This window comes from Oncorhynchus tshawytscha, linkage group LG08 (genome assembly GCF_018296145.1).
Source record: "Oncorhynchus tshawytscha isolate Ot180627B linkage group LG08, Otsh_v2.0, whole genome shotgun sequence".
Lineage (NCBI taxonomy): Eukaryota > Metazoa > Chordata > Actinopteri > Salmoniformes > Salmonidae > Oncorhynchus > Oncorhynchus tshawytscha.
Window position 1 is genome coordinate 74,938,271 of NC_056436.1, and position 71,126 is coordinate 75,009,396.

The following is a 71,126-nucleotide window of genomic DNA, read 5'->3' on the forward strand; positions in this document are numbered from 1 at the left end:
AGGGGATAAAGAATATGTACATAAAGATATATGAATGAGTGATGGTACAGAGCAGCTTAGGCAAGATACAGTAGATGGTATCGAGTACAGTATATACATATGAGATGAGTATGTAAACAAAGTGGCATAGTTAAAGTGGCTAGTGATACATGTACTACATAAGGATGCAGTAGATGATATAGAGTACAGTATATACGTATACATATGAGATGAATAATGTAGGGTATGTAAACATTATATTAGGTAGCATTATTTAAAGTGGCTAGTGATATATTTTACATCATTTCCCATCAATTCCCATTATTAAAGTGTCTGGAGTTGAGTCAGTGTGTTGGCAGCAGCCACTCAATGTTAGTGGTGGCTGTTTAACAGTCTGATGGCCTTGAGATAGAAGCTGTTTTTCAGTCTCTCGGTCCCAGCTTTGATGCACCTGTACTGACCTCGCCTTCTGGATGATAGCGGGGTGAACAGGCAGTGGCTTGGGTGGTTGTTGTCCTTGATGATCTTTATGGCCTTCCTGTAGCATCGGGTGGTGTAGGTGTCCTGGAGGGCAGGTAGTTTGGCCCCGGTGATGCGTTGTGCAGACCTCACTACCCTCTGGAGAGCCTTACGGTTGTGGGCGGAGCAGTTGCCGTACCAGGCGGTGATACAGCCCGCCAGGATGCTCTCGATTGTGCATCTGTAGAAGTTTGTGAGTGCTTTTGGTGACAAGCCGAATTTCTTCAGCCTCCTGAGGTTGAAGAGGCGCTGCTGCGCCTTCATCACGATGCTGTCTGTGTGAGTGGACCAATTCAGTTTGTCTGTGATGTGTATGCCGAGGAACTTAAAACTTACTACCCTCTCCACTACTGTTCCATCGATGTGGATAGGGATACTGTTTTCAGGAGTCTCGATTTTGTGAATTCTTGGTTGGTGAGTGGACCTCAAAATCATAGAGGGCAACTGATTCTCTCTCTCTCAGGGGTAATACTGTGTCTGCAGACATATTGGCGTCTCGTGGTGTCCATTAGCTTTCATCCCTCTTTTGTTTTGCTTTTCCTCACATAATAGTGTTGCTATGCCAACAAGCTCTTTATCCTCCAGGGTTGCGGTGTGCCTGTCTATGTGATCTAGGGAGAAGTGTGTGTGTGCCTGTCTATGTGATCTAGGGAGAAGTGTGTGTGTGCCTGTCTATGTGATCTAGGGAGAAGTGTGCGTGTGCCTGTCTATGTGATCTAGAGAGAAGTGTGTGCGTGCCTGTCTATGTGATCTAGGGAGAAGTGTGTGTGTGCCTGTCTATGTGATCTAGGGAGAAGTGTGTGTGTGCCTGTCTATGTGATCTAGAGAGAAGTGTGTGTGTGCCTGTCTATGTGATCTAGGGAGAAGTGTGTGTGTGCCTGTCTATGTGATCTAGAGAGAAGTGGGGGGGGGGAGAGAAGGAAGTGAAGTGAAGAGCACTAGCAGCCAGCTGTCTCTCATCAGGAGTTCACTCAGCCAATCAGTGAGCTGATCAGATGACATCACATCCCCTGCAGTGACACAGCATCCTCTGTTTCACCATGGGGCGGTCCGACTCGCATCAAAACATCCTTTCTTTTCCTTCCCCAGGGATAGGTATGGCACAGAGCTGTGAGCTCCACCAAACACAAAGGGAAAGAAAGTCATAAGTAATTAATCATAACTCACAACTGTAAAAAATAATAGGAGGGAGGGTGATGAGGGATGGAGGGTGATGTGTACTCCAGGGTTTATCACAGAGACGGAGACAGAGGGATGGAGGGTGATGTGTACTCCAGGGTTTATCACAGAGACAGAGACAGAGACAGAGGGATGGAGGGTGATGTGCACTCCAGGGTTTATCACAGAGACAGAGACAGAGGGATGGTGGGTGATGCATACTCCAGGGTTTATCACAGAGACAGAGACAGAGACAGAGGGATGGAGGGTGATGTGTACTCCAGGGTTTATCGCAGAGACAGAGACAGAGGGATGGTGGGTGATGCATACTCCAGGGTTTATCACAGAGACAGAGACAGAGGGATGGTGGGTGATGCATACTCCAGGGTTTATCACAGAGACAGAGACAGAGACAGAGGGATGGTGGGTTATGCATACTCCAGGGTTTATCACAGAGACAGAGACAGAGACAGAGGGATGGAGGGTGATGTGTACTCCAGGGTTTATCACAGAGACAGAGACAGAGGGATGGTGGGTGATGCATACTCCAGGGTTTATCACAGAGACAGAGACAGAGACAGAGGGATGGAGGGTGATGTGTACTCCAGGGTTTATCACAGAGACAGAGACAGAGGGATGGAGGGTGATGTGTACTCCAGGGTTTATCACAGAGACAGAGACAGAGGGATGGAGGGTGATGTGTACTCCAGGGTTTATCACAGAGACAGACAGAGGATGGAGGGTGATGTGTACTCCAGGGTTTATCACAGAGACAGAGACAGAGACAGAGGGATGGTGGGTGATGCATACTCCAGGGTTTATCACAGAGACAGAGACAGAGGGATGGTGGGTGATGCATACTCCAGGGTTTATCACAGAGACAGAGACAGAGACAGAGGGATGGAGGGTGATGTGTACTCCAGGGTTTATCACAGAGACAGAGGGATGGAGGGTGATGTGTACTCCGGGGTTTATCACAGAGACAGAGACAGAGACAGAGGGATGGTGGGTTATGCATACTCCAGGGTTTATCACAGAGACAGAGGGATGGAGGGTGATGTGTACTCCAGGGTTTATCACAGAGACAGAGACAGAGGGATGGTGGGTGATGCATACTCCAGGGTTTATCACAGAGACAGAGACAGAGGGATGGAGGGTGATGTGTACTCCAGGGTTTATCACAGAGACAGAGACAGAGGGATGGAGGGTGATGTGTACTCCAGGGTTTATCACAGAGACAGAGACAGAGGGATGGAGGGTGATGTGTACTCCAGGGTTTATCACAGAGACAGAGACAGAGGGATGGAGGGTGATGTGTACTCCAGGGTTTATCACAGAGACAGAGACAGAGACAGAGGGATGGAGGGTGATGTGTACTCCAGGGTTTATCGCAGAGACAGAGACAGAGGGATGGAGGGTGATGTGTACTCCAGGGTTTATCACAGAGACAGAGACAGAGACAGAGGGATGGAGGGTGATGTGTACTCCAGGGTTTATCACAGAGACAGATACAGAGGGATGGAGGGTGATGTGTACTCCAGGGTTTATCACAGAGACAGAGACAGAGGGATGGAGGGTGATGTGTACTCCAGGGTTTATCACAGAGACAGAGACAGAGACAGAGGGATGGTGGGTGATGTGTACTCCAGGGTTTATCACAGAGACAGAGGGATGGAGGGTGATGTGTACTCCAGGGTTTATCACAGAGACAGAGACAGAGGGATGGAGGGTGATGTGTACTCCAGGGTTTATCACAGAGACAGAGGGATGGAGGGTGATGTGTACTCCAGGGTTTATCACAGAGACAGAGGGATGGAGGGTGATGTGTACTCCAGGGTTTATCACAGAGACAGAGACAGAGGGATGGAGGGTGATGTGTACTCCAGGGTTTATCACAGAGACAGAGACAGAGGGATGGAGGGTGATGTGTACTCAGGGTTTATCGCAGAGACAGAGACAGAGACAGAGGGATGGAGGGTGATGTGTACTCCAGGGTTTATCACAGAGACAGAGACAGAGGGATGGAGGGTGATGTGTACTCCAGGGTTTATCACAGAGACAGAGACAGAGGGATGGAGGGTGATGTGTACTCCAGGGTTTATCACAGAGACAGAGACAGAGGGATGGAGGGTGATGTGTACTCCAGGGTTTATCACAGAGACAGAGACAGAGGGATGGAGGGTGATGTGTACTCCAGGGTTTATCACAGAGACAGAGACAGAGGGATGGAGGGTGATGTGTACTCCAGGGTTTATCGCAGAGACAGAGACAGAGGGATGGAGGGTGATGTGTACTCCAGGGTTTATCACAGAGACAGAGACAGAGGGATGGAGGGTGATGTGTACTCCAGGGTTTATCACAGAGACAGAGACAGAGGGATGGAGGGTGATGTGTACTCCAGGGTTTATCACAGAGACAGAGACAGAGGGATGGAGGGTGATGTGTACTCCAGGGTTTATCACAGAGACAGAGACAGAGGGATGGAGGGTGATGTGTACTCCAGGGTTTATCACAGAGACAGAGACAGAGGGATGGAGGGTGATGTGTACTCCAGGGTTTATCACAGAGACAGAGACAGAGGGATGGAGGGTGATGTGTACTCCAGGGTTTATCACAGAGACAGAGACAGAGGGATGGAGGGTGATGTGTACTCCAGGGTTTATCACAGAGACAGAGACAGAGGGATGGAGGGTGATGTGTACTCCAGGGTTTATCGCAGAGACAGAGACAGAGGGATGGTGGGTTATGCAGCAGAGAAACAAGCCAGCTTTATCACCACTTTACCCTTACATATGCGCACACACACACACACACACACAGACACACAAACACACACAGACACACAAACACACACACAGACATCCACGCAGACACACATACACAGACACACCAACACACACATGCAGACACACCAACACACACACACAGCATCCTCTCAAATTGTCCCTCAAAGAGCAAGGGCACGAGCACCGCGGGAAACACACAGATTTGGCTATTTGAGCTCTCCCGTTCCATCTCTCTCTCGCTCCCTCTCCGTGTCTCTCTCCGTGTCCCTCTCCCTCTCCGTCTCTCTTTCCCTGCTCCATCTCTCTCCATGCTCCATCTCTCTCCCTGCTCCATCTCTCTCTCCCTGCTCCATCTCTCTCCCTGCTCCATCTCTCTCTCCCTGCTCCATCTCTCTCCCTGCTCCATCTCTCTCCCTGCTCTATCTCTCTCTCCCTGCTCCAACTCTCTCCCTGCTCCATCTCTCTCCCTGCTCCATCTCTCTCCCACTCCATCTCCCCCTCCGTCTCTCTCTCCCGCTCCATCTCTCTCTCCAGCGCCGTCTCTCTCTCTCGCTCCGTCTCTCCCTCCGTCTCTCTCCCGCTCTGTCTCTCTCTCTCCGTCTCTCTCTCTCGCTCCGTCTCTCCCTCCGTCTCTCTCTCTCCGTCTCTCTCTCCCGCTCCGTCTCTCTCTCTCCATCTCTCTCTCTCGCTCCGTCTCTCTCTCTCCGTCTCTCTCTCCCGCTCCGTCTCTCTCTCTCCATCTCTCTCTCTCGCTCCGTCTCTCTCTCTCCGTCTCTCTCTCTCCGTCTCTCTCCCGCTCTGTCTCTCTCTCTCCGTCTCTCTCTCTCCGTCTCTCTCTCCCGCTCCGTCTCTCTCTCTCCGTCTCTCTCTCTCCGTCTCTCTCTCCCGCTCCGTCTCTCTCTCCCGCGCCGTCTCTCTCTCTCCCGCGCCGTCTCTCTCTCCCGCTCCGTCTCTCTCTCCCGCTCCGTCTCTCACTCTCTCTCTCTCCCTCTCTCTCTCTCTCCGTCTCTCTCTCCCGCGCCGTCTCTCTCTCCCGCTCCGTCTCTCTCTCCATCTCTCCCTCCGTCTCTCCCTCCCGCTCCGTCTCTCTCTCCCGCTCCGTCTCTCTCTCCCGCTCCGTCTCTCTCTCCCGCTCCGTCTCTCTCTCCATCTCTCCCTCCGTCTCTCTCTCCTGCTCCGTCTCTCTCTCCATCTCTCCCTCTGTCTCTCTCTCCCGCTCCGTCTCTCTCTCCATCTCTCCCTCCGTCTCTCCCTCCCGCTCCGTCTCTCTCTCCATCTCTCCCTCCGTTTCTCCCTCCCGCTCCGTCTCTCTCTCCCTGCTCCATCTCTCTCTCCGTCTCTCTCTCTCTCCGTCACTCTCTCCCGCTCCGTCTCTCTCTCTCCATCTCTCTCTCTCTCCGTCTCTCTCCCCGCTCCGTCTCTCTCTCTCCGTCTCTCTCTCTCTCCGTCTCTCTCTCTCCCGTCTCTCTCTCCCGCTCCGTTTCTCTCTCTCCATCTCTCTCTCTCTCCGTCTCTCTCTCCTGCTCTGTCTCTCTCTCTCCGTCTCTCTCTCTCCGTCACTCTCTCCCGCTCCGTCTCTCTCTCTCCGTCTCTCTCTCTTTCCGTCTCTCTCTCCCGCTCCATCTCTCCCTCCATCTCTCGCTCCCGCTCCGTCTCTCTCTCCATCTCTCCCTCCGTCTCTCGCTCCCGCTCCATCTTTCCCTCCGTCTCTCTCTCCCGCTCCATCTCTCTCTCCCGCGCCGTCTCTCTCTCCCGCGCCGTCTCTCTCTCTAGCTCCATCTCTCTCTCCGTCTCTCTCTCCATCTCTCCCTCCGTCTCTCGCTCCCGCTCCGTCTCTCTCTCCATCTCTCCCTCCGTCTCTCTCTCCCGCTCCATCATTCCCTCCGTCTCTCTCTCCCGCTCCATCTCTCTCTCCCGCGCCGTCTCTCTCTCCCGCGCCATCTCTCTCTCCCGCTCCATCTCTCTCTCCGTCTCTCTCTCTCTCTCTCCGTCACTCTCTCCCGCTCCGTCTCTCTCTCTCTCCGTCTCTCTCTCTCTCCGTCTCTCTCTCCCGCGCCGTCTCTCTCTCCCGCGCCGTCTCTCTCTCCCACTCCGTCTCTCTCTCCCGCTCCGTCTCTCAGTCTCTCTCTCTCCATCTCTCTCTCTCTCCGTCTCTCTCTCCCGCTCCGTCTCTCTCTCCCGCGCCGTCTCTCTCTCCCGCTCCATCTCTCTCTCCATCTCTCCCTCCGTCTCTCTCTCCCGCTCCGTCTCTCTCTCCATCTCTCCCTCCGTCTCTCTCTCCCGCTCCGTCTCTCTCTCCATCTCTCCCTCCGTCTCTCCCTCCCGCTCCGTCTCTCTCTCCATCTCTCCCTCCGTCTCTCCCTCCTGCTCCGTCTCTCTCTCCCGCTCCATCTCTCTCTCCGTCTCTCTCTCTCCGTCACTCTCTCCCGCTCCGTCTCTCTCTCTCCGTCTCTCTCTCTCTCCGTCTCTCTCTCCCGCTCCGTCTCTCTCTCTCCGTCTCTCTCTCTCTCCGTCTCTCTCTCCCGCTCCGTTTCTCTCTCTCCATCTCTCTCTCTCTCCGTCTCTCTCTCCTGCTCTGTCTCTCTCTCTCCGTCTCTCTCTCTCCGTCACTCTCTCCCGCTCCGTCTCTCTCTCTCCGTCTCTCTCTCTTTCCGTCTCTCTCTCCCGCTCCATCTCTCCCTCCGTCTCTCGCTCCCGCTCCGTCTCTCTCTCCATCTCTCCCTCCGTCTCTCTCTCCCGCTCCATCTCTCCCTCCGTCTCTCTCTCCCGCGCCGTCTCTCTCTCCGTCTCTCTCTCCGTCTCTCTCTCCATCTCTCCCTCCGTCTCTCGCTCCCGCTCCGTCTCTCTCTCCATCTCTCCCTCCGTCTCTCTCTCCCGCTCCATCTCTCCCTCCGTCTCTCTCTCCCGCTCCATCTCTCTCTCCCGCGCCGTCTCTCTCTCCCGCGCCGTCTCTCTCTCCCGCTCCATCTCTCTCTCCATCTCTCTCTCTCTCCGTCACTCTCTCCCGCTCCATCTCTCTCTCCGTCTCTCTCTCTCTCCGTCACTCTCTCCCGCTCCATCTCTCTCTCTCCGTCTCTCTCTCTCTCCGTCTCTCTCTCTCTCCGTCTCTCTCTCCCGCTCCATCTCTCTCTCCCGCGCCGTCTCTCTCTCCCGCGCCGTCTCTCTCTCCGCGCCGTCTCTCTCTCCCGCTCCGTCTCTCAGTCTCTCTCTCTCCATCTCTCTCTCTCTCCGTCTCTCTCTCCCGCTCCGTCTCTCTCTCCCGCGCCGTCTCTCTCTCCCGCTCCGTCTCTCTCTCCATCTCTCCCTCCGTCTCTCTCTCCCGCTCCGTCTCTCTCTCCATCTCTCCCTCCGTCTCTCTCTCCCGCTCCGTCTCTCTCTCCATCTCTCCCTCCGTCTCTCCCTCCCGCTCCGTCTCTCTCTCCATCTCTCCCTCCGTCTCTCTCTCCCGCTCCGTCTCTCTCTCCCCGCTCCATCTCTCCCTCCGTCTCTCTCTCCCGCTCCATCTCTCTCTCCTGCGCCGTCTCTCTCTCCCGCGCCGTCTCTCTCTCCCGCTCCATCTCTCTCTCCGTTTCTCTCTCCATCTCTGCCTCCGTCTCTCGCTCCCGCTCCGGCTCTCTCTCCATCTCTCCCTCCGTCTCTCTCTCCCGCTCCATCTCTCCCTCCGTCTCTCTCTCCCGCGCCGTCTCTCTCTCCCGCGCCGTCTCTCTCTCCCGCTCCATCTCTCTCTCCGTCTCTCTCTCTCTCCGTCACTCTCTCCCGCTCCATCTCTCTCTCTCCGTCTCTCTCTCTCCGTCTCTCTCTCCCGCTCCGTCTCTCTCTCTCCGTCTCTCTCTCTCTCCGTCTCTCTCTCCCGCTCCATCTCTCTCTCCCGCGCCGTCTCTCTCTCCGCGCCGTCTCTCTCTCCGTCTCTCTCTCTCTCTCTCCGTCACTCTCTCCCGCTCCATCTCTCTCTCTCCGTCTCTCTCTCTCCCGCTCCGTCTCTCTCCCTCCGTCTCTCTCTCCCGCTCCATCTCTCCCTCCGTCTCTCTCTCCCGCTCCATCTCTCTCCCGCGCCGTCTCTCTCTCCGCGCTGTCTCTCTCTCCCGCTCCATCTCTCTCTCCGTCTCTCTCTCTCTCTCCGTCACTCTCTCCGCTCCATCTCTCTCTCTCCGTCTCTCTCCCTCCGTCTCTCTCTCCCGCTCCATCTCTCCCTCCGTCTCTCTCTCCCGCTCCATCTCTCTCTCCCGCGCCGTCTCTCTCTCCCGCGCCGTCTCTCTCTCCCGCTCCATGTCTCTCTCCGTCTCTCTCTCTCTCCGTCACTCTCTCCCGCTCCATCTCTCTCTCTCCGTCTCTCTCTCTCCGTCTCTCTCTCCCGCTCCGTCTCTCTCTCTCTCCGTCTCTCTCTCCCGCTCCATCTCTCTCTCCCGCGCCGTCTCTCTCTCCCGCGCCGTCTCTCTCTCCCGCTCCGTCTCTCTCTCCCGCTCCGTCTCTCAGTCTCTCTCTCTCCATCTCTCTCTCTCTCCGTCTCTCTCTCCCGCTCCGTCTCTCTCTCCCGCGCCGTCTCTCTCTCCCGCTCCGTCTCTCTCTCCATCTCTCCCTCCGTCTCTCCCTCCCGCTCCGTCTCTCTCTCCCGCTCCGTCTCTCTCTCCCGCTCCGTCTCTCTCTCCATCTCTCCCTCTGTCTCTCTCTCCCGCTCCGTCTCTCTCTCCATCTCTCCCTCCGTCTCTCTCTCCCGCTCCGTCTCTCTCTCCATCTCTCCCTCCGTCTCTCCCTCCCGCTCCGTCTCTCTCTCCATCTCTCCCTCCGTCTCTCCCTCCCGCTCCGTCTCTCTCTCCCGCTCCATCTCTCTCTCCGTCTCTCTCTCTCTCCGTCACTCTCTCCCGCTCCGTCTCTCTCTCTCCGTCTCTCTCTCTCTCCGTCTCTCTCTCCCGCTCCGTCTCTCTCTCTCCGTCTCTCTCTCTCTCCGTCTCTCTCTCCCGCTCCGTTTCTCTCTCTCCATCTCTCTCTCTCTCCGTCTCTCTCTCCTGCTCTGTCTCTCTCTCTCCGTCTCTCTCTCTCCGTCACTCTCTCCCGCTCCGTCTCTCCGTCTCTCTCTCTCTTTCCGTCTCTCTCTCCCGCTCCATCTCTCCCTCCGTCTCTCGCTCCCGCTCCGTCTCTCTCTCCATCTCTCCCTCCATCTCTCTCTCCCGCTCCATCTCTCCCTCCGTCTCTCGCTCCCGGTCTGTCTCTCTCTCCATCTCTCCCTCCGTCTCTCGCTCCCGCTCCATCTCTCCCTCCGTCTCTCTCTCCCGCTCCATCTCTCTCTCTGCGCCGTCTCTCTCTCCCGCGCCGTCTCTCTCTCCCGCTCCATCTCTCTCTCCGTCTCTCTCTCCATCTCTCCCTCCGTCTCTCGCTCCCGCTCCGTCTCTCTCTCCATCTCTCCCTCCGTCTCTCTCTCCCGCTCCATCTCTCCCTCCGTCTGTCTCTCCCGCTCCATCTCTCTCTCCCGCGCCGTCTCTCTCTCCCGCGCCGTCTCTCTCTCCCGCTCCATCTCTCTCTCCGTCTCTCTCTCTCTCCGTCACTCTCTCCCGCTCCATCTCTCTCTCCGTCTCTCACTCTCTCCGTCACTCTCTCCCGCTCCATCTCTCTCTCTCTCCGTCTCTCTCTCCCGCTCTGTCTCTCTCTCTCCGTCTCTCTCGCTCTCCGTCTCTCTCTCCCGCTCCACCTCTCTCTCCGTCTCTCTCTCTCTCCGTCTCTCTCTCCCGCTCTGTCTCTCTCTCTCCGTCTCGCTCTCCCGCTCTGTCTCTCTCTCTCCGTCTCTCTCTCCCGCTCCGTCTCTCTCTCCCGCGCCGTCTCTCTCTCCCGCGCCGTCTCTCTCTATCTCTCTCTCTCTCTCTCCGTCTCTCTCTCCCGCTCCATCTCTCTCTCTCCGTCTCTCTCTCCCGCTCCGTCTCTCTCTCCCGCTCCGTCTCGCTCTCCCGCGCCGTCTCTCTCTCCCGCGCCGTCTCTATCTCTCTCTCTCTCTCCGTCTCTCTCTCCCGCTCCATCTCTCTCTCTCCGTCTCTCTCTCCCGCTCCGTCTCTCTCTCCCGCTCCGTCTCTCTCTCCCGCGCCGTCTCTCTCTCCCCGCGCCGTCTCTCTCCATCTCTCTCTCCCGCTCCATCTCTCTCTCCCGCGCCGTCTCTCTCTCTCCGTCTCTCTCTCCCGCTCCGTCTCTCTCTCCATCTCTCCCTCCGTCTCTCCCTCCCGCTCCGTCTCTCTCTCCCGCTCCATCTCTCTCTCCGTCTCTCTCTCTCTCCGTCACTCTCTCCCGCTCCATCTCTCTCTCTCCGTCTCTCTCTCTCTCTCTCTCTCTCCCGCTCCGTCTCTCTCTCTCCGTCTCTCTCTCTCTCCGTCTCTCTCTCCCGCTCCGTTTCTCTCTCTCCATCTCGCTCTCTCTCCGTCTCTCTCTCCCGCTCCGTCTCTCTCTCTCCATCTCTCTCTCCCGCTCCGTCTCTCTCTCTCCGTCTCTCTCTCTCAATTCAATTCAATTCAAGGGCTTTATTGGCATGGGAAACATGTGTTAACATTGCCAAAGCAAGTGAGGTAGACAACATACAAAGTGAATATATAAAGTGAAAAACAACAAAAATTAACAGTAAACATTACACATACAGAAGTTTCAAAACAGTAAAGACATTACAAATGTCATATTATATATATATACAGTGTTTTAGCAATGTACAAATGGTTAAAGGACAGAAGATAAAATAAATGAGCATAAATATGGGTTGTATTTACAATGGTGTTTGTTCTTCACTGGTTGCCCTTTTCTCGTGGCAACAGGTGACAAATCTTGCTGCTGTGATGGCACACTGTGGAATTTCACCCAGTAGATATGGGAGTTTTTCAAAATTGGATTTGTTTTCGAATTCTTTGTGGATCTGTGTAATCTGAGGGAAATATGTCTCTCTAATATGGTCATACATTGGGCAGGAGGTTAGGAAGTGCAGCTCAGTTTCCACCTCCTTTTGTGGGCAGTGAGCACATAGCCTGTCTTCTCTTGAGAGCCATGTCTGCCTACGGCGGCCTTTCTCAATAGCAAGGCTATGCTCACTGTACATAGTCAAAGCTTTCCTTAATTTTGGGTCAGTCACAGTGGTCAGGTATTCTCTCTCTCTCTCCGTCTCTCTCTCTCTCCGTCTCTCTCTCTCTCTCCGTCTCTCTCTCCCGCTCCGTCTCTCTCTCTCCGTCTCTCTCTCTCCGTCTCTCTCTCCCGCTCCATCTCTCCCTCCGTCTCTCTCTCTCCGTCTCTCTTTCCCGCTCCATCTCTCTCTCCGTCTCTCTCTCCCGCTCCATCTCTCTCTCCGTCTCTCTCTCTCCGTCTCTCTCTCCCGCTCCATCTCTCTCTCCGTCTCTCTCTCCCGCTCCGTCTCTCTCTCTCTCTCTCTCTCTCCGTCTCTCTCTCCCGCTCCATCTCTCCCTCTGTCTCTCTCTCTCTCCGTCTCTCCCTCCCGCTCCGTCTCTCTCTCCGTCTCTCTCTCTCTCCGTCTCTCTCTCTCTCCGTCTCTCTCTCCCCTCCGTCTCTCTCTCCCGTCTCTCTCTCTCTCCGTCTCTCCCTCCCGCTCTCTCTCTCTCCGTCTCTCTCTCCGTCTCTCTCTCCCGCTCCATCTCTCCCTCCGTCTCTCTCTCTCCGTCTCTCTCCCCGCTCCATCTCTCCCTCCGTCTCTCTCTCCATCTCTCCCCGTCTCTCTCTCCCGCTCCGCTCCGTCTCTCTCTCCGTCTCTCTCTCCCGCTCCGTCTCTCTCTCCGTCTCTCTCTCTCTCCCCGCTCCGTCTCTCTCTCTCCGTCTCTCTCTCCCTCCATCTCTCTCTCCGTCTCTCTCCCCGCTCAGTCTCTCCCTCCGTCTCTCTCGCCCGCTCCATCTCTCTCTCCGTCTCTCTCTCCCGCTCTCTCTCTCTCCCTGCTCCATCTCTCTCTCCATCTCTCTCTCCGTCTCTCTCTCCCTCTCCATCTCTCTCTCCGTCTCTCTCTCCCTCCGTCTCTCTCTCCCTGCTCCATCTCTCTCTCCATCTCTCTCTCCGTCTCTCTCTCCCGCTCCATCTCTTTCTCTGTCTCTCTCTCTCTCCCGCTCCGTCTCTCTCTCTCCGTCTCTCTCTCCCACTCCATCTCTCTCTCCGTCTATCTCCCCGCTCAGTCTCTCCCTCCGTCTCTCTCGCCCGCTCCATCTCTCTCTCCGTCTCTCTCTCCCGCTCCGTCTCTCTCTCCCTGCTCCATCTCTCTCTCCATCTCTCTCTCCGTCTCTCTCTCCCTCTCCATCTCTCTCTCCGTCTCTCTCTCCCGCTCCGTCTCTCTCTCCCTGCTCCATCTCTCTCTCCATCTCTCTCTCCGTCTCTCTCTCCCGCTCCATCTCTCTCTCCGCTCCATCTCTCTCTCCCGCTACATCTCTCTCTCTCGCTCCATCTCTCTCTCCGTCTCTCTCTCCCGCTCCGTCTCTCTCTCCCTGCTCCATCTCTCTCTCTCTCTCTCTCCCTGCTCCATCTCTCTCTCCGTCTCTCTCTCCCTGCTCAATCTCTCTCTCTCTCCGTCTCTCTCTCCCGCTCCATCTCTCTCTCCATCTCTCTCTCCCGCTCCGTCTCTCTCTCCCGCTCTGTCTCTCCCTCTCTCTCTCTCTCTCTCCATCTCACTCTCCCGCTCCGTCTCTCTCTCCGACTCTCTCTCCCGCTCCATCTCTCTCTCCGTCTCTCTCTCCCGCTCCGTCTCTCTCTCCCGCTCTGTCTCTCCCTCCGTCTCTCTCTCTCTCCGTCTCTCTCTCCCGCTCCATCTCTCTCTCCGTCTCTCTCTCCCGCTCTGTCTCTCTCTCCGTCTCTCTCTCCCGCTCCATCTCTCTCTCCGTCTCTCTCTCCCTGCTCCATCTCTCTCTCTGTCTCTCTCCCCGCTCCATCTCTCTCTCCCGCTCCATCTCTCTCTCCGTCTCTCTCTCCCGCTACATCTCTCTCTCTCGCTCCATCTCTCTCTCCCGCTCCATCTCTCTCTCTCTCTCGCTCCATCTCTCTCTCCCTCTCCATCTCTCTCTCCGTCTCTCTCTCCCGCTCCATCTCTCTCTCCTGCTCCATCTCTCTCTCCGTCTCTCTCTCTCTCCATCTCTCTCTCTCGCTCCATCTCTCTCTCCGTCTCTCTCTCCCGCTCCGTCTCTCTCTCCCTGCTCCATCTCTCTCTCCGTCTCTCTCTCCCTGCCCCATCTCTCTCTCTGTCTCTCTCTCCCTGCTCCATCTCTCTCTCCGTCTCTCTCCGCTCCATCTCTCTCTCCATCTCTCTCTCCCCGCTCCATCTCTCTCTCCATCTCTCTCTCCCGCTCCGTCTCTCTCTCCCTGCTCCATCTCTCTCTCCGTCTCTCTCTCCCGCTCCGTCTCTCTCTCCATCTCTCCCTCCGTCTCTCTCTCCCGCTCCATCTCTCTCTCCATCTCTCCCTCCGTCTCTCTCTCCCGCTCCGTCTCTCTCTCTCCATCTCCCTCTCTCTCCATCTCTCTCTCCCGCTCCATCTCTCTCTCCCGCGCCATCTCTCTCTCCCGCGCCATCTCTCTCTCCGTCTCTCTCTCTCTCCGTCTCTCTCTCCCGCTCCATCTCTCCCTCCGTCTCTCTCTCTCCGTCTCTCTCTCCCGCTCCATCTCTCCCTCCGTCTCTCTCTCCATCTCTCCCTCCGTCTCTCTCTCCCGCTCCGCTCCGTCTCTCTCTCCGTCTCTCTCTCCCGCTCCATCTCTCTCTCCGTCTCTCTCTCTCTCCCGCTCCGTCTCTCTCTCTCCGTCTCTCTCTCCCCTCCATCTCTCTCTCCGTCTCTCTCCCCCCGCTCAGTCTCTCCCTCCGTCTCTCTCGCCCGCTCCATCTCTCTCTCCGTCTCTCTCTCCCGCTCCGTCTCTCTCTCCCTGCTCCATCTCTCTCTCCATCTCTCTCTCCGTCTCTCTCTCCCTCTCCATCTCTCTCTCCGTCTCTCTCTCCCGCTCTGTCTCTCTCTCCCTGCTCCATCTCTCTCTCCATCTCTCTCTCCCATCTCTCTCTCCGCTCCATCTCTCTCTCCCTCTCTCCATCTCTCTCTCCCGCTACATCTCTCTCTCTCGCTCCATCTCTCTCTCCCGCTCCATCTCTCTCTCCGTCTCTCTCTCCCGCTCCGTCTCTCTCTCCCTGCTCCATCTCTCTCTCTCTCTCTCTCCTGCTCCATCTCTCTCTCCGTCTCTCTCTCCCTGCTCAATCTCTCTCTCTCTCCGTCTCTCTCTCCCGCTCCATCTCTCTCTCCATCTCTCTCTCCCGCTCCGTCTCTCTCTGCCGCTCTGTCTCTCCCTCTCTCTCTCTCTCTCTCCATCTCACTCTCCCGCTCCGTCTCTCTCTCCGACTCTCTCTCCCGCGCCATCTCTCTCTCCGTCTCTCTCTCCCGCTCCGTCTCTCTCTCCCGCTCTGTCTCTCCCTCCGTCTCTCTCTCTCTCTGTCTCTCTCTCCCGCTCCATCTCTCTCTCCGTCTCTCTCTCCCGCTCTGTCTCTCTCTCCGTCTCTCTCTCCCGCTCCATCTCTCTCTCCGTCTCTCTCTCCCTGCTCCATCTCTCTCTCTGTCTCTCTCCCGCTCCATCTCTCTCTCCCGCTCCATCTCTCTCTCCGTCTCTCTCTCCCGCTACATCTCTCTCTCTCGCTCCATCTCTCTCTCCCGCTCCATCTCTCTCTCTCTCTCGCTCCATCTCTCTCTCCCTCTCCATCTCTCTCTCCGTCTCTCTCTCCCGCTCCATCTCTCTCTCCTGCTCCATCTCTCTCTCCGTCTCTCTCTCTCTCCATCTCTCTCTCTCGCTCCATCTCTCTCTCCGTCTCTCTCTCCCGCTCCGTCTCTCTCTCCCTGCTCCATCTCTCTCTCCGTCTCTCTCTCCCTGCCCCATCTCTCTCTCTGTCTCTCTCTCCCTGCTCCATCTCTCTCTCCGTCTCTCTCCTGCTCCATCTCTCTCTCCATCTCTCTCTCCCGCTCCATCTCTCTCTCCATCTCTCTCTCCCGCTCCGTCTCTCTCTCCCTGCTCCATCTCTCTCTCCGTCTCTCTCTCCCCGCTCCGTCTCTCTCTCCATCTCTCCCTCCGTCTCTCTCTCCCGCTCCGTCTCTCTCTCTCCATCTCCCTCTCTCTCCATCTCTCTCTCCCGCTCCATCTCTCTCTCCCGCGCCATCTCTCTCTCCCGCGCCATCTCTCTCTCCGTCTCTCTCTCTCCGTCTCTCTCTCTCCCGCTCCGTCTCTCTCTCTCCCGCTCCGTCTCTCTCTCTCCCGCTCCGTCTCTCTCTCCCGCTCCATCTCTCCCTCCGTCTCTCTCTCCTGCTCCGTCTCTCTCTCTGTCTCTCTCTCTCTGTCTCTCTCTCCATCTCTCTCTCTCTCCGTCTCTCTCTCCCGCTCCGTCTCTCTCCCCCGATCCATCTCTCTCTGTCTCTCTCTCCCGCTCTGTCTCTCCCTCCGTCTCTCTCTCCCGCTCCATCTCTCCCTCCGTCTCTCTCTCCCGATCCATCTCTCTCTCCGTCTCTCTCTCCCGCTCCATCTCTCCCTCCGTCTCTCTCTCCCGATCCATCTCTCTCTCCGTCTCTCTCTCCCGCTCCATCTCTCTCTCTCCGTCTCTCTCTATCCCCTCCCTTCATTCCTAACTCCGTACCCCTATCTTCCTGTATTAGCTTAGTACAAATTGTCTCTCAAAACACTTCACACTTCAAAGACAAAGTTTGTTCATTTTCTAATTGATAATCCTCTCTCCACTTCAAGTTTTCCTCTCACCTATCAGCGCTCTGTTCCTATGGTAACTGAGTGGCACATGCGTGTGTGAATGCGTTCGTGCTTGACTGACTCTTTAGTGAAGGACAGACAGTGTAAGAAGTTATTGTCACCCCCTTTTTCCCATTTCGGATTGGCACCGAGGAAATTACATTCATTTTTTTTTTGCTTCCGATGATTGGTGGCATTTTGACACTTCAGTGAGTCCTGCTATAATCACATGGTAATAGTTCTCTCTCATCTCCATCAGACACGGACTCCTACACACATGCATGCAAGCACGCAAGAAAACAGACACACACACACACACACACAGTATTCTTTTCATGGGTGTAGTTCTACATTTGAGGAAGTTGTATCAAAACATTCCGCAGGGGGCCATGTTGCTACTATCATTCCTCTTCTCTCCTTCCCCTTTCGAGATGAAGAGATGAAACTGGTCATCCTACTGTACCGCTGTGGCCTTTTCTCATGTCTAGCGCATCATTCATGCTGTTACTATAGTAACATAACTGGTGCCATGGGATGGTGGGTCACAGATGCTTAGCATTGGGCCCTTTGCCTCTAGATGTGTTTGGAATGGCAGAGTCGATATTCACGTAATAATAAGGAATTCCCCTTGATCACGGCCACACGTTGGGGAAAACAAACATTATTTACAATTGACCCCCACTGTAAAAAGGCCAACTTCTTTGTCTATGTTTTGTTATACAGAAATAACAAAACATGCTGAAAAGCTGCTGTGCTGTTCAATGTACATGTAACCGGATATAAAAAATGAACTTTGGTTGGTCAGGTAGAGAAATATATGCTGCGAGAAGAGCCCTGTGGCTTTGTGGGTAATGTGTGGACCCGGTGTCCAAGTAGGTTACAGGTTGCTTTGTGTGTAGAAAACATTTCATCACGGGTAAGACATTTAACTTGTTTAGTGTAGTCTGTTGGGAACTCCACTCACTACTTGTAGCTGTGTAGTCTGTTTGTTTATGTTGTTGGTCTTGGCTAGCTTAATGTTCTGGTTGGTAGCTAACACACTCACTGACGGAGTGCTAGCACCGTCATGAAAAGAAGCATGAGGGAAGCCACAATGCTATGTTTTTATAAGTAGTGAGAACGATAGGGAGCAGGCAATGTTATGTTTTTATAAGTAGTGAGAACGATAGGGAGCAGGCAATGTTGTGTTTTTATAAGTAGTGAGAACGATAGGGAGCAGGCAATGTTATGTTTTTATAAGTAGTGAGAACGATAGGGAGCAGGCAATGTTATGTTTTTATAAGTAGTGAGAACGATAGGGAGCAGGTAATGTTATGATTTTATAAGTAGTGAGAACGATAGGGAGCAGGCAATGTTATGATTTTATAAGTAGTGAGAACGATAGGGAGCAGGCAATGTTATGATTTTATAAGTAGTGAGAACGATAGGGAGCAGGCAATGTTATGATTTTATAAGTAGTGAGAACGATAGGGAGCAGGCAATGTTATGATTTTATAAGTAGTGAGAACGATAGGGAGCAGGCAATGTTATGATTTTATAAGTAGTGAGAACGATAGGGAGCAGGCAATGTTATGATTTTATAAGTAGTGAGAACGATAGGGAGCAGGCAATGTTATGATTTTATAAGTAGTGAGAACGATAGGGAGCAGGCAATGTTATGATTTTATAAGTAGTGAGAACGATAGGGAGCAGGCAATGCTATGTTTTTATAAGTAGTGAGAACGATAGGGAGCAGGCAATGTTATGATTTTATAAGTAGTGAGAACGATAGGGAGCAGGCAATGTTATGATTTTATAAGTAGTGAGAACGATAGGGAGCAGGCAATGTTATGATTTTATAAGTAGTGAGAACGATAGGGAGCAGGCAATGTTATGATTTTATAAGTAGTGAGAACGATAGGGAGCAGGCAATGCTATGTTTTTATAAGTAGTGAGAACGATAGGGAGCAGGCAATGTTATGATTTTATAAGTAGTGAGAACGATAGGGAGCAGGTAATGTTATGATTTTATAAGTAGTGAGAACGATAGGGAGCAGGCAATGTTATGATTTTATAAGTAGTGAGAACGATAGGGAGCAGGCAATGTTATGTTTTTATAAGTAGTGAGAACGATAGGGAGCAGGTAATGTTATGTTTTTATAAGTAGTGAGAACGATAGGGAGCAGGCAATGTTATGTTTTTATAAGTAGTGAGAACGATAGGGAGCAGGTAATGTTATGATTTTATAAGTAGTGAGAACGATAGGGAGCAGGTAATGTTATGATTTTATAAGTAGTGAGAACGATAGGGAGCAGGTAATGTTATGATTTTATAAGTAGTGAGAACGATAGGGAGCAGGTAATGTTATGATTTTATAAGTAGTGAGAACGATAGGGAGCAGGCAATGTTATGTTTTTATAAGTAGTGAGAACGATAGGGAGCAGGCAATGTTATGATTTTATAAGTAGTGAGAACGATAGGGAGCAGGCAATGTTATGTTTTTATAAGTAGTGAGAACGATAGGGAGCAGGTAATGTTATGTTTTTATAAGTAGTGAGAACGATAGGGAGCAGGCAATGTTATGTTTTTATAAGTAGTGAGAACGATAGGGAGCAGGCAATGTTATGTTTTTATAAGTAGTGAGAACGATAGGGAGCAGGTAATGTTATGTTTTTATAAGTAGTGAGAACGATAGGGAGCAGGTAATGTTATGTTTTTATAAGTAGTGAGAACGATAGGGAGCAGGCAATGTTGAAAAGTCATCTTTAGACATGTACTTTTCTTAAATGTACTTTTGTAATTGATTAAAACAAGGAGACAAGAAAATTGGGTTTGAGCCAATGGAGTAAACTAGTGATCTAGGTAACCACAGGTTGTTTTCGCCACAGGCATGCGGGCCGCGACGTTCTATCTAATACCAATTGGAACTGCCCAGAAAGCTCTTAAGGCAATAATATACTGACATTCTCCCCTTCACACTGGTAGTATTATTATGTTGAAATACTGTAAATTAAATGGTTATACTTATACTCATACACACTCACAAACGCATGTACTAAACACACACAGACTCACACAATATAGAATTGTTTTAATCAGCTTGACTTCAGTTATCTGTGATGCACCATGAGCTGCAGTACAGTTTGGTTTGGCTTTTCATGAAATCTCTTGAATAGAGCTCGCAAGTTTGTAGTCCTAAAACCGGAAATGAGTAACATCTGGTTCGTTCAGCCATTCCTATGGGGAAATGAACGGGGAAAAAGGGCTGAAAATAAGGTTTACACAGGCTCAGGAGATCTTTGTTCTAGGAGATCATAGCAGTCAGGGAAAACTTTAGGAATTTTGAAGCCTTTGTGCTTTATGTTATTTTATTCCATTCAATGTTATCTGATGAATATGATCTCAAAGAACAAGACATAGGATCTCCTAAGCCTTTGTGTTTACCACAGACCTTACTTTTGGCGTTTATACAAAAACTACATTTTCCCATAGGCTTTGTCCAACCAACCATGGCAGAGTTAGTGAGTACAAAAAGACGCCATTACTACTGCTCTCTACACAACAACTGTTCTCTTCAACAGGGATTCCCTCAACTTCCTGTTCCATAGACGAACTCCAGGTGTCCATCCGAAGCTACACACTGACCCCTGGTGGATGCTTTGGTCATTACATCTGTATACATTTTAGAGAGTTTCTAGTAAACTCAGCAGAATAAGAAACATCCTCTCACTGTCAACTGTGTTTATTCTCAGCAAACTTAACATGTGGAAATATTTGTATGAACATAAGATTGAACAACTGAGACATAAACTGAACAAGTTCCACAGACATGTGACTAACATAAATGGAATAATGTGACTAACATAAATGGAATAATGCGTCCCTGAACAAAGGGAGGGTCAAAATCAAAGTAACAGTCAGTATCTGGTGTGGCCACCAGCTACATTAAGTACTGCAGTTCATCTCCTCCTCATGGACTGCACCAGATTTGTCAGTTCTTGCTGTGAGATGTTACCCCACTCTTCCATCAAGGCACCTGCAAGTTCCCGGACATTTCTGGGGGGAATGGCCCTAGCCCTCATCCTCCGATCCAACAGGTCCCAGACGTGCTCAATGGAATTGAGATCCGGGATCTTCACTGGCCATGGCAGAACACTGACATTCCTGTCTTGCAGGAAATCACGCACAGAACGAGCAGTATGGCTGGTGGCATTGTCATGCTGGAGGGTCATGTCAGGATGAGCCTGCAGGAAGGGTACCACATGAGGGAGGAGGAATCTGCCTGCAATGACAACAAGCTCAGTCCAATGATGCTGTGACACACCGCCCCAGACCATGACGGACCCTCCACCTCCAAATCGATCCCGCTCCAGAGAACAGGCCTCGGTGTAACGCTCATTCCTTCGATGATAAATGCGAATCCGACCATCACCCCTGGTGCGTTCCTGGTGTAACTCGGGCAGCTGTTGTTGCCATCCTGTACCTGTCCCGTGGAATGTTCGGATGTACCGATCCTGTGCAGGTGTTGTTACACGTGGTCTGCCAGTGTGAGGACGATCAGCTGTCCGTCCTGTCTGCCTGTAGCGCTGTCTTAGGTGTCTCACAGTACGGACATTGCAAATTATTGCCTCCTTCCTCCTCTGGCCTCCTTGCAGCATGCCTACGGTACGTTCACGCAGATGAGCAGGGACCCTGGGCATCTTTCTTTAGGTGTTTTTCAGAGTCAGTAGAAAGGCCTCTTTAGTGTCCTCAGTTTTCATACCTGTGACCTTAATTGCCTACCGTCTGTACGCTGTTAATGTGTTAACAACTGTTCCACAGGTGCATGTTCATTAATTGTTTATGGTTCATTGAACAAGCATGGGAAACAGTGTTTAACCTGTTGCAACGAGCAAACCCGTATCCGGGAGTGTGTATGTTTATCATGGTATAATGCTATGCTAGGCTCTGCTGGCAGCAGGCAACGTTTTCATGAAAATAAGAAAAGCAACCAAATTAAATCATTTACCTTTGAATAACTTCAAATGCTTTCACTCAGGAGACTCCCAGTTAGATAGCAAATGTTTCTTTTTTCCAAAAAGATTATTTTTGTAGGCGAAATAGCTCCTGTTTGTTCATCATGCTTGGCTGAGAAATCAACCCTAAAATGCTACAACTATAACGCCAAACTTTTTTCAAAATTTGCTCCATAATATCGACAGAAACACGGCAAATGTTGTTTAGGATCCATCCTCAAGGTGTTTTTAGCAAATATATTCGATAATATATCCATCGAGGCAGTTGGTTTCTCATAAGAAGCAATTGGAAGGTTTTCTGCGGGAGACACCATGTGACCACATGCCATATATGGTCCCTTACAGCCATTCTTCAAGGGAAATGCCTAAAAAGACGTCACAATGCCGTAGACACCTTGGGGAAAACGTGGAAAATGTAAGCTCATTCGTAGCTCATTCACAGCCATATAATGAGTCATTGGCATGAGGCGGTTTCAAAAAATGCGGCACTTCCTGGTTGGATTTTTATCTGGGTTTCGCCTGTAACATCAGTTCTTTGGCACTCACAGACAATATCTTTGCAGTTTTGGAAACGTCAGTGTCTTCTTTCCAAAGCTGTCAATTATATGCATAGTCGAGCATCTTTTCGTGACAAAATATCTTGTTCAAAACGGGAACGTTTTTCATCCCAAAATTAAAATAGCACCCCCTAAATCAGCCCTTTACAATGAAAGTCTATGAAGTTATTTGGATTTTTACAAATTATCATTGAAAGACAGGGTCCTGAAGAAGGGATGTTTCTTTTTTTGCTGAGTTTTTAACATGCATATGCGTGGTCCCAGGAATTGAACCCACTATCCTAGCGTTGCAAGCACCATGCTCTACCAATTGAGCTACAGAGGTTACACACTGAGGTGTACAAAACATTAAGAACACCTTCCTAATATTGAGTTTCCCGCCCTTCCCCCTTTTGCCCTCAGATTAGAACAGCCTCTATTCATCAGAGCATATGGACTCTACAAGGTGTCGAACACTTTCCACAGGGATTCTGGCCCATGTTGACTCCAATGCTTCCCACAGTTGTGTCAACTTGGCTGGATATCCTTGGGTGGTGGACCGTTCTTGATACACACAGGAAACTGTTGAGTGGGATAACCCCAGCAGCGTTGCAGTTCTTGACACTCTCAAACCAGCGTGCATGGCACCTACTACCATACCCCGTTTAAAAGGCACATTCTTGGTCTTACCTATTCACATTCTGCATGGCACACATACACAATCCATGTCTCAATTGTCTCAAGGCTTAAAAATCCTTCTTTAACGTGTCTCCTCCCCTTCATCTACACTGATTGAAGTTGATTTAACAAGTGACATGATGATGGACTTACTTGACTTAAGCCGTTGGCTCCTTTCAGGAGCACAGGCCATTGCCCAATTGATGTCTCTTAACCATTTCTGCCAGGATGTCTCTCCTCCAAGGGTTTCATGGTAACGTACGATTACCAATCATAAAATCAACATGTCATTCAATTAAACAATTAATCAATCAAATTAAACAACAACAAAAAAAAACATACCTTCATTTTGAATAACTTTATTTATAATATTAACATTTGAAAAGTCATCATCCAGGGATAATGGAAGCAAATAAATCATTCAGGTATTTTATGATGATTCATCATCGGTTGCCAGGGGGCTTGTACACAACAGAGCAGTGGGTTATCAATATCAACTGTTTAGACAGTGGTCTAGCAGGCTAGAATGGCTTCCATGGCCAATACCTTTCTCTACCATTTAATGTCTATATATCACATTAGATAAAGAATTACACTGGCCAGAGAAGAAACACAAACTACCTCTGAAATCTCTGGTGATGACTACAGTGTCCTTATGCACTCTCAAATAATCATTGGTTCTGATCCAATATCCACACTAATGTGCTAGCTACTTAGCATGAAGCAACGTAGTGTGGAACAGAAGCCAAAACACCTGTCTGTGTGTACATACACCACTGAACGTTAAATATTCAATTAAAAGGGATCAGAAGATCTGAACAGGACATGCATATCTACTGTACTGTGAAAAATAGAGCCCGACCTCTCCAATAAGGAGTCAACTGTAATCAATTTACACCCAATTGTTGACAGTAAAGTCAGGTTCCTGAATAAAGCCCTGATACATGAGAACAGATAGCGAACAGGAAGTCATAATCAACTATGAGGATAAACAACGTAGACTATTACCGGTTCGTGATCAAAGTCTCTTGTTGAATCAGTTAGGGGAATTCAAGATGGGTTCCTGATCAGTCTCTTCTTGTTGAATCAGTTAGGGGAATTCAAGATGGGTTCCTGATCAAAGTCTCTTCTTGTTGAATCAGTTAGGGGAATTCAAGATGGGTTCCTGATCAAAGTCTCTTGTTGAATCAGTTAGGGGAATTCAAGATGGGTTCCTCATCAGTCTCTTCTTGTTGAATCAGTTAGGGGAATTCAAGATGGGTTCCTGATCAAAGTCTCTTCTTGTTGAATCAGTTAGGGGAATTCAAGATGGGTTCCTGATCAAAGTCTCTTCTTGTTGAATCAGTTAGGGGAATTCAAGATGGGTTCCTGATCAAAGTCTCTTCTTGTTGAATCAGTTAGGGGAATTCAAGATGGGTTCCTGATCAGTCTCTTCTTGTTGAATCAGTTAGGGGAATTCAAGATGGGTTCCTGATCAGTCTCTTCTTGTTGAATCAGTTAGGGGAATTCAAGATGGGTTCCTGATCAGTCTCTTCTTGTTGAATCAGTTAGGGGAATTCAAAATGGCCGAAGTGTAAAGTGATCAATGTTTTTATGATCGGAACTCAAGTTATTTTTGTTTCCATCGACAAACAATCAGCTAAAGAGTTATATACTTGTGTACATGTCTGACAGCCACGGATCTGTAGTAATCCAGTCAAATCTGCACATTAGGGTGGGTTCTAGGCCTACATTGGACCTCATGGACGTTGCTGTATTGCATGTTTTCAGAAAGCTGGTGTGTAGGTCAGAACCTGTTGGCTCTAAGGTTCTGTGTGGGTAGTGATCTGTACAGTACATTCAGAAGTATTTAGACACCTTGACTTTTTCCCCATTTTGTTATGTTACAGCCTTATTCTAAAAATGTTTGTTTTTTAAACACATCCTCAATCTGCACACAATACCCCATAATGACAAAGCAAAAACAGGTTTTTAAAGTTTTTTCAAATGTATTACAAATAAAAAACAGAAATACATTATTTACATAAATATTCAGACCCTTTGCTATGAGACTCAAAATTGAGCTCAGGTACATCCTGTTTCCATTGATCATCCTTGAGATGTCTCTACAACTTGATTGGAGTCCACCTGTGGTAAATTAAATTGATTGGACATGATTTGGAAAGGCACACACCTCTCTATAGAAAGGTCCCACAGTTGACAGCGCATGTCAGAGCAAAAAGCAAGCCATGAGGTCGAAGGAATTGTCCGTAGAGTTCCAAGACAGGTATGTGTCGAGGCACAGATCTGGGGAAGGGTACCAAAACATTTCTGCAGCATTGAAGGTCCCCATCATGGGGACATCATTCTTAAATGGAAGAAGTTTGGAACCGCCAAGACTCTTCCTAGAGCTGGCCGCCCAGGCAAACTGAGCAATAGGGGGGAGACGGGTCTTGGTCAGGGAGATGACCAAGAACCCGATGGTCACTCTGACAGAGTTCTAGAGTTAGTCTGTGGAGATGGGAGAAGCTTCCAGAAGGACAACCATTTCTGCAGCACTCCACCAATCAGGCCTTTATGGTAGTGACCAGAAAGAAGCCACTCCTCAGTAAAAGGAACATGACAGCACGCTTGGAGTTTGCCACAATTTACCTGAAGACTCTCAGACCATGAGAAACAAGATTCTCTGGTCTGATGAAATCAAGTTTGAACTATTTGGCCTGAATGCCTGTTACGCGGAGTGGAACCCAAGAGCAGACTCAAACGAGGAGACTGGGATGAGGTAACCAAGGTATTTATTGAAACACAGGGGGAGATGGAGTGCAAGTCAGGGGAAGCTCGAGCGGGTAGCTGGAAACCAGGTGCGGAAGTTGAGGCTGGAGCCTCAGGGGTATCCAAGGGAGTAGTAGAGTGGGGAATCCAGGACAGAGTAGCAAGATTACGAGACGTGGGACTGGAGACAGGGACCAGAGTCAGAGCAGGCAGAACTGTAGCGGAAAGGAAAACAGCGTCAGGCAAGGAGAACAGGCATAACAGGATCAGAATAGTAACAAACGGCTAGAACCGTAGACTGACTGAGCAGAGACTACGATCTAGCAGCGTGGAAGTGGCAGGGCTGAGTATTTGTAGAGGTCTTGATTATGGAACAGGTTGCAGCTGGTGGGGATTTGCTCAGACTCCAGCACACCTGTCTCTGCCCACACAATCACACACACATAGGGAGAGGGAGCGAGTACTGGGGGAGTAGTGTCTACTGCCCAGCAAAGCATCAACTTGTTTGTGATGTCAGAGAGAGGACTACGATCTAAAGACTGTTTACATACAGTACATGCATATGCCTGTGGACACGTGTCCTAAACACATACAGTACATACAGTTGAAGTCAGAAGTTTACATACGCTTTAGGTTGGAGTCATAAAAACTTGTTTTTCAACCACTCCACAAATTTCTTGTTAACCAACTATAGTTTTGGCAAGTCGGTTAGGGCGTCTACTTTGTACAAGTACTTTTTCCAATATTGTTTAGAGAGATTATTTCACTTAAAATTCACTGTATCACAATTCCACTGGGTCAGAAGTTCATATACACTAAGTTCACTGTGCCTTTAAACAGCTTGTATGATGTTATGGCTTTAGAAGCTTCTGATAGGCTATTGACATCATTTCAGTCAATTGGAGGTGTACCTGTGGATGTACAGTGCCTTGCGAAAGTATTTGGCCCCCTTGAACTTTGCGACCTTTTGCCACATTTCAGGCTTCAAACATAGATATAAAACTGTATTTTTTGTGAAGAATTAACAACAAGTGGGACACAATCATGAAGTGGAACGACATTTATTGGATATTTCAAACTTTTTTAACAAATCAAAAACTGAAAAATTGGGCGTGCAAAATTATTCAGCTCCTTTACTTTCAGTGCAGCAAACTCTCTCCAGAAGTTCAGTGAGGATCTCTGAATGATCCAATGTTGACCTAAATGACTAATGATGATAAATACAATCCACCTGTGTGTAATCAAGTCTCCGTATAAATGCACCTGCACTGTGATAGTCTCAGAGGTCCGTTAAAAGCGCAGAGAGCATCATGAAGAACAAGGAACACACCAGGCAGGTCCGAGATACTGTTGTGAAGAAGTTTAAAGCCAGATTTGGATACAAAAAGATTTCCCAAGCTTTAAACATCCCAAGGAGCACTGTGCAAGCGATAATATTGAAATGGAAGGAGTATCAGACCACTGCAAATCTACCAAGACCTGTCCGTCCCTCTAAACTTTCAGCTCATACAAGGAGAAGACTGATCAGAGATGCAGCCAAGAGGCCCATGATCACTCTGGATGAACTGCAGAGATCTACAGCTGAGGTGGGAGACTCTGTCCATAGGACAACAATCAGTTGTATATTGCACAAATCTGGCCTTTATGGAAGAGTGGCAAGAAGAAAGCCATTTCTTAAAGATATCCATAAAAAGTGTTGTTTAAAGTTTGCCACAAGCCACCTGGGAGACACACCAAACATGTGTAAGAAGGTGCTCTGGTCAGATGAAACCAAAATTGAACTTTTTGGCAACAATGCAAAACGTTATGTTTGGCGTAAAAGCAACACAGCTCATCACCCTGAACACGCCATCCCCACTGTCAAACATGGTGGTGGCAGCATCATGGTTTGGGCCTGCTTTTCTTCAGCAGGGACAGGGAAGATGGTTAAAATTGATGGGAAGATGGATGGAGCCAAATACAGGACCATTCTGGAAGAAAACCTGATGGAGTCTGCAAAAGACCCGAGACTGGGACGGAGATTTGTCTTCCAACAAGACAATGATCCAAAACATAAAGCAAAATCTACAATGGAATGGTTCAAAAATAAACATATCCAGGTGTTAGAATGGCCAAGTCAAAGTCCAGACCTGAATCCAATCGAGAATCTGTGGAAAGAACTGAAAACTGCTGTTCACAAATGCTCTCCATCCAACCTCACTGAGCTTGAGCTGTTTCGCAAGGAGGAATGGGAAAAAATGTCAGTCTCTCGATGTGCAAAACTGATAGAGACATACCCCAAGCGACTTACAGCTGTAATCGCAGCAAAAGGTGGCGCTACAAAGTATTAACTTAAGGGGGCTGAATAATTTTGCACGCCCAATTTTTCTGTTTTTGATTTGTTAAAAAAGTTTGAAATATCCAATAAATGTCGTTCCACTTCATGATTGTGTCCCACTTGTTGTTGATTCTTCACAAAAAAATACAGTTTTATATCTTTATGTTTGAAGCCTGAAATGTGGCAAAAGGTCGCAAAGTTCAAGGGGGCCGAATACTTTCGCAAGGCACTGTATTTCAAGGCCTACCTCCAAACTCAGTGCCTCTTTGCTTGATATCATGGGAAAATCAAAAGAAATCAGCCAAGACCTCAGAATTCTTTTTTTGACCTCCACATGTCTGGTTCATCCTTGGGAGCAATTTCCAAACGCCTGACGGTACCATGTTCATCTGAACAATAGTACGGAAGTATAAACACCATGGGACCACGCAGCTGTCATACTGCTCAGGAAGGAGACATGTTCTGTCTCCTAGAGATGCACGCCGAAAAGTGCAAATCAATCCCAGAACAGCAAAGGACCTTGTGAAGATGCTGGAGGAAACAGGTACGAAAGTATCTATATCCATAGTAAAACGAGTCCTATATCGACAATCTGAATTACCGCTCAGCGAGGAAGAAGCCACTGCTCCAAAACCGCCATAAAAAAGCCAGACTACGGTTTGCAACTGCACATGGGGACAAAGATCGTACTTTTTGGAGAAATGTCCTCTGGTCTGGTGAAACAAAAATAGAACTGTTTGGCCATAATGCTCCTCCGTTGTTATGTTTGGAGGAAAAATGAAAGGCTTGCAAGCTGAAGAACACCATCCCAACTGTGAAGCACGGGGGTGGCAGCATCATGTTGTGGGGGTGCTTTGCTGCAGGAGGGACTGGTGCACTTCACAAAATAGATGGCATCATGAGGAGAGGACAATTATGTGGATATATTGCTTGGTTGCAAATGGGTCTTCCAAATGGACAACGACCGCAAGCATATTTTCAAAGTTGTGGCAAAATGGCTTAAGGACAACAAAGTCAAGGTATTGGAAATGGCCATCACAAAACCCTGACCTCAATCCCATATAACATTTGTGGGCAGAACTGAAAAAGCATGTGCAAGCAAGGAGGCCTACAAACCTGACTCAGTTACACCAGCTCTGTCAGGAGGAATGGGCCAGAATTCACCCAACTTATTTTGGGAAGCTTGTGGAAGGCTATCCGAAACATTTGGCACAAGTTAAACAATTTAAAGGCAATGCTACCAAATATTAATTGAGGGTATGTAAACTTCTGACCCACTGGGAATGTGATGAAATAAATAAAAGCTGAAATAAGTCATTCTCTCTACTATTATTCTGACATTTCACATTCTTAAAATAAACTGGTGATCCTAACTGACCTAAAACAGGGAATTTTTACATGGATTAAAATGTCAGGAATTGTGAAAAACTGAGTTTAAATGCATTTGACCAAGGTGTATGTAAAGTTCCTCTTTCCACCTCGTCTCTCTTATTTAACACCTGGGGTTGCATCCCAAATAGCACCCTATTACCTGTATAGTGCGCTACTTTTCACCAGAGTCCTATAGAGGCCCTGGTCAAATGTAGTGCACTATGAAGGGAATAAGGTGCACATTTGGGATGTGGCCTGTTCAATACATCTTCATCAACACTACAGAGACAGAAGTCAGCCAATAGCAGCTTTTAATTCACATTACGATTTTCACCCAGGCCTTTGTCTGTTTCGATGTTTCATAATAGATCATTATTGCAATAGCACACTAATATTACATCCTATTCAATATTGGTAACGATGCTTCATTGCAGGAAATATATAGTAACGGAAATAGCAATTATACTATAGTGCTAGTAATAAAATAAAGAATTGATGATCCTAATTTAGTGGCCGATTGTTAGATACCAAATGGCTGCTCATTGTGTTTGTCACAATATGGGAGCTTGCCAAGGTTTTAAAGAACCCCCCAAAAAAAAAAAGACAACATGATTATTCTAAACTATCCATAACATTAACCCAAACTCTTTAATAGCATACTGTGCATTATCCAGGAAATCAGGTTGTTTTCAGCTCTGTAAGACTGAGCGATATCCCGCTATCATCTCATCTCTCCTTTAATAGCATTTCATCAAGCACTTTAGAGCCATAGGAGTCAGACTAATCAGATCATCTGATTATGACATGGATGATTACATCATGAGTGCAGGTCAGTTGCCATGACGAAAGGCAGTGTTCTTTATGCTTGGCTGATAGGGGAAACAGGAGTGAGAACAGGGACACCTATTGGTTGTCTGAGACATTAACACCAGGTTTACATCCTTTGGCATGAATAAGAACAGATTGAGTTGAACCCTCTACTGCAGGGGGTCAAACAAATTTTGCCCTGGGGGCTGCATTTGGTTTTCAACGAGTTCCGGGGAGCTGCAATGAATATTGATTATTTCCTCACCGTTAAAATTTGCAAGAGAAAGTCCTCTATCCATCGTTTTGGGAATTTACGATACTCCCTGACTGTCTAGCTTTAATTTTGGCAATTATTAGCGAGCTGGACAGTCAAGACATAGTATATGGACAGTCAAAACATAGTATATAGTCATTTGAAAGTATATTGAGTTAGTTTTCTCCAAAAAACAAAAACTCCTCTCTTTCACCAGCAATTCAATATGGTATTTATGTAAGTGATAAAACAATCTCTTTCTGCTTGTGTGTATGTGTGTAATATATTAGTGTGTGTGTGTGTGTGTGTGTAATATATTAGTGGATGTGTGTTTGTGTGTATTTCTGTATTGTGTATGGTTCATATTATCCGGTCTGTAGAGATTCTCCTCTGTGTAGGGTACTGGATTGGCATCAGAAACCAAGTATCACTGTATCCCTCTATCTCCTTCATACTCCTCCTCTTCTCTAGCTCTGGGAGAAGTACTCCAGAACGATGCGCAGGTGTCCCAGGCGATCTTTGAGGGAGGGCAGAGAAAGCACAGTGGTCTGGTAGGCAGGGTCCAGCTGGAGAACTGACAACAACCACCAACACCAAGCTGGACCGTTATTGGAGGCCTGAGGGAGAGAGACAGGGAGAGAAGGGACATTGAGAGACAGAGAGAGACAGGGAGAAAATGAGAGACAGAGAAAACCGGGAGAGAGAGAGACAGGGAGAGATGATATTAGACACTAGATAAGTACTGGTCTGGGAGTGTTAGGTGATAGGCACGGTCTGTCTGTAAGTGTGTGTGTACCTGTATGTTGTCGTCCTTGTCAGGCATGGTTCCATACTGTCTGCTGATCTGTTCTCTGAGGCGTGTGTTGAGGCGTGTGTACCAGTCCTGGGCCTGCTCATACACACTGTCATGGAGGCTCTGCAACAGCTCCAACTCTGACCCCTCAGCCTAGGAACATAGGAGGATATTCTCTATGAAAAATACACACAGTACAACTGATTCTGTTCACACCTTTAAATAAAGAAACAAACTGTCTTTTGTCTTTTATTTGATTCATCTCTCTCACACATGGACCTGCCTATCACCTACCCCTTCCAGACCAGAACTCACTTATTGTCTAATGTTTAGTCATATATTCTCTCTCTCTGTCACATGGACCTTGTCTATCACCTACCCCTTCCAGACCAGAACTCCTCTAATGTCTAATGTTTAGTCATATATTCTCTCTCTCTGTCACATGGACCTGCCTATCACCTACCCCTTCCAGACCAGAACTCACTTATTGTCTAATGTTTAGTCATATATTCTCTCTCTCTGTCACATGGACCTGCCTATCACCTACCCCTTCCAGACCAGAACTCCTCTAATGTCTAATGTTTAGTCATATATTCTCTCTCTCTGTCACATGGACCTGCCTATCACCTACCCCTTCCAGACCAGAACTCATCTATTGTCTAATGTTTAGTCATATATTCTCTCTCTCTGTCACATGGACCTTGTCTATCACCTACCCCTTCCAGACCAGAACTCACTTATTGTCTAATGTTTAGTCATATATTCTCTCTCTCTGTCACATGGACCTGCCTATCACCTACCCCTTCCAGACCAGAACTCATCTAATGTCTAATGTTTAGTCATATATTCTCTCTCTCTGTCACATGGACCTGCCTATCATCTACCCCTTCCAGACCAGAACTCATCTAATGTCTAATGTTTAGTCATATATTCTCTCTCTCTGTCACATGGACCTGCCTATCACCTACCCCTTCCAGACCAGAACTCACTTATTGTCTAATGTTTAGTCATATATTCTCTCTCTCTGTCACATGGACCTGCCTATCATCTACCCCTTCCAGACCAGAACTCACTTATTGTCTAATGTTTAGTCATATATTCTCTCTCTCTGTCACATGGACCTTGTCTATCACCTACCCCTTCCAGACCAGAACTCCTCTAATGTCTAATGTTTAGTCATATATTCTCTCTCTCTGTCACATGGACCTTGTCTATCACCTACACCTTCCAGACCAGAACTCATCTAATGTCTAATGTTTAGTCATATATTCTCTCTCTCTGTCACATGGACCTGCCTATCACCTACCCCTTCCAGACCAGAACTCATCTAATGTCTAATGTTTAGTCATATATTCTCTCTCTCTGTCACATGGACCTGCCTATCACCTACCCCTTCCAGACCAGAACTCATCTAATGTCTAATGTTTAGTCATATATTCTCTCTCTCTGTCACATGGACCTGCCTATCACCTACCCCTTCCAGACCAGAACTCATCTAATGTCTAATGTTTAGTCATATATTCTCTCTCTCTGTCACATGGACCTGCCTATCACCTACCCCTTCCAGACCAGAACTCACTTATTGTCTAATGTTTAGTCATATATTCTCTCTCTCTGTCACATGGACCTTTCTATCACCTACACCTTCCAGACCAGAACTCACTTATTGTCTAATGTTTAGTCATATATTCTCTCTCTGTCACATGGACCTTGTCTATCACCTACCCCTTCCAGACCAGAACTCATCTAATGTCTAATGTTTAGTCATATATTCTCTCTCTCTGTCACATGGACCTGCCTATCACCTACCCCTTCCAGACCAGAACTCACTTATTGTCTAATGTTTAGTCATATATTCTCTCTCTCTGTCACATGGACCTTGTCTATCACCTACACCTTCCAGACCAGAACTCACTTATTGTCTAATGTTTAGTCATATATTCTCTCTCTCTGTCACATGGACCTTGTCTATCACCTACACCTTCCAGACCAGAACTCACTTATTGTCTAATGTTTAGTCATATATTCTCTCTCTCTGTCACATGGACCTGTCTATCACCTACCCCTTCCAGACCAGAACTCATCTATTGTCTAATGTTTAGTCATATATTCTCTCTCTCTGTCACATGGACCTTGTCTATCACCTACACCTTCCAGACCAGAACTCACTTATTGTCTAATGTTTACATATATTCTCTCTCTCTGTCACATGGACCTGCCTATCACCTACCCCTTCCAGACCAGAACTCATCTATTGTCTAATGTTTAGTCATATATTCTCTCTCTCTGTCACATGGACCTTGTTTATCACCTACCCCTTCCAGACCAGAACTCCTCTAATGTCTAATGTTTAGTCATATATTCTCTCTCTCTGTCACATGGACCTGCCTATCACCTACCCCTTCCAGACCAGAACTCATCTAATGTCTAATGTTTAGTCATATATTCTCTCTCTCTGTCACATGGACCTGCCTATCACCTACCCCTTCCAGACCAGAACTCACTTATTGTCTAATGTTTAGTCATATATTCTCTCTCTCTGTCACATGGACCTGCCTATCACCTACCCCTTCCAGACCAGAACTCACTTATTGTCTAATGTTTAGTCATATATTCTCTCTCTCTGTCACATGGACCTTGTCTATCACCTACACCTTCCAGACCAGAACTCATCTAATGTCTAATGTTTAGTCATATATTCTCTCTCTCTGTCACATGGACCTGCCTATCACCTACCCCTTCCAGACCAGAACTCATCTATTGTCTAATGTTTAGTCATATATTCTCTCTCTCTGTCACATGGACCTGCCTATCACCTACCCCTTCCAGACCAGAACTCATCTATTGTCTAATGTTTAGTCATATATTCTCTCTCTCTGTCACATGGACCTTGTCTATCACTAACCCCTTCCAGACCAGAACTCATCTAATGTCTAATGTTTAGTCATATATTCTCTCTCTCTGTCACATGGACCTTGTCTATCACTAACCCTTCCAGACCAGAACTCATCTAATGTCTAATATTCCCTCTCTCTCTCCCTCCGCTCCCTACCCGATCCCTCCCTCCCATGCCCTCCTGAGATATACCCACTAGGGTGCTGAACATTGCCTTTACAAAGTGTTGCTTGGAAACAGCAAAGTACCAGTGGAACACTCACTGAAGAACTAGCTAATAAAATACATTTGTAAACTTCCTCAAGAGTGGTCAGTTGAACCAAAACTCTGCCTTTACAGGGGTCATCCAGGGCCAGGAGTAGGTTAGAACAACCTGTGGTAACTTACCTTGTGGTCCTCCATGTATTCTATATCAGCAGTGTGGTATCCATCTCTCTGTCCTCTCTTTAGGACCCTGAAGCGACTTCCACCCACACAGTCCACATAGGAGCGACCATCAGGCAACACCTCTAGGCTATGGATCTCCAGCATACAGCCGTAGTCTGCAAATCTGGAGGACACACACACACAGAATCAGACACACACAGAGTCAGACACACACAGAGTTGTTGGAACCAGCTAAAAGGTTCATGTGAAAGACAATCAGATCCCCACCACAGTGTGACTCAGAACAGTGTGACTCAGAACAGTGTGTAAAAAGGGAAACGAGTCAGACACACGGTTCATTTTCATACCAGTATTTTCAGATTGTATACATTCACCACCCACCCTTTTCCATGTTCGTAGCTGCACATGCCAAACTTCCTGGTGCCCGTCTCCATGCATCGTCTCATCATGAGGCGATAACGAGGCTCGAAGATGTGGAGAGGACAGGGCACACCAGGGTACGCCACCGCACACACAAAGATAGGGATGTCCTTAGTTAGACTGTTGGATGGAGGGAGATAGACAGAGAAACAGAGAGGATGCAAAGAGACAGAGAGGCAGAGAATGCAGAGACAGACAAAGAGGATCCAGAGAGAGAGAGAGAGAGGATGCAGAGAGAGAGAGACAGAGACAGACAGAGAGAGAGAGAGAGAGAGGATGCAGAGAGACAGAATGCAGAGACAGACAGAGAGAGAGAGACAGAGAGGATGCAGAGAGAGTGAGAGACAGAGAGAGAGAAAGAAAGAGAGCGGATGCAGAGAGAGAGAGAAAGAGAGAGAGCGGATGCAGAGACAGAGAGGATGCAGAGAGAGAGAGAGAGAGAAAGAGGGAGAGCGGATGCAGAGACAGAGAGGATGCAGAGAGAGTGAGAGACAGAGGGACAGAGAGAGACAGAGAGGATGCAGAGAGAGAGAGAGAAAGAGGGAGAGCGGATGCAGAGACAGAGAGGATGCAGAGAGAGTGAGAGACAGAGGGACAGAGAGAGACAGAGAGGATGCAGAGAGACAGAGAGATTTCACTTTTTTTTATTTCACTTTTGTTTATGATCTACTTCACTTGCTTTGGCAATGTTAGCATATGTTTCCCATGCCAATAGAGCCCTTAAATTGAAATTGAATTGAGAGAGAGAAATATATCAGGGTAACAGTAGGGTTAAGAAGGAGGTGTGTATTTTGAAAAAAACAAAAGTCCATGTCTCTTTTCTGTGTCGCTGTTCTCCGGTTAAACCAGACTGAACGCTGCACCCACAAAGGGGAAACATAGAGAAATCAGTTTGAGTGCCAGGCTAAAGTTCTGTGAGACTCTAGAACAAACCGGGAGGATTCGACATCGACCCCCGTTTACCCCTGGTTACAGTGCGTCAGCGACAGGACTCACTTGGAGAGTTCGGCCATCTCAGTCTCGTGGACCTGCTTCCTCTCAGCCAGCTGCAGGGGGAAGAGGCGGGACATGATCTCCTGCAGCAGCACTGTGGGGTTGTACTTCCTGTTCTTAAAGTACTACACAAGGAAACAAAAAGTGATTCAGCATTAAATGGGAATAAATGTAACAAATAAGTTTACCCCAGTTAAAGTGGAGCGGTAGGGTAGCCTAGTGGTTAGAGCACTGGACTAGTTACCGAAAGGTTGCAAGTTCAAATCCCCAAGGTACAAAATCTGTCATTCTGCCCCTGAACAGGCAGTTAACCCACTGTTCCTAGGCCGTCATTGAAAATAATAATTTGTTCTTAACTGACTTGCCTAGTAAAATATATATATTTTTTAAAGTGATCCCTCTTGGGTTATAAACATGGTAGCAACATAAAAAACAGCACAAAGCAGACCTTCCATTGTAACTATATATAATGTGTTCCTGATTGAGCCCATAGACTATGTACATAGACAAAGTCCCTAGTTATGTAGAACATACAATGCTGTCATGACTCTTTTATTTGGAATTTTGGATGAAAAGCATGCCCAAATTAAACTGCCTTCTACTCGGGTCCAGAAGATAGGATATGCACGTAATTAGTAGATTTGGATAGAAAACACTCTAAAGTTTCCAAAACTGTTAAAATAATGTCTGGGAGTATAACAGAACTGATTTGGCAGGCGAAAACCTGAGAAAAATCCATTCGGGATGTAGGATTGTTTTTTAAAAGTTTTCTAATCAATGCCATTACAGTATCCATTGACTTAGGACTCAAATTTCAGTTCCTATGCCTTCCACTAGATGTCAACAGTCTTTAGAAATTGTTTCAGGTTTGTATTCTGAAAAATGAGGGAGTAAGAGCAGTCTGAATGAGTGGACCCTGCCGTATAACAGCTTTTTCATTAGCGTGACCAGAGAGAGTGCCTTTCTTGTTTACCTTTTATATTGACGATATTATTGTCAGGTTGAAATATTATAGATAATTTAGGCTAAAAACAACCTGAGGATTGAATATAAACATCGTTTGACATGTTTCTATGAACTTTACAGATACAATTTGGATTTTTTTGTCTGCCTGTTTTGACTTTGTTTGAGCTTGTGGATTACTGAAGAAAACGCGAACAAAATGGGGGTTTTCGGATACAAAGAGACTTTATCGAACAAAAGGAACATTTATTGAATAAATGAATGTCTTCTGAGTGCAAACATATGAAGATCATCAAAGGTAAGGGATTATTTTATCTCTATTTCTGACTTGTGTAACTCTTCTACTTGGCTGGTTACTGTTTGTAATGATTTGTCTGCTGGGCTATGTTCTCAAATAATTGTAAGATACGCTTTCGCCGTAAAGGATTTTTGAAATCTGACACCGTGGTTGGATTCACAAGAAGTTCATCTTTAAACCTATGTTTAATAGTTGTATCTTTTCTGAATTTTTGTAATGAGTATTTCTGTATTTGAATTTGGCGCTCTGCAATCTCACTGGATGTTGGCCAGGTGGGACATACCCTAGAGAGGTTAAATATGAAACTATTTTTAGGAATGGATGAGGAATGGATGAGACTGAGGCTGGAATTCCTTTAACCATAAAGTGGTATATTTACTGAGTAGTCTGTGCTGCATAACAAAGGAAACAAATAACATGTATCCGATCAAATTCATCATCACAAAGATCAAATCATAACAATCATTCATGATTAACATAATTAGGGAATTCAACAATCCAGTTCATTAAGAAGTCAATAGTAATCATCAGTGAGTCATTTAGGCTCGTAACTATTTATCATAAATCATGAAAGTATACAAACAGTGAATGGTTATTCAATCTATAATCCTCATTAGTTTGATATCATAGTCGATCAGTTAGCAAACAATGACGTTTCTCATTTCACCCTTTCAATTGTCTTCATGTGTACATGTAATTCATTTCATTACATATTAACCATATCGATTGCATAATTGGCCTATGAGGATCCGTAGGGCCATGATCATTGACCATTCACATTACACAATATGTTTGAAGCGTGCGCTCCAAGCCGCGCTCTGCGGTAATAACTATAAACAATAACTTATGGCCCACTCTCCCGATCGCAACAGATATTTCAGATGAAAGGTAACAGAGTCGGTGGACTTCCGTGGATTCATGGACGCACAGAACTTCTGGATCAGACAGAGTAAAGGAAGAGAAAGCAGCGAGATCAGGCGATGGCTATTTCCTCCTTTAATGGGGATGAGATCTGTTGGTCATTGCCACCTGACCTAATTAAAACGCCCATGGTCCAGCTAAGTAAGTGGCCATGAGTTAAAGGATTATTCCACCAATTCCATGGGCCTTTTCTACAGCCACCCTGGAAATGTGTTAAATTCCACACTCCTCAAAGAGGCTCATTGCTCCCCATCCTCTGTCATCTCAGGGAGAGGAATTAGTCGAGCAACTGGCCGGATATATGTCCGGTTCTTTACCTGGATCTCCACTGATCTAACGCAACCATCGGTCCCAGGCATGGTCTTAGTGATACGTCCCACCAGCCAGGGGGCTTGAGGCAGCTGAGGGTCCACCATCATTACTACTTGGCCAGTTTCCAGTCTGGCCATTTCTCTCCACCATTTCCCTCTGTGCTGTAGGCTTGGTAGGTAATCCCGAATGAATCGGGCCCAGTAATGGTCAGCCAAGAGGTTGGTAGCAGCATACATGGCTTGAGGAAGTGACGCATCTCGTCGTCCCATCAAGAGCATATTCGGTGCAACCGGATCAGGGTCAGCGATGTCTGCAGAGAGATATCCCAAGGGTTTGGAGTTCAATATCCCTTCCACCTCTATCAGGACAGTCCGCAAGACAGTTTCAGTAATAGTTTGGTCCCCCAGGACATCTTGTAAGGCCGTCTTTACAGATTTGATCTCTCGCTCCCATGTTCCTCCAAAATGAGGAGCTCCTGGAGGGTTAAATTTGAACAAGATTTGTTGGTCCATCAGCTGATCCTGGAGGCTGGGTTCCATGGCTTGGAAGGCGTCCTCCAACCTGGCTTCTCCTGCCTTGAAGTTTGTGCCTCTGTCAGCCAGGATCTCGTAGGGTTTCCCCCGTCGGGAGATAAACCGCCGTAGGGCCATGAGGAAGGCTTCAGTATCCAAACTCTCCAGTAGGTCCAGGTGGACACATCTAGTTGTCAAACACTTGAATAGAATGCCCCAGCGCTTTTCCACTCGACGACCTAGCTTGATCGTCAAGGGGCCAAAGCAATCTACTCCGGTTGACCAGAAAGGTGGTTTGAGGAGGCGCAAGCGAGCAGGGGGTAAATCTGCCATTTTGGGCACAGTGGCTCCGGCCCGCCATCTCTGACATTCTACGCAGGCGTATTGGTGCTTACGAATGGCTCCTCATCCTCCAAGTATCCAGTACTTCCGCCTCATCTCCCCATAGACCCTCTCTGGCCCTGGGTGGAGAAGCCTCTCATCATAACTCTTGATGAGGAGCCTGGTAAGTGGGTGTCTGGAGTCAAGGATAATTGGGTAGATAGTGCCGGGGTCCAAAACTTCTGCTTGGCGCAGCCTCCCTCCGACTCTGAACACTCCAAGGATTTGATCATATTCTGGGGTGTGAGAGATAACAGCTTTCCTTAGCAACTTCCCTCCCGGCTGTCAGAGCTTTTAGCTCCTCCTGCTTGTGTATGATGGAAGAGTAGTGTCTCTGCCATGAGCGAGGTCACCCCATCTGAGATCTGGTTTGTGGCGGCGATCTGATCCGGCAGTGTTTGGGATTGTGCTAGGTCAGGGAGATGCTGTAGCATTGGGCGGACTTCCTTAACTCATGAGCTTCAGTTGGTTGCGGAGGGGCCACACGCCTGGGGGCTGTCGGCCACTCGTTCTCTGGTTGGGACAAGAATGGTGGTCCCAAGCTCCAGTGATGGGGTTGAGCAAGTTCCTGAAGGCTTTTACTACGAGTAACGTCATCAGCAGGATTGTCTATGCTATCAACATACCTCCAGTCCTGGACTTCTGTTAGGTCTTGGATTTTCGCAATGCGAGTTCCGACAAACACCTTATACCTGCAGGACTCCGACTTGAGCCAGGTCAATACAGTGGTCGAATCACTCCAGTAGATGACCCTTTGGATTGGCAAGGTGAGCTCGGCTCACAAGGTAGAGGCCAACTGGGCTCCGGAAAGGCCTGCACTGAGTTCCAGCCTGACAACTGTATTGACAACTGCTTCTTGGGTGCGACCCTGGACCTGGTCATGACAAAGGAGACATGGGTGTGGCCTGCCTTATCCTCCATGCTTAGATAGGAAACCACCCCATAAGTGCTCTCCGAAGCATCACAGAACACATGCAGTTCCAGGCATGATCCCAGTTGGTCAGCACAGGGTGGTACATAACATCTTGGCATTTGGACTACAGATAGCTCCGATAACTCTGTTTCCCAACAGATCCATCGTTCCACTAGATCAGCCGGGTAGATCGGTTCATCCCAGTCCCTCTTGGTCTGCCACAGGTCCTGGACTAAGACTTTGGCCCGGGTTGTGTATGGCAGGATATACCCAGGGGGATCGTATTGACTGGCTAGGGTCCGATAAATGTGTGCAGAGTGGGGGTTTCGGTATAGAGGGCTGAGCGGTACTTGTACCCAAGGGTATCCGGTATGCAACTCCATCTCAGTCCTAGAGTGGGCTCTTGTGGGTTAGCGCTAGACTGCGATAGCCATAGTTCACTGCTACTGGACCTGGCTTGTGGCGGGAGGTGCTGGATAACCTCCGCTCTGTTACTAGCCCACTGTCGGACCTCAAATCCCCCTTTTGACAGGAGATTCCGTACTTTATCAAGGAGTGCTTTCGCTTCAGCCGTGGATGGGATGCTCTGTAAGCAGTTATCCACATAGAAGGCATTTTCCACTGAATCCCATACCTCTGGGTCACTGTCTGGGTGCTCCCTTGCGTGTCTCAGCAGAGTGTATATGGCACAGCAAGGACTGCAGGTGGTGCCAAATGGGAGTACTTGCCATTCATATACGCTCTGCAGAGACAAGCACGGGAGCACCCAGACAGTGACCCAGAGGTATGGGATTCAGTGGAAAATGCCTTCTATGTGATCAAAGATAAAAGGGAAGACAGATCCCGCTCACCACCACGTGGTACACCGGAGGTATCTATTCTAATAGAAACTCCAAGACAGAAGAAGCCTACAACTAAGAAGGACATGGTGACCTCTGGTGGACAACCAGAGACTTACATCAAACCACTTCCCATAGAACCATCGAGTTCAACAGAGAGATGACAAAGACATCTATGCGTAAATACAAACATTGCATTTCTTTTCTGAATGAGCGTTCGTTCATGTGCAAAGTATTCATATTCCGGTGAGCGTAGCTTCCAAATGTATGTACGATAAGTTGACCCTCTTTGTTGTCCCTCTCCTTACCTACCCCTCACTTTCCATTGCGTAACCAAACAGTCAGGCTTTTGTTACTCCACTACGGACCTGCTTTCATTGTATTATGTATGTAATCAATAACCTATACTGTGTGTGTTTACATATTCTGTGTGAAGATTTAGTTAGTAAATAAATAATTAAGCCAATTTGTGTAACGCTGATTCATCACTTAGGTTAGGGTTCGTGCAGATATCCAATAATTATGCGATGTTAACTGTTATTGATGTAAGAGATATTTATGAATCTTTAGAGTTTAAGTCAGGAGATAGAAACTCGGGTAAACAACTTTTCCCGTGGCGCCCCAAATTCCTAATGAGTTAAATGTTACATGATGAATTTAATTGAGTAATAATTAAACATAGTAGCTAATTATTCAATAAATAGCAGTCATCACATTAATGACAGTCACATCACAAGAGTGGCTTGCAAAATTATTCAGACCCCATAAATTGATTTCATTGTAATTTTTTGTCAACAATCTACACAAAATACTCTGTAATGTCAAAGTGGAAGAACAATTATATGTTTTCTACAGATTAATCGAACTGAAATAACTCAAATATTCTATTCAGCTCCCTGAATCAATACATGTTTGAAACACCTTTGGCATTAATTACAGCTGTGAGTCTTCTTGGTTAATTCTATAAGATCTTTGCACACCTGAATTGTGCAATATTTAAGAATGATTCTTTAAAAAATTCTTCAAGCTGTGTCAAGATGTTGGGGATCATGGCTAGACAGCAATTTTCAAGTCTTGCCATAGATTTTCAAGCAGATTTAAGTCAAAACTGTAACTTGGCCATTCAGGAACATTCACTGTCTTCTTGGTAAGCAACTCCAGTGTAGATTTGGCCTTGTGTTTTAGGTTATTGTCCTGCTGAAAGATGAATTCCTCTCCCAGTCTCTGGTGTAAAGCAGACTGAAGCAGGTTTTCCTCTAGGATTTTGCCTGTGCTTAGCTCCATCCATCCGGTTTCTTTTTATCCTGAAAAACTCCCAAGTATTTGCCGATGTCAAGCATACCCATATCATGATGCAGCCACCACCATGCTTGAAAATAAGGAGGCAGTTCCTCAGTGATGTGTTGTGTTTTCCCCAAACAGAAGGCTTTGCATTTAGGCCAAAAAGTGTATTTCTTTGTTGTTTTTTTGCAGTATTACTTTGGTGCCCTATTGCATACATATTTTTATTCTGTGTATTTGTATTCTTTTCACTCTGTCATTAAGGTCATTATTGTGGAGTCACTACAATGTTATTGATCCATCCTCAGTTTTATCCTATCACATCCATTGAACTCTGTAGCTGTTTTAAAATCACCAATGGCCTAATGGTAACATCCCTGAGCAGTTTCATTCCTGTCCTGCAGCTCAGTTCAGAAGGACGACTGTATCTTTGAGGTGTCTGGGTGGTTTAATACATCATCCACAGCATAATTATTAACTTGACCATGTCTGATTTATTCTTACCCATCTACCAATCACTGCCCTTCTTTATGAGGCTTTCGAAAAGCTCCCTGGTCATTGTAGTTTAATCTGTGTGAGGGACCTTACAGGGGGACCTTACAGAGGGACCTTACAGAATCAATTTAGGATAAACAAAGGGGCGGAATACTTACAGTATGCAACGACTATATTTTAGTTATTAATTTTTTATTTATAAAAAAATACAAAAAATCTTCCACATTATTTTGTGTAGATTGCTGACAAAAAAACACACCATTGAATCCATTCTAATCCCACTTTGCAACACAATAAAATGTGAATCCTTTTGTAACACAATGAAATGTGAATAATTTTGCACGGCATTGTAGTTACGTAGACTACTTATGTAGACACAAGTTACATAGACCACTGTTACCTAGACCACAGTTAGGTAGGCCGTAGTTACCTCCTGTAGTGGCTGTTTGCAGAGGGGGCAGCGGAGGTTGTGGTCGAGGCTTCTCTCGAGGCAGGTCCTACAGAAGGTGTGTCCACAGGGAGTGGTCACTGGCTCATAGAACAGCCTGTAGAGGTACAGCACTAAGATCAGAGTACAGCACAAGTTTCTCAACAATAACACAGTACCACAATACTCCACAGGATGTACCATCTATGGAAACTACTAACCTGATACAGAGGGGACATTCAAAGTCAGACACAGTGAGGACACTCAGAGAGTCTCTTCTGTCCAGACTGCAGCCTCCTAAGGGAGACAACATAGAACCATTATCAACCATCAACATGTATCTATTCTCTCTTCCAGTGTGTGTGTGTGTGTGTCTGTGTGTGTGTGTGTATGCGTGTGTGTGTGTTCTATGTACCCCTGCTGTGCCTCTCCTCCTTCCTCATCATCATCTCCTCATCATCCTCGGCTGTAGGGAGGAAGGACACGGCCTGACAGAGACTGAGACAGCACTCAGTACTGGTCCCATGTTTCACCTTTGACCCGTTCTCAGAGTCTCCTCTCCTGTCCCCGTCGACCCCCTCCTCCTGAGGGAATCGGAGGCTTTCGGCGTGGCTGTGTGTGTGGCTTTGTGTGGGTCCAGTGGGGAAGAGGCTTGTGATGGGGGGGCAGGAGTCTCTGAGGTACTCCGACACCACCTGGAGGATCTGGGGCACCTCCTCTGGAACTGACATGCCTTCCGCCTCCAGGATCTGACCAGGGGAAACAGACACACAAATCAATCAATAAATCCATCCATTATAATGGACCTTTACATTTTCAAATAACTGCCCTTTTTCTGGCCCACAAATGGCTTTTGACAAACAAATCAGTCTGGGAAAAATGTGCTGCCCTCCGCTGAATTTTAAAATCCCAAAGTGGCCCTAGAGCTGAAATGATTGCCCACCCCTGCTGTACTTAGTATACAGTACGTGTTTAGGTTGTCTAACATTGTTCCAAAGCATTCCATTCTTTTTTTAAATTCTAGAAGCAGCAAATACCACCCATTTCTAGAACCTGACCCCATACAGTCATTCAGCCAGGCAGTCACTGACACACTGAGCTAGTGAGATTGAATGAGCCAATCTGTAGTAAAGAGTCAGTAAATGAGCCAGTCAGTAAATGAGCCAATCAGTAAATGAGCCAGTCAATGGTAAACAGTCAGTAAATGAGCCAGTCAGTAAATGAGCCAATCAGTAAATGAGCCAGTCAATGGTAAACAGTCAGTAAATGAGCCAGTCTGTAGTAAACAGTCAGTAAATGAACCAGTCGGTAGTAAACAGTCAGTAAATTAGTCCGTCGGTAGTAAACAGTCAGTAAATGAGCCAGTCAGTAAATGAGCCAGTCAGTAAATGAGCCAGTCAGTGTTGACTATAGCTACTGACCTTTTTAATCTGGCTCTTGGCAGGAGTGAAGTCGGCCTGTAGTTTGAGACAGCGGTGAAACTGGATCAGGGCTTCAGACTGACGACCCATCTCCAGTAACACATTACCTTTACGAAAGAAACCCTGGGGAGAACAAACAAGATAATGGATAATGGATGAGAGAGAGAGAGAGATAGATCGATAGATAGAAGGAGAGCGAGATATAGAGAGGAATGGAAAATGGGAGAGAGAGAGAGGTAGAGAGAGAGGAACTGTGTGATCCTATGTGTGCTCGGGTTTTGTTTGCAGAACTCCCTAAGCTCTCTCTGGCACAGAGGGATGAAATGGTTGTCCCATGAACTGGCAAAGGCATAACCTAGATGTATAACCTAGAGGAATAATTGGACTGGACTTCTTTTGCGTGTTGCGTGAATGCGTGGGGGTAGGAGAGTTGCCGATGAGCTGCCATCGGGTGGCTCTGACTCTCCTGCCCAAAAACGGGGACTTGTGTGAACTTAAGAAATCAAATCTCAAATCAAATCAAATTTTATTTGTCACATACACATGGTTAGCAGATGTTAATGCGAGTGTAGCGAAATGCTTGTGCTTCTAGTTCCGACAATGCAGTAATAACCAACAAGTAATCTAACTAACAATTCCAAAACTACTGTCTTATACACAGTGTAAGGGGATAAAGAATATGTACATAAGGATATATGAATGAGTGATGGTACAGAGCAGCATAGGCAAGATACAGTAGATGGTATCGAGTACAGTATATACATATGAGATGAGTATGTAAACAAAGTGGCATAGTTAAAGTGGCTAGTGATACATGTATTACATAAGGATACAGTCAATATAGAGTACAGTATATACGTATGCATATGAGATGAATAATGTAGGGTAAGTAACATTATATAAGGTAGCATTGTTTAAAGTGGCTAGTGATATATTTACATCATTTCCCATCAATTCCCATTATTAAAGTGGCTGGAGTTGAGTCAGTGTCAGTGTGTTGGCAGCAGCCACTCAATATTAGTGGTGGCTGTTTAACAGTCTGATGGCCTTGAGATAGAAGCTGGTTTTCAGTCTCTCGGTCCCAGCTTTGATGCACCTGTACTGACCTCGCCTTCTGGATGATAGCGGGGTGAACAGGCAGTGGCTCGGGTGGTTGATGTCCTTGATGATCTTTATGGCCTTCCTGTAACATCGGGTGGTGTAGGTGTCCTGGAGGGCAGGTAGTTTGCCCCCGGTGATGCGTTGTGCAGACCTCACTACCCTCTGGAGAGCCTTACGGTTGAGGGCGGAGCAGTTGCCATACCAGGCGGTGATACAGCCCGCCAGGATGCTCTCGATTGTGCATCTGTAGAAGTTTGTGAGTGCTTTTGGTGACAAGCCGAATTTCTTCAGCCTCCTGAGGTTGAAGAGGCGCTGCTGCGCCTTCTTCACGATGCTGTCTGTGTGAGTGGACCAATTCAGTTTGTCTGTGATGTGTATGCCGAGGAACTTAAAACTTGCTACCCTCTCCACTACTGTTCCATCGATGTGGATAGTGGGGTGTTCCCTCTGCTGTTTCCTGAAGTCCACAATCATCTCCTTAGTTTTGTTGAACTGGAGGCCTGTGGCATTGCTCTGTGCGAACTTCAATATAGTTGCTGAGGTCCTCGCTAACAGACTGAAGTTCCATCTGGACTCTCTAGTACACAAGGACCAGACATATTGTGTACCGGGACGCTCAATCACGGACAACTTGTTCTTATTAATCAGGGACATGTTGGACTTGTCGAGAGTTTCTATTGTGAACTTTGGACTGTTCTCTCTAAAGAAAGCTTTTGATAGAGTGGGCCATGAGTATCTGTTCAAAGTGATGTCTTTGTTTGGGTTTGAGGAAAGGTTTTTGGCTTGTGTGAAGATGTTGTATGCTGGGGCGTCATGTATTGTCAAGGTGGGAGGGGGGCTCAGTAGGACAGTCTGGGTGAGACGGGGCATTAGACAAGGATGCCCTCTATCGGGGGAGTTATATACACTAGCCTGTGACTCTTTCTGTGCCTCATACGCAGGAGACTGCAGGGAGTGTGCGAGACAGGCATGGGTGTGTTGACAGGCATTGCAGTGTCGGAAAATACAGATGACATTTCTGTGATGGTCAGGGATGGGCAAGATATGCAGGCACTAGAGACGAGTCTGAAGGTGTACGAGGGAGCTTCGTCAACTAAGGTGAGCTGGGGCAAGAGCAATGCTCTGTTATATGGGGCAAGAGCAACGCTCTGTTATATGGGGAATGGAGGGATAGGGCCCCCCCACTGCTTCTATGGGGTTTACAGTAGAGTTGTGAAGGGCTTAAAATGTTGGGGGTGTACCTGGGCTTGGAGAGGTGGGTCAGGAAGAACTGGGAGGGGCTTTCACAGGTAGTGGTGTCAAGACTGGCCAGGTGGTGGTTCCTGTCCCAAGTGTCATATAGAGGAAGGGTGCTGATAATCACCAACCTGCTGGCATCTTTCCTGTGGCATAAACTGTCTGTCCTCAACCCCCCGCTGGTCTGCACCCCAAACTGGTGGATTTCTTCTGGTCGTGTCATCACTGGCTGAGGGCAGCAGTGTTGTACATGTCCGTCCAAGAAAGAGGACAGGGCCTGGTCGAACTGGAGAGCAGGGTGGCTGCATTCCGACTAAAGGCGGCGTAGAGACTACTGTACCATACTGATGTCGGCTGGAGGGAACCAACACGTGTGCTGCTGAGGGGAGCTGGTGGATTAGGGTTGGACCGGTAGCTGTTCCTCATGAGGCTGGAGGCTGAGGAGAGCTGGTGGATTAGGGTTGGACCGGTAGCTGTTCCTCATGAGGCTGGAGGCTGAGCACAGCAGGTCTCTCTGATTTTTACTCTGCAGTGCTGAGGGCCTGGCAGCTGCTATGGCCCACATTAGAAGGGGGTGTGGAGCCTGGGCTGTGGGAGAAGCTTATCTTCCACAATCCAGCCATCCTTTTGAGATTGGTTCAGTCGGCCACCCTGCAGAAGCGACTGATGGCAACGTGATTACTAAGGCTGGGAGACCGGCGGCTATGTGGGGAGGAGAGGTGGAAAACCATGGAAGTCCTGGCACAACAAACAGGACTAACATCTCTTAGGCTGCTGGAGAGATTCCTGGAGGAGGTCCAGGAGACACTGACTGAGTCGGTAACAGGGGTTTTAGAGCGGGCAAAGGGGGAGGGGTGACCAATGTTTCCGCCACTGCAGGTCACGGCAGAGACTGGGGACTGGCAAGGGGGTATTGAGGACTTATTAGACTTTAACACTCCTGGCCTGGGGGAGTTTGAGGGGGTGGGATATGAAGCATGTTAGAATGTCTGTGTGAGAGGTTGGGGTGGAGTTTACTGTTGGGATGTTTATAATGGGGTACAGGTATTCAAATAAGGAAAAGGCCAAATGTGTGTTGTTGAATTTTCAGTTTGCTCAGGCAAAGTTGGCTATTTGGCTAACAAGGAGGAACAGGGTCAAAGGTGGGGGGATAACAGACCCTTTTCTATTGGCATGGTCTCTGCGTGCCTTAAGATGGAATTTGAGTTCTTATAAAATGATTAAAAAGTGTGGAGATATTTAAGGAGATATGGTGTGTCGAGGAGGCCGTCTCTGTGGCTGAGGAAGATGGGTTGGATATATGGTTGCAGAAGTGGTGAGGTTTTGGTTATTGTGATGTGTGATGTTGTTTTGTATCGTGTGTTAGAGGGCAAGATAAGTATGCAGCACAGGGGATATTTGTTTTTGAAAAGGGGGTGTGGGGGTGGTGAGGTCTCTCCCTCTCTCTCCCCCTCCTTCTCTCCAGTTGTTTGGGGCGTGTTTCTTACCTCTGTCCACTTGGGGCGAACGCAGCAAAGGTCTTCAAGGTCCCTCAGGGCATCAGAGAACAGTCCCAGTCCCATACTGGCCTCCGCTCTCCACACCTTCAGACTCACATCACCAGGGGCTGGGGGAGGGAGCATAGTGCATAACAGTGATCATTATCAGCGATAGCTTCCCAGTCAGAATTGGGTTAGTTCGATTTGCCCTATCAGGAATATTTAGACAATCTCCCAAAAACCTGAAGTTACAATATGAGCTACAAGTTGCACAATCATCTGACCTCACACCCTCACCTTCCCTCCTCCCCCAATACCAGGGTTCTTTGGGTGTAGCATGCTACCTGCTAGCTTTACAGCAAAGCCTGCAGAGTATTAATATAATGTGTGTATCAAAACAATGGAGTGAAACCCAACCTGTTATGCATAGTCCTGTGTGGTGCATAGAAACTGTTATTTATGCAACATGTTTGATGCACTGACACCCTCAGTATGACAACACAGTCAGAAAAGCAGTTAGCAAACTACTGGTGGGTAGAGGAGAAACATCCAGTCAGAATCATCAGACTTTCTCTTGTAGGAAGTTGTTTCATTCTCTGTGTAATGACAGATCATTAGTATGGAGGTTAGGCATTCATTATGAAAGTTAACTCCCACACATATAAACACAATTACCTCTGCACATATAAACACAATTACCTCTGCATGTTTATTGTATGTTGTTAGACATCACCTCAAATCTAATATCTAATCTCAGCACCCAGAAACAAATCAGCTACTGGGTAAGGCTGTCATGACAGTCATGACTCAAACAGAGAGAAAATCAGCTACTGGGTAAGGCTGTCATGACAGTCACGACTCAAACAGAGAGACAATCAGCTACTGGGTAAGGCTGTCATGACAGTCACGACTCAAACAGAGACAATCAGCTACTGGGTAAGGCTGTCACAAGAGTCACGACTCAAACAGAGAGAAAATCAGCTACTGGGTAAGGCTGTCATGACAGTCACGACTCAAACAGAGAGACAATCAGCTACTGGGTAAGGCTGTCATGACAGTCACGACCTAAAAAGAGAGAAAATCAGCTACTGGGTAAGGCTGTCACAAGAGTCACGACTTAAACAGAGAGAAAATCAGCTACTGGGTAAGGCTGTCATGACAGTCATGACTTAAACAGAGAGACAATCAGCTACTGGGTAAGGCTGTCATGACAGTCACGACCTAAAAAGAGAGAAAATCAGCTACTGGGTAAGGCTGTCATGACAGTCATGACTTAAACAGAGAGAAAATCAGCTACTGGGTAAGGCTGTCATGACAGTCACGACCTAAAAAGAGAGAAAATCAGCTACTGGGTAAGGCTGTCATGACAGTCATGACTTAAACAGAGAGAAAATCAGCTACTGGAAAATCAGCTAAGGCTGTCATGACAGTCACTGACCTAAAAAGAGAGAAAATCAGCTACTGGGTAAGGCTGTCATGACAGTCATGACTTAAACAGAGAGAACATCAGCTACTGGGTAAGGCTGTCATGACAGTCACAACCTAAAAAGAGAGAAAATCAGCTACTGGGTAAGGCTGTCATGACAGTCATGACTTAAACAGAGAGAACATCAGCTACTGGGTAAGGCTGTCATGACAGTCATGACTTAAACAGAGAGAACATCAGCTACTGGGTAAGGCTGTCATGACATCAGCTAATCAGCTACTGGGTAAGGCTGTCATGACAGTCATGACTTAAACAGAGAGAAAATCAGCTACTGGGTAAGGCTGTCATGACAGTCACGACCTAAAAAGAGAGAAAATCAGCTACTGGGTAAGGCTGTCATGACAGTCATGACTTAAACAGAGAGAACATCAGCAGTGACAAAAATACAAGACAAGGAAACTGAATATCACCTTACACTCCTCAGCTCAACAACTCAAAAGTAACCCAGATCACTTCCCTAAACACTGCTGTGCTTCTCTGGGGGAGTGGAACTATGTGTGAGGACTACTAGCATTACTGACCATCCATAGCAAAGAGTAACAGTAAGGAAGAGTCAATAACACTACAATACTTATAACACAGACAGACTAAGTGTACCCCATTTACAACAGATTACAGTGTTATACAAGGCTGGCTGTGTGGGTCCAGGGGGGGGAGAAAGAGAAAACTATTAAAGACTACCAGAACCCACTAGATTCTCCAATTACATTGAATGAACTACAGGACAAAATAGAAACTCTCTAATCCAAAAAGGCCTGCTGTGTTGATGGTATCCTATATGAAATATACAGACCACAAATTCAAATTGGCTATACTAAAACTCTTTAACATCATCCTCAGCTCTGGCATATTCCTCAATATTTGGAACCAAGGACTGATCACTCCATTCCACAAAATTGGTGACAAATTGGGCCCCAATAACTTCCGTGGGATATGCGTCAATAGCAATCTTGGGAAAATCCACTGCATTATCATTAACAGCAGACTTGTACATTTCCTCAGTGAAATCAATGTTCTGAGCAAATGTTAAATTGGCTTTTTACTAAATTACCATACAACAGACCACGTATTCACCCTGCACACCCAAATTGACAAACAAACAAACCTAAACAAAGACAAAGTCTTTATTGATTTCAAAAAAGCTTTTGACTCAATTTGGCATGAGGGTCTGCTTTACAAATTGATGGAAAGCGGTGTTGGGGGATAAACATATGCCATTATAAAATCCATGTACACAAACAACAAGAGTGCAGTTAAAATGGGAAAAAAAAAAAAAATCTTTCCACAGGGCCGTTGGGTGATACAGGGATGCAGCTTGAGCAATACCCGTTTTTTGTGTTTTTTTTGTTGAATTTTACCCCTTTTTCGTGGTATCCAATTGTTAGTAGCTACTATCTTGTCTCATCGCTACAACTCCTGTACGCGCTCGGGAGAGACAAAGGTTGAAAGTAATGCGTCCTCCGATACGCAACCCAACCAAGCCGCACTGCTTCTTAACACAGCGCACATCCAACCCGGAAGCCAGCCGCACCAATGTGTCAGAGGAAACACTGTGCACCTGGCAACCTTGGATAGTGCGCACTGCGCCCGGCCCGCCACAGGGGTCGCTGGTGTGCGATGAGACAAGGATATCCCTACCGGCCAAACCCTCCCTAACCCGGATGACGCTAGGCCAATTGTGCGTTGCCCCACGGACCACCCGGTCGCGGCCGGTTACGACAGAGCCTGGGCGTGAACCCAGAGTCTCTGGAGGCACAGCTGGCGCTGCAGTACAGCACCCTTAAAATACCCGCTTTTACATAATACAGAACCAGTCAAAAGTTTGGACACACCTACTCATTCTCAGGTTTTTCTTAATGTTCACTATTTTCTACATTGTAGCAGAACAGTGAAGACATCAAAACTATGAAATAACACATATGGAATCATGTAGTAACCAAAAAAGTGTTAAACAAATCAAAATACATTTCACATTTTTAATTCTTCAAAGTAGCCGCCCTTTGCCTTGATGACACCTTTGCACACTCTTGGCATTCTCTCAACCAGCTTCATGAAGAATGCTTTTCCAACAGTCTTGAAGGAGTTCCCACATATGCTGAGCACTTGTTGGCTGCTTTTCCTTCACTCTGTGATCCAACTCATCCCAAACCATCTCAATTTGGTTGAGGTCGGGTGATTGTGGAGGCCAGGTCATCTGCTGCAGCAATCCATCACTCTCCTCCTTGGTCTAATAGCTCTTACACAGCCTGGAGGTGTGTTGGGTCATTGTCCTGCTGAAAAACAAATTATAGTCCCACTAAGCCCAAACCAGATGGGATGCCGTATCGCTGCAGAATGCTGTTGTAGCCATGCTGGTTAAGTGTGCCTTGAATTCTAAATAAATCACTGACAGTGTCACCAGCAAAGCACCCCCGCACCATCACACCTCCGGCTCCACGCTTCACAGTGGGAACCACACATGCAGAGATCATCCGTTCATCCGTTCACCTACTCTGCATCTCACAAAGACATGGCGGTTAGAACCAAAAATCTCAAATTTGGACTTATCAGAACAAAGGACAGATTTCCACTGGTCTAATGTCTATTGTTCATATTTCTAGGCACAAGCAAGTCACTTCTTATTATTATTGGTGTCCTCTAGAAGTGGTTTCTTTGCAGCAACTCAACCATGAAGGCCTGATTCACGCAGTCTCCTCTAAACAGTTGCTGTCGAGATGTGTCTGTTACTTGAACTCTGAGGTACAGTTAACTCCAATGAATGTATCCTCTTCAGCAGAGGTCACTCTGGGCCATCCTTTCCAGTGGCGGTCCTCATGAGAGCCAGTTTCATCATAGCGCTTGATGGTTTTTGCGACTGCACACCTTAAGATTTCTTGAAATGTTCCGCATTGACTGAACTTTATGTCTTAAAGTAATGATGGACTGTCGTTTCCCTTTCCTTATTTGAGCTGTTGCAATAATATGGACTTGGTCTTTTACCAAATAGGGCGATCTTCTGTAAACCACCCCTACCTTGTCACAACACAACTGATTGGCTCAAATGCATTAAGAAGGAAAGAAATTCCACAAATTAACTTTTACCAAGGCACACCTGTTCATTGAAATGCATTCCAGGTGACAACCTTATGAAGCATTTTGACAGAATGCCAAGAGTGTGCAGAGCTGTCATCAAGGCAAAGGGTGGCTACTTTAAAGAATCTTAAATATTTAACACCTTTTTGGTTACTACATGATTCCATGTGTTATTTCACGCAATGTAGAATATAGTAAAAATAAAGAAAAGCCCTAGAATGAGTATGTGTCTAAACTTTGGACTGGTACTGTATATCAACATATTGGAGAGTGCTCAAGAACAGTCTGCAGCACCCGGCCTCAGCCTACTAGAATCTGAAGTCCAATGTCTACTGTTTGCTGATGATCTGGTGTTTCTGTCCCCAACCAAGGAGGGCCAACAGCAGCACCTAGATCTTCTGCACAGATTCTGTTAAACCTGGGCCCTGACAGTAAATCTCAGTAAGACAAAAATAATGGTGTTCCAAAAAAGGTTCAGTTGCCAGGACCACAAATACAAATTCCATCTCGACACCGGTGCCCTAAAGCACACAAAACACTTGGCCTAAACACCAGCACCACAGGTAACTTCCACAAAGTTGTGAACGATCTGAGAGACAAGGCAAGAAGGCCCTTCTATGCCATCAAAAGGAACAGAAAATTTGACATTCCAATGCGGATCTGGCTAAAAATAGTTGAATCTGTTATAGAACCCATTGCCCTTTATTTTATTTTTTTGTGTGGTCTGGCATCTGCTCACCAACCAAGAATTCACAAAATGGGAAAAACACCAAATTTGTGACTGCATGCAGAATTCTGCAAAAATATCCCCTGTGTACAACATAAAACACCAAATAATGCATGTAGAGCAGAACTATGCTGATACACGCTAATTATCAAAATCCAGAAAAGAGTTGTTAAATTCTACAACCACCTAAAAGGAAGCGATTCCCAAACCTTCCATAACAAAGCAATCACATACAGAGAGATGATCCTGGAGAAGAGTCCCCTAAGCAAGCTGGTACTGGGGCTCTGTTCACAAACACAAACAGACCCCACAGAGCCTCAGGACTTCAACACTATTAGACCCAACCAAAATATGATAACTATTTGACAAAATGGAAAGAATCCACAAAAAAATGAAAAAATTAGAATGCTAGCTAATAAAGTACACAGTGGCAGAATACCTGACCAATGTGACAGACCCAACATTAAGAAAATCCTTGACATTGTACAGACTCACTGAGCATGACCTTGCTATTGAAAGAGGCCACTGATGAAGGCCTGAGGCTGAAACATATTTGTTTTGTTTGATAAACTCCCATATCTGCAGTGGTGAAAAAAGTACCCAATTGTCAAACTCCTGAAGGTACCACGTTCATCTGTACAAACAATAGTACACAAGTATAAACACAATGGGACCACGCAGCCGTCATACCGCTCAGGAAGGAGACGTGTTCTGTCTCCTAGAGATTAATGTACTTTGGAGCGAAAAGTGCAAATCAATCCCAGAACAACAGCAAAGGACCTTGTAAAGATGCTGGAGGAAACAGGTACAAAAGTATCTATATCCACAGTAAAATGAGTACTATATCGACATAACCTGAAAGGCCGCTCAGCAAAGAAGAAGCCACTGCTCCAAAACTGCCATAAAAAAGCCAGACTACGGTTTGCAACTGCTCATGGGGACAAAGATCATGCTTTTTGGAGAAATGTCCTCTGGTCTGATGAAACAAAAATAGAACTGTTTGGCCATAATGACCATTGTTAGGTTTGGAGGAAAAGGGGGCGGCTTGCAAGCTGAAGAACACCATCCCAACCGTGAAGCACGGGGGTGGCAGCATAATATTGTGGGGGTGCTTTTCTGCATGAGGGACTGGTGCACTTCACAAAATAGATGGCATCATGAGGAAGGACAATTATGTGGATATATTGAAGCAACATCAAGACATCAGTTAAAGTTAAAGTTTGGTCGCAAATGGGTCTTCCAAATGGACAATGACCCCAAGCATACTTCCAAAGTTGTGGCAAAATGACTTAAGGACAACAAAGTCAAGGTATTGGAGTGGCCACCACAAAGCCCTGACCTCAATCCCACAGAACATTTGTGAGCAGAACTGAAAAAGCATGTGCGAGCAAGGACGGGGCGGCAGGGTAGCCTAGTGGTTAGAGCGTTAGACTAGTAACCGGAAGGTTGCAAGTTCAAACCCCCGAGCTGACAAGGTACGAATCTGTCATTCTGCCCCTGAACAGGCAGTTAACCCACTGTTCCTAGGCCGTCATTGAAAATAAGAATTTGTTCTTAACTGACTTGCCTTGTTAAATAAAGGTTAAATTTAAATAAAGGAGGCCTACAAACCTGACTCAGCTCTGCCAGCTCTGTCAGGAGGAATGGGCCAAAATTCACCCAACTTATTGTGGGAAGCTTGTGGAAGGCTACCTGAAACGTTTGACCAAACTAAACAATTTAAAGGCAATGCTACCAAACCCTCAATTAGTATATGTAAACTTCTGACCCACTGGGAATGTGATGAAATAAATAAAAGCTTAAATAAATAATTCTGCCTACTATTATTCTTTCACATTCTTAAAATAAAGTGGTGATCCTAACTGATCTAAAACAGGGAATTTTTACAAGGATTAAATGTCAGGAATTGTGAAAAACTGGGTTTAAATGCATTTGGCTAAGGTGTTGTAAACTTCAAACTCCAACTGTATAAGCCATGCACAAACACATTATATGTTGCCTATGAACATGTGTAGAATAGATGGGAGGCAAAGTACATGGGCCAAAATAATTAGAACTGCATTTTATCACAGGCTTATAAAGAGAACTGAATTAACAGAATATAACTGCATTCAATAAAGCCGATTCTTACAACTGTGATATCTGGTTAGAGTTTTATAAATGTGGTTATACATGTTAGACCACTGTGACTGCCTCCCAACACGTGACTCTTATCTGACCAGGCTACTGGCTACAACAGGAGTGCATGCCAGGTCACTATACCAATACATACAGTATTTTATTTAACCTGTATTTAACCAGGAAAAGCCCGTTGAGGTTAGAAGCCTCTTTTGCGAGGGGAGCCTGATTCTGTAGGCTATTTTGCACTGAAGACAAATAAAGACAATTAAAGCAATTTCATCTGAGTACATTAATATATCGGAATGAACTTCAGGTGTGTGTGTGTTTTTATTAGTCAGCATGATCATTTTACATCCTACGTCTTGGCTGGAGTTTCTTTGGGCAAACATCTGTGTGACGTAAATGTACGTAATCAGGGTGGTGTGGGGCTTTTATAAGTGGCTGGATTCCACTTTACACAACGTATACACATTTCATCGTAGGCCTGTACTGCAGCCTCGTCGAGGGTTGCGTAAGGAAATGTCATCCCCAAACATACTCAAGTTCACATATTATTTTTTAGAAACCTACCTAGTCGTATCCCTTCATCCGCGATGCGTAAAGCTTCTGTGAACTCGCTGGTTTTGAGTTTCTCCAGAATCTGGCATTTCATCCTCGTTTCTTCTGGGCAGCACTTCTCAATGACACTGAATATCAGGATGGTGTTCTTGATATTTTTGGCGTCTCTCTGTTTAAATCTTTCCTTGCAGGCTGGGCACCTGGATGGCAAGTAGTTCCCCAGGCAGCTCCGGCAGAACGAGTGACCACAGGACATGGTGGCCGGTTCACACATGAGGAACAGGCAGATTGGGCACTCAAGTAGATCCATGGTGGCACCGTGGCGGGGTTGTGTCACCCCAGCTGGTCCGTGCCTTTCTCTCTCAGGTTATACGATTATCGACGCGGACGCTTCCCAGTCAGTCACATGCGACATGGTTTCAGTGGGTTAAGTAACGTGCGCTGCTTATGGTTAAGTAACGTGATCTTCTTATTAGTCCCAATCTATCCTTCCTGTCTTTCTAATCACCATCTAAACAACGACAGACACCCCTCTCCGATTCACATGAACTGACTCCTGGCCTCTTTCTGATCCTGTAAACAAAGGCTCTCTGACCCCAAGATTCAACCATAAAGCCCTTATAGTGTAATTCCAGCAGACAAAACCCTTCCGATTCATTCACAAGCGTTTTCCATCGTCAAACATAAAGTAATGTCTTCCCTTTCCTGGAAACATGATGAATATAAAGTCCGATCGCTTCTAGTCTGGTTGTCTTCAACTCTGAACTCCAACACCAATTTTGGGTCAGAATTTTAACAACGATTCCTCGAATGTTTCGGCCTCGGGCTCTACTGTAAAAACACAGCTGAGAGATGTCAGTTTATCACCCTGTTACGCATTGTACTGATGAAGCTCGACAAAGCCCAAGCCATACAGTGTAACACCATTACCTTACATAAATAAAGATCACGTGACGGGAAATCTGGGCATGCTATTGGTCGAAAGACCGGCGTCCCACCCTGTTGTGAAACTGATTTATGCGGAGTTTCATAACATGCTTTTTCTCCGACTGGAGAATAACCCGGAGGACCCGACAGACAGTGACAGTAGTGCGTGAATTGGACCATTTTAAACATTCAAAATGTAACGACTACTTGTTGGTGTCAGGGAAATGTATTGGAGTATAAAATACATTATTTTCTTTAGGAATGTAGTGAAGTAGAAGTAAAAGTAGTCAAAAATATAAATAGTAAAAAGTACAGATACTACAAAAAACGATCAAAGTAGTACTTTAAAGTATTTTTACTTAAGTACTTTACACCCCTGCTTTATATTGTTCAAAATCATAACTAGCACACCATCAAGTTAACTAGTTACTCATCTCCACACTCCATTATGATGACCTGGGCCCTTGCAGTCATCTAAATACATATAATCCACCACCTGCAACAACGTGATGTGACAGAAAAACGGGGCGCTTTTTTTCTGCAAATATACACTTTTATAACAGATGCTAGGCTATATTGTGCAACGTGATATGCTACTTTCTTTGTCTAATAATACACTACATGGCCAAACGTATGTGGACACCTGCTTGTTGAACATCTCATTACAAAATGTTCCCATTCTGCCTGTGTCTGAGTGAATGAAGTGGAGAGGACAGGGCATGGCTCAGGTGATTGAGGTCCTTGATGATATTCTTGGCCTTCCTGTGACACCTGGTGTTGTAGACATTGAGCACCCAATGGTGCGTATCACCCTCTGTAGAGACTTGATGTCAGCGGCGGTGGAGTTGCCGCACCAGTCCATGATGCAAACCGACAGTATGCTCTTGATGGTGCTCCTTTAGAACACTGCGAGGCCCATCAGGGACAGGCCACATTTCTTCAGCCTCCTGAGGTTGAAGAGTTGCTACTGTGCCTTCTTCACCACGGAGTCCGTGTGGTTTGACCATTTCAGATCATCTGAGCTGTGTAAGCTGAGGGACTTGATGTTTTGGACCGTCTCCATGGCGGACCCGTTGATGAGGATGGGGGTTTGCCGAACCTGGTTCCTCCTGAAGTCCACAATCAGCTCCTTTGTTTTGCTGACGTTGAGGGAGTTTTTTTTTTTTACCTTGCACCACACCGGCAGAGTGCCTACCTGTTGTTGTTGGTATATCAGGCCTACTACTGACATGTCGTCAGCAAACTTGATGATGGAGTTGAAACTGTGTGAGGTCATGCAGTCTTGGGTATACAGGAGGGGACTGACAACGCACCCTTGTGGGGTCCCAATGTTGGGGATCAGTGTGGATGAGGTAATGTTGCCTACCTTCACCACCTGGCCCAGACGTAGGGGAGAGCTGGGACGAAGTAATACGAGGCGAAAGTAGCTAACACATTCATTTTCTCAGACAACACAGAAGCTAGAATGAAGTAGTGAAACCCAGCACGTTCCTAAGTTTGGTTTTCATTCATTTTTATGACAGACAATTTTTTATTTTTGTGGATGTGGAATCTAATGGAAACCATTTCTCATCCGCACACAGGCTTGAAAAATCACTGCACCAGTATTATTGCAGATTAAATAATGCTGTAATTGGAAATTGTATACCCAATGTAGACTACTGCCCCTTTAAGAGCTAGAATTGATTTTGTATTTTATGTTGCGATTCTCACCAAATAAGTTGGTGTCTTCTCACACTATTCAAACCATACAATTGAATAAACAGCCTATGAGCTATTAGCCTATAGATCACATATTGCAAACAAATAATTTGAACTAAAAGCTCCACACGTTTTGGAATTTCCGTGCATCCTTGACAATCGCTAATCAATAGGCCTAACCAAAAACAGCACACCTTTCTTATGGCAGGGAAAACGGTGTTGTAGTAGTCTAATGTGGCACCAATGCCCGAGGGTTATTGGCAGGGGAAACAGTGTTGTAGTAGTCTAATGTGGCACCAATGCCCGAGGGTTATTGGCAGGGGAAACAGTGTTGTAGTAGTCTAATGTGGCACCAATGCCCGAGGGTTATTGGCAGGGAAAACGGTGTTGTAGTAGTCTAATGTGGCACCAATGCCCGAGGGTTATTGGCAGGGAAAACGGTGTTGTAGTAGTCTAATGTGGCACCAATGCCCAAGGGTTATTGGCAGGGGAAACAGTGTTGTTGTAGTCTAGTGTGTGGTGCAGGAATAATGACAAGCGATCCTGGGGAGCTTTGTGTTCAGATTCCTGACCACAGAATTCAAGGGAACCGAACTCAGATCACCTCTCAAGGTGGTCTGAGTTCGGTTCGCTTTGGGGGCTCTTTTGTGGGGTTTGAGTTCCTTTGGAGTGTTCACACCGCATGAAAAATTAAGCGAACCAAGTTCACAAAAATTGTCTGAAAGGAACCAAGTGTGAAAACTCCCTTAGACTTCAGATTTCAGTGCGTTCCAGACAACTGGGTACTCAAGGAAAATAAGTTAAGGTTAAATAAATACAAAATAAAAGGGAAAAAAACAGCTCCGGCTGGGAAAAATAATGTTGATTTGCAATTAATCCTACTCGGAATTATAAGTCCAGAACTCGGTTAGAGTGGTTCCTCTGTCATCCATGGTTACCCGCAATGAAACACGTGCGGTCATCATTGCTTTGCACAAAAAGGGCTTCACAGGCAAGGATATTGCTGCAAGTAAGATTGCACCTAAATCAACCATTTATCGGGATCATCAAGAACTTCCAGGAGAGCGGTTCAATTGTTCTGAAGAAGGCTTCAGGGCACCCAAGAAAGTCCAGCAAGCGCCAGGACCGTCTCCTACGGTTGATTCAGCTGCGGGATCGGGGCACCACCAGTACAGAGCTTGCTCAGGAATGGCAGCCTGCAAGGTGTCAGTGCATCTGCATGCACAGTGAGGCGAAGACTTTTGGAGGATGACCTGGTGTCAAGAAGGGCAGCAAAGAAGCCACTTCTCCCCAGGAAAAACATCAGGGACAGACTGATATTCTGCAAAAGGTACAGGGATTGGACTGCTGAGGACTGGGGTAAAGTCAATTTCTCTGATGAATCCCCTTTCTGATTGTTTGGGGCATCCGGAAAAAAAGCTTGTCCGGAGAAGACAAGGTGAGCGCTACCATCAGTCCTGTGTCATACCAACAGTAAAGCATCCTGAGACCATTCATGTGTGGGGTTGCTTCTCAGCCAAGGGAGTGGGCTCACTCACAATTTTGCCTAAGAACACAACCATGAATAAAGAATGGTACCAACACATCCTCCGAGAGCAACTTCTCCCAACCATCCAGGAACAGTTTGGTGACAAACAATGCCTTTTCCAGCATGATGGAGCACCTTGCTATAAGGCAAAAGTGATAACTAAGTGGCTCGGGGAACAAAACATTGATATTTTGGGTCCATGGCCAGGAAACTCCCCAGACCTTAATCCCATTGAGAACTTGTGGTCAATCCTCAAGAGGCGGGTGGACAAACAAAAACCCACAAATTCCAAGCATTGATTATTCAAGAATGGGCTACCATCAGTCAGGATGTGGCCCAGAAGTTAATTGACAGCATGCCAGGGCGGATTGCAGAGGCCTTGAAAAAGAAGGGTCAACACCGCAAATATTGACTCTTTGCATCAACTTAATGTAATTGTCAATAAAGGCCTTGACACTTATGAAATGCTTGTAATTATACTTGTAATTATACTTCAGTATCCATAGTAACATCTGACAAAAATATCTAAAGACACTGAAGCAGCACTTTGTGTCAATTCTCAAAACTTTTGGCCACGACTGTACAGACCCACATAATGCATCCTGTCTTTCATTGGCCACCTACCATTCATAATCATTCTGTCACTATAGCAACCACTTGAAAATGTAGGTCTCTCTGGTTTGAGTAAGAGTTTGATATCTGGGGCAGTAGTGTTAGGTAATGTATTGTGCTCCTGTTGAAAAAATGCATGCCTGATGTGACTACAGGCTTCACAGACATGTTGAATCAGAGATAGCAGTATCTAGGCTACTACATTACATACAGAAAAACAAACAAGGCAATTGTGTTTCCTAACGAGTTCAATAACAAAACATGTTTTCATAAAATAGGAATGGAAATTCAGATTCACATTTCAAGGGTAGTGTTGTGTCTGTCCTCATTGATCCAAACCGAACAGCACATCAATTCAAGGCCTGTATGTATGCCGTAGTAAGGGAATCTGAATCCACCTAGTGGTTCAGTGTGTCTCTGTTTATGGGACTAAAGTGCACTTATGCAAACCTTCGCTTACACAACCCAGGCCTGCCTGCAGTACTAGCTCATCCCATGTTGTGTAAGGATTCAATTTCCCTGTATGTCACCAACTATCCGTCTTCTAATAGGAGCTAAACACAGCCAATGAGCAAACTCACATTACTGCATTGTGTTAGTTACATAGCACAGACCAAGCCTACACAACACTGATCACACTGTGAGAGTACAGACAGAGCCATGCGGGCTGTCTGGGTGTAGTCACCCCAGCCATTACCCCCTCTAATGGTTCAGGTTAGGGGAAGCTGATACTACTATCTGTTGCTAGGGGAAACTTAATTAAAGAGTTGCACACTATACAACTGCTTCCAACAATTAAATGGGTAAAATCACCAAAGTTTCAGCAACGGTGCCTACTTCAGGATACATGGCATTGTCTAAAAGTTGTTGATTTACCCATTCAATTGTTGGGAGCATTTACATAGCGTTTAACTATTCTTAGTTTAGTCTGCATAAATCAGCACCTCTACTAAATGCTTTGGGTGTGTGTGTGCCTCTAACTACACACCAACCTGTCCCTGAATAGACTAGGGGAAACTTCCCCCCCCTGAGTGTGTCTGTAATAGACTACACACCAACCTGTCCCTGGACTAGAAAAGTGTGTCTTCCCCCCTGAGTGTGTCTGTAACTACACACCAACCTGGCCTTCCCCCTGAGTGTGTCTGTAATAGACTAGGGAAACTTCCCCCTGAAACTAGACTAGGGAAACTTCCCCCTGAGTGTGTCTGTCCCTGAATAGACTAGGGGAACCCCCCCCCCTGAGTGTGTCTGTACTACAACCTGTCCCTGTAACTAGACTGTCCCTGAGACTAGGGAAACTTCCCCCTGAGTGTGTCTGTAACTACACACCACCTGTCCCTGAATAGACTAGGGGAACCCCCTCCCTGAGTGTGAATAGAATAGACTAGGGGAAACTTCCCCCCTGAGTGTGTCTGTATGTAACTACACACCAACCTGTCCCTGACATATCCAACCAAACAGTGACAGAGACAGCCTGAGGCAGTGTATGGTAGATCTCTGACTGGGACATTAGCTCACGTTGCTAAAGGTAGGATCTTACATATCAAGCTGCTACATGGACCTGCCCCCCTCTCTCTAACAAAGACTGTTGCAGTGGCTGTTTGCAAGTCACTGGGACACTGACATTCAATCACATAAGGCTATGATGTGTGAATAGGGTTCAGGTTTGATCATAGAACACACAAGATAAAGCATTCTTGGACTACATTTTATAATGCAGTTCAGCTCCTAAAAATATATTTGGTTTGTTTTCACAGGGACTAACCTAAGGTAAGAAATAGAACTTGAAAAGTAGAAAAGTGGTTTCCAGCCAAGACCCAGTTTTAAGACACCTTGAAAGGATTCAGCAGAACCAACCAGTGGCATAATAGAAAAGGGTGGTAGGCCTAATTATTTCTCTAATTCAACCATGACAATTAATCAGAATATTATTATTTTTTAAATAAGTATATAAATTGTTATAGGACGTAGAAATTAGTTTATTAAAACTTTAGCAAATTATGAATTTTACCAGCATCTAAACCCCAATGATATCCCAAATGTCTCAACTCAAGGAAGGTGTGTCTTCATAGTCCATGACACATCATTTCAGTAAAGCTTTGACTTAAGAAAAGATACTATAACTGCGGACAGCGTATGTGATCATAACTACATTAAGCATACGACACAATTCAACCGAGACCAATGAGACAAACATAATGACCAGGAAAAACCTATATTCAGCAAGGTGAATCATTTTGATTCTGAACGTTGCATATAGAAATATAATGAACAGTGGTCGATTCACTATTCTACACAGACAATCATTGCTCTACAGAACAATTTTATATCTGAACGTTCTTCACCGTTGCACGCTGCTGTAGAGACCCCTAGCGCTAAACACGAAACTCAGGCGATCTCGTCGATAATACTACACATGGCAGCATCCTTGTCCAATACTCTGTCTTTCTTAGCAGCACCACACATGCTTTTGTCCTGTTGTGGCCCAACAGCCATACAGCTAGTCCCAGCCTCCTCCACGTCCATGGGCTCAGTCTTTAGCCTGGCGTCCAACCCCAACGCCCCGCCAATCCCAACACCCCTCGCCACATCCCCTGCCCCACTCAAGCCCTCAGTCTGGGGTAGGTCATGGGGCAGGGAGGCCAGGCACCCCTGGATCATCTCCACCACCCTCTCCAGATGTTTCTGGAACCTCTCTGCAGTCTCCAGTCGCTGTCTCTTCTGCACTTCCATCATCACCCTCAGGGTCTCTCTGGCCTGGTGCGGACGGTACTCATTGATCAGATGGTGCATGTGGACAAACAGCAGCTTCAGGTCCTCCAGCTTCTCCTCTCTCTTTATACTGCCAGGGCTCTTGATCAGAATGTCCAGGAGATCCAGGAAATTCACCAGGATGGACATGTTGAGCTTCTTGAGCTCCCGTTTGTGGTGAAACTGCATGGGGTGGAGCCGCTCGATGCCCTGGCTCTCCAGCGGTCGGATGATCAGGTCGTCACACTGGAACTGGTTGCCGAACATCATGTAGGTGTCTCGGATGGGAGGAGGGGGTTTGGGGATGAGCCCCTTGCGGATGTTCTCGTCTGTGTACTCCTTGATGTACTGCATAGGAGGGGGAGGCAGGGCACTCACCTGCTGTGGTTCACCCATAGTGAGGCCTGGATAGAGGAAAATGAGATTATAGATGTATTATAGCCTGCCATATTATTTAAACATCATACTTTACCTTTTTAGCTGCATCGCCATTAAAAATAAACTGGGGAAAGAACGGATGGTATTATCCTGCTGATTAACAAAGAGGATGGTTCACCTCTTTATTTAGACAGTATAATCAAATATACTTATAGTTCATAGGGTTTCCCCTATTCATCCGTGGTAATAGTTGCTAGCCGTGTGAGTAGCCGCGCATGCGCCAAGAGGGGCAGCATCTAGCTGGCTAGCGTTGCTAACTTTAACGTTCCAGTACGTAGGGCGGAGCTGGCTACGTTGTCTAAAACTAACCCAGGCAAGTGGCATTAATGCGCTAGCTAGAAGCCTACAAACGGCTTTTGTTAGAAACATAAGCGAACAAATCTAGCTAGCTACACTTAATGACGACGTTTTTTCTTTTCAGTTGAGTCAGTCTCTAGCGAGCTGACGCGTTAGCCAGCTAACAGCTCGGGGTTAGATATAGCAGACTTGGAAGTCATTTCACGACAAGGAATTAAACAAAAGCTTAAACATACCTTTATATGGAGTCCTCAAGTACTGTATCTACTATCAACTGAAATCACCACCACAATTATTGCTTTACACAAAACATTTGTATGCGCAATGTCTCTTCTCGTTTCCCTTTCATGCCCCTGTCATCCTATCCCATTGGTTGGGTTTATTCTTGACATAATTTGTTGGCGGTGCGGATTGGTGAGCTTCTCGACAGTAATGCGCAATTTGATTGGTTATCGCAGACTGGGCCGAAGTATTGTGGCAATATTTTAGATTTTCATCCATCATATTTGTACAGTGTAAAAGGTGGCGTAAGAGCTCAACAGTGCGATGTTCAATCTGCTATAAATGAATGTCTCATTGTAATGGTCAACATACAGCTAAATGACATAATGAAGGAAACACCAACATAAAGGGTCTTAAACGTCCAATGCAGCTGTCTATATCTCGTTATAAACTGGGTGGTTCGTTCCCTGAATGCTGATTGGCTGACAGACGTGGTACCCCGGACCTTATGACAAAACATGTGTTTTTAATGCTCTAATTACTTTGGTAACCAGTTTATAATAGCAATAAGCAGTGATGCTAAGTACTTAAGTATAAAACAATTAAAGTACTACTTAAGTAGTTTTATGGGATATCTGTACTTCACTTTACTATTTATATGTTTGACAACTTTTACTTTTACTTTACTATATACCTAAAGAAAATAATGTACTTTTTACCTCCATATGTTTTTCCTGATACCAAAAGTACTCGTTACATTTTGAATGCTTAACAGGACAGGAAAATGGTCCAATTTACGAACATATCAAGAGAACATGCCTGGTCCCTTATGCCTCTGACCTGGCAGACTCACTAAACACAAGTGCTTTGTTTGGAAATTATGTCTGAGTATTAGAGTGTGCCCTGGCTATCTGTAAATATTTTTGTTTTTACAAATTGTTCTGTCTGGTTTGCTTTATATAAGAGATTTGAAATTATTTCTACTTTTACTTTTGATACTGAAGTATATTTTTGCAATTACATTTACTTTTGATACTTAAGTATATTTTAAATCAAATACTTTTAGACTTTTACTCAAGTAGTATTTTACTGGGTGACTTTCATTTTTACTTTAGGCGTTTTCTATTAAGGTATCTTTACTTTTACTCAAGTATGACAATTGGGTACTTTTTCCATCACTGGCAATAAGCCACTTCAGAGTTTTTTGTTATAAGTGGTATATTGGCCATATACCACACCCCCTTGGGCCTTATTGCTTAAATATCAAATCATTTCTGGTTAACAATTAAAGACTTTGGCAACTTTTAAATATTTTTTTAACCTCCTGCTTTGGGTTGGATGTGTCAATGTATAATTCATACATGCATAAACTATGAGCAGAATTACTGTCTTACCTTAATTAGCCACAAAATCCCGAGTTTGAAAGCAACTTTTTCTGGAAGCTGTGTTGTGCCAGTTTCCATAAATTTTCACCCACATGGGCCAGCCCCCTAACAACCCTAGTTCATCCAATGAGCTTCAGTCCCTCGCCATATGAGTGTCAGGTAGCAAGAGGCACATCATGCACACAGTAGTAGAGCGGGAGAAAGATGAATGACTTGGTGCACAAAACAACACATTTTCCAGGACCACTTTTGGCTCGGGAGCGCTACTTGCAGAACTACTGGCTAAAAAGTATACAAAAGTACCAGATAATATCTTTAAGTACCTTACTGTGATTGGGATCCATAATAAATACAAATATAAATAGCCACTGTTGCCAAAATAATGACCTTTCCAGCATTTGTATACATGCATGATGGGATATGAATTGCTTAATTAACTTAGGAACCACACCTATGTGGAATCACCTGCTTTCAATATACTTCATATCCCTCAGTTACTCAAGTGTTTCCATTAGTTTGGCAGATACCTGCATAATAGCATTTGTTCAACTACAAATGTGTTTTAAGTGTACATTTAGCCTAATTTCTGGGGAGAGAGCTGCTCAGGCCCTGTGGTTCTGTGCACCCATGCAGCTTGTGATGCTTCAACGTGTGTGTGTGTGTGTGTGTGTGTGTGTGTGTGTGTGTGTGTGTGTGTGTGTGTATGTGTGTGTGTGTGTGTGCATCTTAGTCTGTGTGTGAGTGTTGGTTTCTATCAGCCGTGCTCAAGGAAGTGGTTTACCTAGTGTATCTACAGCGGAAACTCACACGACACGAACTCCCATCAATCTTTTCCTTCTCTCCACTCCTCTATAGGTGTTCAGTCTAACTCTACAGCCCACCTCGCTGTCTCTGTCTCTCTCTCTGTCTCTCAATGTTAGCCAGGTATCTGTGTTCACTATGCTCCCCACAGTCATCTTGAAGGGGACTCTCATCAAGAAATCTCAGCAGAAGCGAAGGACGTCGCCTTGTAATTACAAGGAAAGGTTCTTTGTCTTGGACACCCAGAACCTGACCTATTCTGAACAGCGCCCTGGGGTATGTACCATTTTTATTGTTAAATTGTGTGGCGTTTGTTTGTTTATCGATTTCTGTCAAGAAGTACATTTACTGTTGAAATTAATTTACACTTTATACTTCAGTAGTCTAATTTTGAAAATCATATGTTGAGTTATGAAGAAATCTTGCTTCCACAGTGTATGACAGTTACTGTATAGGGGTTGTATTGTTTGATGTGAAAATAGAAAGTTGTGAAGATGTTGATAGAAACCTGTATTCATCTTCAGAAAAAGCCCAGCCAGAAAGGCTGCATTGAGCTCTCCAGGATCAAGTGTGTAGAGATAGTGTGCAGTGAAGCCCCAATCCCCTGCAGCAACAAGTACCCCTTCCAGGTAAGACCACATAAGACAACTCATCTCTTCTACCGCTTCTGTCTAATGGAGGAATGCTAATTACTCACCATTGGGAACAGTTTACAATGACTTTCATTTATAAGCCATGACACTGTTCTTTTTTTAGATGTGCATAAATGTCTCAACAGGTTGTCCACGACAACTGCTACCTGTACATCTTCGCCCCGGACAACGACTGTCGTCAGAGATGGGTCCGGGCTCTGAAGGAGGGTGAGCAGCAGTTATGGGAAACATTCAACATCAGACCTATAATACCAATACCACAGAGCTGAGTTTGTTCATATATATATATATATATACCATAATATATATACCATAAGATTAGAAAAACAACATAATATGAAGAGTAGTATATCAACATTGTATTATAAACTCTATGACACATTTGAGCCTCCATGTCTTACACTGTATTTCATTTCTCTCTCGTGTCATGAAGAGACCAAGTGCAACGCATTACTCCTGAAGTATCACCCCAACTTCTGGACGGAGGGGAGGTGGAGGTGCTGTTACCAGACAGAGAAGATGGCTACGGGGTGTCAGGAGTACGACCCTGTGGGATACGGTACAGGTATATTTCATTTGAAGAGTGCATTTCCCACACTCAATAAAAATAATAATTAGTATTATTATGTCTTACATATAAACCATTTATAAATCCTATGAAAAGTTATTATTATTATTATGAAAACTGCCCAGAATGTGAATTTAACCCTCTATGGCCTATTGACGCACTGGTGTGTCAATCTAAGTAACATAATAATAAAATCCGTCAGTTTACGCTAGAGATATGTTTTTTAGCAATGGGCTGTGTCTCAATCCACCACATCCACCTTGGTCACCATTTCTGTAGCACACAAACTAATATGACCACTATTGAAAAGGGAGACCCTTAAAGTAACCCATACACACACACACACACACACACACACACACACACACACACACACACACCCAACAGCTTAGACTTTTAAGAATTAACCACAAAATGCCCTTCTGTAGCTTCCAAGAAGCCTCTCCCTCCAACCCCGGACACACAGGTAAATATGCATGATATGTCATGTCTATATACTTCACCGTGCCTGTAAACGTACAGTATGTTGCTTTGAGTCATATTAATGCTAAGGATCAGTGTTTCCCTTACATCGTGCCCATAGCGGCGGCTCTCCGACCCGGGCCAGAGTGTGGTGGTTGCGCTACAGAACTACAGTCCTCATGGAGACACAGAGCTGCCCCTTCACAAAGACCAGGAGTACATCCTGACTGACAGCTCCCACCATGATTGGTGGACTGTACAGGACCACAGAGGGTAAGTAGAGACGACATGACAACACTATTATAACCCTGTGACAACCCTATGACATCTCTATGACAACCCTATGACATCTCTGTGACAACCCTATGACATCTCTGTGACAACCCTATGACATCTCTGTGACAACCCTATGACATCTCTATGACAACCCTATGACATCTCTGTGACAACCCTATGACATCTCTATGACAACCCTATGACATCTCTATGACAACCCTATGACATCTCTATGACAACCCTATGACATCGCTGTGACAACCCTATGACATCTCTGTGACAACCCTATGACAACTCTGTGACAACCCTATGACATCTCTATGACAACCCTATGACATCTCTGTGACAACCCTATGACAACTCTGTGAGCCTATCTGTAATATGTATTATTGGCTGTTTAGTTGTACACACCTACAGTATTCATTGTGTCCTTTCCTTCAATAGAAACACAGGTTTTGTACCTTGCACTTATATAGCGGAAAAATCCTGCAACAACTTCAACAGATTTGAGTGAGTCGGATTTATATCAAATACAATTCTCCTGACTATTTTTATAGTATAAGATAACAATTGTACCCTGTTATTTTATTTCAGACATCTGATTGGTCTAGGTTGATAATTACCCTTCTTGTTTTCCAGATGGTACAACAAAGACATAACGAGAGGAAGAGCTGAGGAACTGCTGATGACAGAGGTAAAACAACACCGACCTTCTTCAGTTTGGTGTTAAACTGTACTTCAGAAGGGAGACAACAGACATAGTTTGGTGTTAAACTGTACTTCAGAAGGGAGACAACAGACATAGTTTGGTGTTAAACTGTACTTCAGAAGGGAGACAACAGACATAGTTTGGTGTTAAACTGTACTTCAGAAGGGAGACAACAGACATAGTTTGGTGTTAAACTGTACTTCAGAAGGGAGACAACAGACATAGTTTGGGGTTAAAGTGTACTTCAGAAGACATTGTGGGCCTGATTCAATCAAAAAGCAAGGTTATCAGAATTACAACCGGACAAACTGAAACTAGAGAGAAAACATGTTTTTGTTATAAAAAAATAATAATGTTTTTTATGTTTGAAAATGAGATCATGTTTAGAATTTATCCAGAAAATTTGGTTACCGGATTTGATTGAATAAATTCCTGTATCTTGCCCCAGCAGCACGGATGCAAAAAAGCTGCGTTTTGCAAGATGCATGTCCACACGCACGCGCAAACGCACACACACACAGAGTGAAAGATGACATTTGAAACAATGGAGTAGGTTGCTCAGGTCCAGGATTTCCTGTTGTAAATGTGTCATAATCGCTATTACAGACAGATGGTGACAGTGGGAGGGTAGGGTTAGGGTTGTGTAGTGTGATGGTGGGAGGGTTGTGTCGTGTGATGGTGGGAGGGAAGGGTTAGGGTAGAAGGGTTAGGGTTGTGTAGTGTGATGGTGGGAGGGAAGGGTTAGGGTAGAAGGGTTGTGTAGTGTGATGGTGGGAGGGAAGGGTTAGGGTTGTGTAGTGTGATGGTGGGAGGGTTAGGGTTGTGTAGTGTGACAGTAGGAGGGTTAGGGTTGTGTAGTGTAACAGTAGGAGGGTTAGGGTTGTGTAGTGTGACAGTGGGAGGGTTAGGGTTGTGTAGTGTGACAGTGGTAAGGTAGGTATGGGTTGTGTAGTGTGACAGTGGTAAGGTAGGTATGGGTTGTGTAGTGTGACGGTGGTAGGGTAGGTGTGGGTTGTGTAGAGTGACGGTGGTAGGGTAGGTAACAGTGGGTTGTGTAGTGTGACGGTGGTAGGGTAGGTGTGGGTTGTGTAGTGTGACGGTGGTAGGGTAGGTATGGGTTGTGTAGTGTGACGGTGGTAGGGTAGGTATGGGTTGTGTAGAGTGACGGTGGTAGGGTAGGTATGGGTTGTGTAGAGTGACGGTGGTAGGGTAGGTATGGGTTGTGTAGAGTGACGGTGGTAGGGTAGGTATGGGTTGTGTAGAGTGACGGTGGTAGGGTAGGTATGGGTTGTGTAGAGTGACGGTGGTAGGGTAGGTATGGGTTGTGTAGTGTGACGGTGGTAGGGTAGGTATGGGTTGTGTAGAGTGACGGTGGTAGGGTAGGTATGGGTTGTGTAGAGTGACGGTGGTAGGGTAGGTATGGGTTGTGTAGAGTGACGGTGGTAGGGTAGGTATGGGTTGTGTAGTGTGACGGTGGTAGGGTAGGTATGGGTTGTGTAGAGTGACGGTGGGTAGGTATGGGTTGTGTAGTGTGACGGTATGGGTTGTGTAGAGTGACGGTGGTAGGGTAGGTATGGGTTGTGTAGAGTGACGGTGGTAGGGTAGGTATGGGTTGTGTAGTGTGACGGTGGTAGGGTAGGTATGGGTTGTGTAGAGTGACGGTGGTAGGGTAGGTATGGGTTGTGTAGTGTGACGGTGGTAGGGTAGGTATGGGTTGTGTAGTGTGACGGTGGTAGGGTAGGTATGGGTTGTGTAGAGTGACGTTGGGAGAGTAGAATGGGTGTTTCAAGCTCCCGTCCATTCGGGAGTCTCACTGTGCTATCATGTCAAGCCTTATTCACATTATATTACCATAAGTAGAGATTGAAAATATTACATCCACGTAACTATGATATGACATACAACAAATT

At 46.3% G+C, this 71,126-nt stretch overlaps 3 protein-coding genes across 4 annotated transcripts in view; 1 reads left to right on the plus strand and 2 right to left on the minus strand.

Annotated features, from left to right (window-relative positions):
* Positions 1–29,090: 29,090 nt before the first annotated feature.
* Positions 29,091–56,813, minus strand: lonrf1 (LON peptidase N-terminal domain and ring finger 1). Its single transcript, XM_024407614.2, has 11 exons — positions 55,899–56,813; positions 47,932–48,050; positions 44,108–44,230; positions 43,102–43,435; positions 42,908–42,983; positions 42,690–42,804; positions 35,348–35,469; positions 34,313–34,471; positions 33,932–34,094; positions 30,653–30,802; positions 29,091–30,473 (listed from the first exon to the last, which is right to left on the minus strand). The coding sequence occupies exons 1-11, from the start codon at positions 56,194–56,196 to the stop codon at positions 30,324–30,326; spliced, it is 1,809 nt and encodes a 602-aa protein (XP_024263382.1). The 5' UTR covers positions 56,197–56,813; the 3' UTR covers positions 29,091–30,323.
* Positions 56,814–62,615: 5,802 nt separating this feature from the next.
* Positions 62,616–64,529, minus strand: LOC112239107 (mediator of RNA polymerase II transcription subunit 7). The gene is made up of 2 exons (XM_024407616.2): positions 64,377–64,529; positions 62,616–63,809 (listed from the first exon to the last, which is right to left on the minus strand). Exon 2 carries the CDS (start codon positions 63,799–63,801, stop codon positions 63,043–63,045), a length of 759 nt encoding a protein of 252 aa, XP_024263384.1. The 5' UTR covers positions 63,802–63,809; positions 64,377–64,529; the 3' UTR covers positions 62,616–63,042.
* Positions 64,530–66,401: 1,872 nt separating this feature from the next.
* Positions 66,402–71,126, plus strand: part of itk (IL2 inducible T cell kinase) — a 10,475-nt gene continuing 5,750 nt past the window's right edge. Inside the window, exons 1-8 of one of the 2 annotated variants that reach the window (XM_042325962.1) lie at positions 66,402–66,824; positions 67,073–67,177; positions 67,327–67,408; positions 67,635–67,760; positions 68,198–68,235; positions 68,353–68,504; positions 68,952–69,017; positions 69,147–69,201. In XM_042325962.1, the coding sequence (XP_042181896.1) occupies positions 66,687–66,824; positions 67,073–67,177; positions 67,327–67,408; positions 67,635–67,760; positions 68,198–68,235; positions 68,353–68,504; positions 68,952–69,017; positions 69,147–69,201 (762 nt within the window). In that variant the 5' untranslated portion in view covers positions 66,402–66,686. Of the gene's footprint in view, positions 66,825–67,072; positions 67,178–67,326; positions 67,409–67,634; positions 67,767–68,197; positions 68,236–68,352; positions 68,505–68,951; positions 69,018–69,146; positions 69,202–71,126 lie in introns of both variants that reach the window. The other variant, XM_042325961.1, reaches the window with a different exon arrangement.

Excerpts from the sequence above, each read along its gene's own strand:
- lonrf1 (XM_024407614.2), bottom strand. The coding sequence starts at position 56,196 with ATGGATCTACTTGAGTGCCCAATCTGCCTGTTCCTCATGTGTGAACCG. Across the intron at positions 42,984-43,101 it reads GGAGGAGAGGCACAGCAGGG|GAGGCTGCAGTCTGGACAGA; the intron begins GTACATAGAACA and ends TGTCTCCCTTAG. Across the intron at positions 30,474-30,652 it reads ACAAGGACGACAACATACAG|GCCTCCAATAACGGTCCAGC; the intron begins GTACACACACAC and ends TCTCTCCCTCAG.
- LOC112239107 (XM_024407616.2), bottom strand. The coding sequence starts at position 63,801 with ATGGGTGAACCACAGCAGGTGAGTGCCCTGCCTCCCCCTCCTATGCAG.